General features: G+C 37.7%; 3 protein-coding genes and 1 pseudogene across 3 annotated transcripts; 2 read left to right on the forward strand and 2 right to left on the reverse strand.

Annotated features, from left to right (window-relative positions):
- Window positions 1-1,317: 1,317 nt before the first annotated feature.
- LOC125270744 (serine/threonine-protein kinase pim-1-like) lies at window positions 1,318-2,417 on the reverse strand. The gene is made up of 3 exons (XM_048194652.1): window positions 2,035-2,417; window positions 1,768-1,926; window positions 1,318-1,654 (listed from the first exon to the last, which is right to left on the reverse strand). Exons 1-3 carry the CDS (start codon window positions 2,327-2,329, stop codon window positions 1,539-1,541), a joined length of 570 nt encoding a protein of 189 aa, XP_048050609.1. The 5' UTR covers window positions 2,330-2,417; the 3' UTR covers window positions 1,318-1,538.
- Window positions 2,418-15,651: 13,234 nt separating this feature from the next.
- LOC125270742 (single-pass membrane and coiled-coil domain-containing protein 3-like) lies at window positions 15,652-22,963 on the forward strand. Its single transcript, XM_048194636.1, has 2 exons — window positions 15,652-15,914; window positions 21,997-22,963. Exon 2 carries the CDS (start codon window positions 22,016-22,018, stop codon window positions 22,676-22,678), a length of 663 nt encoding a protein of 220 aa, XP_048050593.1. The 5' UTR covers window positions 15,652-15,914; window positions 21,997-22,015; the 3' UTR covers window positions 22,679-22,963.
- An 18,025-nt stretch (window positions 22,964-40,988) lies between these two features.
- On the forward strand, window positions 40,989-41,651 carry LOC125267994 (single-pass membrane and coiled-coil domain-containing protein 3-like). Its single transcript, XM_048190162.1, has one exon. It carries the CDS (start codon window positions 40,989-40,991, stop codon window positions 41,649-41,651), a length of 663 nt encoding a protein of 220 aa, XP_048046119.1.
- A 5,683-nt stretch (window positions 41,652-47,334) lies between these two features.
- Window positions 47,335-50,767, reverse strand: LOC125268094 (annotated as a pseudogene).
- Between the last annotated feature and the right edge of the window lie 8,296 nt (window positions 50,768-59,063).

The raw sequence follows: 59,063 nt of genomic DNA on the forward strand, positions 1-59,063 counted from the left end.
TTGAGTATTGCAGTAGAGGAGATATAATCACTTGTCCTAAAATGGTATGATTTTCACAGTTTTGAATAGATGACGGCAAAGTTTGTCTCGTATTTATTGAAAATGTCCAACAAGTCGTGGGGGAAAATAATGTTTTTCCTAATTTCATAATAAATAATAGCACCATATGAAAATAAGTGTCTAACAATGAAGATAAATCTCTCATGCTATTTGTATATTATTGAGTTTTTTTCTTAATTTTTGCTGTCACACCATTGGACACATTTACGGTACAGTTCAGTAAAAATGTGTTAAACAGTGAAAGAACTGATAAAGTTGTTGACCCCTCATATTTTCTCAAACATCAGACTTCACACTACAAACATGTATTTTCTCTTCAAAAACCTGTAATGTATTCAAAGCAAACAATTCCTTTGTTCTGATATATGTTGACATTTTTACATTTTAAAGTAACTGAACATCTGCCAATAAATATAAATATAAGGAGCAGTCATTGTGATCTCGCAGGATAAGCTCACTTTAGTGTTTGTGCAATACATTTTCTGCTCCTATTTATAAAAGGCTCCAGACTGTGACCAAATAATCGCATTTTATGACCTTTTTTTCCTGCCGGTGCGACTAACGTAGACTAACCGTGTTCTGTACAGATGACTTTTACCACCAGTCGCTGAATAAATACTTCCAGGTCATACATGAACGATATATCTGTGCCATCTTCATTTCTTCCACTTTCAAGACAGAGATGACCCTGCCTGCCGTTTGTTCCAGTGAGATTTTAATACGCTTTCAAGGTACGCCCACTGCCCTTAAAAATGGACAGTGGGAAAGATACACGTCCGACTGCAGCTTGGGTGGGGAGACAACTAGAGCAGCGAAAATGTTCATTTTGACTTAATTTATGATTCTCACAGTGTTGTTCTTTATGAAATAAATATTATGTTATCACAAGTTGTTAAATATATTACCTTTTGTTAAAGAAATGCTTTGAAATGGGAAGTTTTAAACGTCATTGCGGGCGATGAAGGCTTGGCGCCACTCTTAGCCTGAGACTGGCACACACACGCACATCCTGATCATTTATGTTTGGAAGTTTTCACATTGGCTAATTTTTAAACCAGTGCAAATTGTTTGTTCTTCTTTGTCTTTAGAAAGATATGGTAACGTTATTCACTAACGTTTCACATGGATCGTGCTTAACTCAAATGCCATAATTAATACAAGACACCATCATGCCAAACTTGCATTATTAAAGCAGCAATAAACTTATTCAACCAAATAAAAAGATGTCCGAATCGCACCACAAAAACTAAACTGAGCGACGCTCAACGGCGACCCAACTTTGGCCGAGCGTCTCCTTGGTGTGTCAGGGCCCTTAAACTAAGCTGAAGGACCCTGACTCTCTGCTCTTTCCTCACTCCGGCTGACATGGAGAATCTGCTGAATGGATAAATGTGAGGAAAAGTTGAAACACATGACATCACTGCTTGGACAATTTCTGTCATCATCTGCCTTACCTCTGATGTCATACTACCTGACTCCTAAATGGCTCCGGACATTCGTTCCTGCCGAAACCATTCGTGCTGCAGGATGTCCTCCATGGTCGCTCTCTCAGATGGATTAAGAGCCAGGCACCATGTGATCAACTCCTGAAATTCTGTAAGGTGTCACAAGAGTGACGGTTAGTCAGGTATGTTCTGTACGTCCACAAACTAACGCTGATACTCAATACTAATACTCAATGTTATTGGTAGTTAACTGTTCTCTGACCTGCGGAGACTCTGGAGTCAAAACTCAGGCGGCCATCTTCCTTTCTCAGGGGGTTACAGCTGCACACCGTTCTGTGCATCATAATCCCCAGAGACCAGACGGTGGTTGGCTCGGCCTCATATTCAAAATCCGCAAAATATTCAGGAGGGCAGGCGAATCCTGTTCATTAAAAAGAAAGAGATGTTCAGTACAAATCTCCATTTTCACAAATCTATTCTTAGCTAGTATTGGAGCTAATCACAATAGTAACACAAAAAACCGACTCACCAATGAATTGCCCCTTAATGCCACTTTCGGCGACTTCACCGCAGCCAAAGTCTATCAGTTGGACCCGGTTCGTCGCCGTGTTGATCACGTAGTTGTCTAGCTTGATGTCACGGTGGAAGACGCCTCCGTCAAGACAGTGCTTGGCTGCGAGCACCGCTTGGTACATCAAGCTACGTGCCTGTGATTCACTCAGCTTTTCCTGGAGGATGAATCCGTACAGGTCTCGGCAGGACTCAGAATATTCCAGGATGAGGATGAGGATGTACTGATCTTCCTCCTCGAACCATTCCAGCATGTGCACAATAAAGGGGCTCAACGGAGGCCGATTCAACAGACGGTTTAGAGGTTTAGGTTTAGAGCCACTGCAAACCGGCCTGTTGTAAGCTTCTTGATGAATTTGACAAAGATGAAGAAGTTATTTTTGAAGTGCACTAGATGAAGGCACTGATCTATATGGTACAGTTGGTGAACATAAGAGTGATTTACCTGCTGGCCATCGGATCTCCGGATCCCTTTGCGCACAGTGCCGAAGTATCCTCGTCCAATATCCTCTTCCACGTCATAAAGTTCAGACAGTGGAACTGTGAAAATGTCCCAAAAAACATGTTAATATATGAGATTCATCGTCTTACATGACCTGGAGTCTCTTTATAATCATACTTTAAACAGGGAATCAGGAAAATAATCCTAAATGGATCAAAAGTACTACATTCATCATCACGTTACTTTGGGAATGGCAGATGAAGGATCAGACATACTGCGTGTGTTTAAATACACAGACTTACTAGACAAACTAGACTCTGGTGTGAAACACTCAGTGGAAGAGCAAGAAAAGGTCAAATACTCACGGGGAGATGGTCCCGGGCAAGAGACGGCTCTTAACCAGGATGGATCTTCTCTTTCCTTTGAAGCAGCACCTGGAGATTCTGGAAATGACGGAAGAAGATCAGTCAGATCCAGAAAATCCATTGGATCATTAAGAGATGGACCCGGCTGTGGATCCGCTGAATCTGTGTCCAACGGAGGCTGTAGATCGGCTTCTTTATTGCCTCGACGTTTCACATCCAGAGCGTTTCTGAAGAATGAAAAGAAGCGACTCTTCATGCTTTTGGGCTGTTTTTCTGAAGAAAAAGATTTCTAGTTACGTTTGGAAAACTTGTTCACCTGTCGAGCTGTTCTCATCGCTGCTACAGTACGAGAGAGTTCGCTAGTTCTCGCCATGAAGCTCAATAAAGACTCACAGTGTTTCCTCAGGAGAAAGTCTCTGCATTGATGGGATTCTCACTGAACTGATGGACGATAAACACACGAGCTCGACTGACTGTACTGCGGCCACAGGTGCGGAGCTCCAAATATCCTCCTGACTCCCAGCTATGGAGTTTTGTCCTCTGTAGAGGACATTATATTTTAGTCAGTTTCTCTGAGACCGTACAGAACTACTTATACATCTAGAGCAAAAAGAAAAAAATAACATTTCAGCAATCAAAAAGCATAAACATAAGTCCAATTAATTGAAATCATGAAACTTAAACAGTTTAATAACAATTTATTAAAAGCTTGATTAAAAATGTAATTTTTTAGGGACCCTTTTAGGGATAAAATCCATTTTATTTTTTACCAAATTCTGTTTTAAGTTTTCTGAATTCCATTTTAATGCTTTAATTAGATTTTAATAATAATAAAAAGCATAACTAATTACTTGAATTCATAAAAACAACATATTATTATTTTTAAAATTTCATTTCTATTAAATTAATTTTTTTTATTTACATTTTCTGGCAATCAGATGACATACATTTAATTTATCTTTAATAATCATCCGGCATTAAACAAACTTTTTTGTCAAACTAAGTGCTGCACAACAGAGCCTTACTGTTAAAATTACAACTATTCCTTAAATAATAATAATAATTACAGTGTATAAAATAGACGGTTATGAATCATAATTATTACAGCATAAACCTTCAAATTACATGGTTTTGAACTGTAAAATAGACAAATAGTAAATTAAGTGCTGTCCCGTAAAACCATAATATTTAGGGAGTTTACTGACCCGTAGCTCTGCATCTGTTTTAAAGGTCCCGTTTTTCGTGGTTTTTTGAAGCTTTGATTGTGTTTATAGTGTGCAATATAACATGTGTTCATGTTTCGCGTGTAAAAAAACCCAGTATTTTTCACATAATTTACTTATCTGTATACCGCTGTTTCCACTGTCATAAAAACGGGCTGATGACTTCCTTGTTCTATGAAGTCCCTCCTTCAGAAATACGTAACGAGTTCTGATTGTGCCAGCGGTTCCTGTGTTGTGATTCGACAGCTCTGAGCGCACCGTGGCCGGAAAGGTCACGCCTCTTACCATAACGTGGAGATGCACGTGCTCAGTGTTATTGTAAACATGTCTTTAATTTTACCCTATCAATTTGAGCCGGAATCAGACCCGGTGATTGGACTGCGGGATGAAAATAACAGCGTTTCGACGTCATGGCGACAAACACACTCTACAAACGCAACTCTTGTGTATTCCTGTGGGCGGAGGTTAGTCAAAAAACTGTTTTAGTGACGTCATTAAAGAAGGAAGTAGAGGGATGTAGTCCAAACTGGCCGTTCGATGTAGGCGACTTCTGTTAAATAAAATATCTTGCTTGGCATTGAACTTTGAGCTTTAAAATTTTACAGATTTTATTTATACTCTAACAACAACATTACACACTAACTAAAGTTTGAAACATGGGATCACGAAGAACGGGACCTTTAAAGTAAGTGAGGATGTCCTGCACTCCTCCAGTGTGAAACTATAATGTGCTGTATGGACGTCCTGTGCTGCTTGACAATACACTTGGGTAGCGTACGCTTGCCTGCATCAAATGGCATCCCAACCAGGTATGTGTTGGTGCTCTGCAGTGTCATTGGCCCGGGTTACAGCCCAAAACACGCACCACTCTCGATGACAGCTGCTCGATATGATCGTACAGTTGCAGGAGTTACAGTTACAAGACTTATGTGCAGGTCTTGGTGCCAGCTCGGATAAATCCAACATGTCATTGCCATTCAGAGTCAATGGCTCATGGGCCGGAGACGGCTCCAGTCGCTGTTGTGGAGGCATCTGTTTGAGATAGTCACAAACTGCCCAACATGCTCAGCCATGAGAAGTCCTCTAGTTTTTTCAGCAATGCATGCTTCACCATCTCCATAACTTTCCTCAAGTCTTTGCCACAACATGTCAAGGCCTGATTTAGGATGAATATGTACAGAGCGAATTCTTTTTTTGCCTGATGACTCGAGTCCTCTCCATTTTGCCTTCAAAGTTCCTCCTCGGGTGTCAAGTTAGTCTTAAACGACGCTTTCCATGACCACTAATTTGGAGGATGGTCATCAATTGAAAGGTCTTTTTCTGTCTTTACAGGATAGTGTCTGTTGGTGTGTCTCTTAAATCTGTTTTTGATGTCAGCTGTCCAGCAGGTTGTGTTAAATATCCACTTTTGGTATTTGTGAGTACTACTTAAAAGTACAGCCATCGAATTGAAAAGATACCACAGATTCCTTCTATAAACACGATGGATTGGCTTGTAACACTTGATGTCTCTTCTCTTTACTCGAATATACCTAATGAAGCGGGTTTGAATGTGTTCAAGTTTTACTGTAAAGCTGATGATATCAGAGTACCGATAGAGTTTATAGCAGATCTTACGACATTAGTCTTAACAAGAAATGATTTCTTATTTGAAAAAGACTTTTATTTACAATCTCAAGGTACAGCGATGGGTACCCCGATAGCACCAAATTATTCATGTTTAAATTTGAGATTATATCCACAACAACAATCCTTTGTGTTCATATATTAAGATTTGGATGTGATTTATCTGTGATTGTTCCATGATATGGTCAGGCTCAAAAATGGATTTAGATACATGTGTGTCTTTTATTAATTTGAGGGTTCCTTCAATTAAATTCACAATGGATAAGTTGTGATACAATACATTTGTTGGACGTAAAGTTAACCATACAAAAGTATTTCTTACAGATAAGAAGTAAATATTAGCAATGGACAGTTTTCATCACACTCCTCTTAAACAGTTTGCCATTTAATCAACTGTGTAGGCTAAAACATAATTGCAATACTACAGATGAATTCGATAAACAAACTAAATTACTTGTTCAACGTATTTGATCCAGAGGGTATTCAGGGTATCCAGAGTGTTTGGTGAGCTTCTCTCCCCCACTGCAGCACTTCCTGTAAACCAAAGCCTTACATCACCCGGTATTCCCAGACAGTCTGCCATCCACACAGCAAACATATGATGGGGGATTTATCACCATGGGTGTTACAATGATCACTTCCGGGTGAACATGCAGGTCCATCTTTGCTGGTGTCAAAACAAACTCTGTGTTAGTGTTTCATTTTAATCACTCAAGGTGTTGAGAAATTATTACTCGTAAGAATACACATTTAACACTTTATGGTGATTAATCCCACACACCCAGTGTATTGATTTAATGTTGACTTAAATGTAAATATTGTAAATACTTATTTTAAAATGGTAATGCTTAATTCTGATGTTTTGAATGCATGACCTTTCAAAAGGTCAGAATTAACCTGTAGTTACGGGATGAAAGATAAGCGTTCTTATAACGGTTGGGAACCCTATTAAAGATACTTTCACCAAATGACAAAAAAAACTAAGTTTAACCATCCAAATCCTGTCAGTTCTACAATGAGGCATTAATGTCAGTATCATGCTGAAACTGCTGCATTATTTAACAAAATCATTAAAATCAGCACAAAGAAAATGAACAAGTCACCAACCCTATACATATATATATGTAATTCATTGTCTATTTCATTGTTCATTCATTAATTTGCCTTTTATGAACCTAATCATTCACATTTGTGTTTTTTCTTAAACAGATCTCAGTGTTTCCCACAGGATTGAGTGAGACTGTGGTGGGGGGGGGGGTAATGTTCCCTCTAGGGGTGTATGGGGGCATGTCAAATAAAAATAAAGAAAATAAGAAGAAATAATTAACACAAATAAATACAATAGAGCAAAAACACAATATAAAGAGTGCGTTTCATGTTTTTCAGGTACAGAACTTGAACAAAGTAATCAAATGTAAAATAACAGCAGATTTGACTGTATAAATTAAAGATGAATCCTTATTAAAGTTACAAAAACTATTCAATCATTTGATGAACATTAAAATTATATTAGGCTGCAATGAGTGCCCTCTAAAAGGTATCTTGGACTGTATGTTTAAAGATTATTTCAGAGGACAGATGGTTGGCTTGATGCACAAGATCATTGATGCTGCATTTGATTCGAATCAAGGACTGTGAGGGGATACCAAACGTGTAACAAATCTCAAAAAGGAAATGGATGTCGTAAGAGGCCTGACAAATTCATGGTATTCTGATGTGACGAGCATGTGTGTTTACACCAAAGAGCCAATCTGTGTAATAATAAGAAAAGTTCTGGATGTGATGTCTGGATGTACCGAAGAGTTAGGAGTTACTGTGGTTCTCTGTATGTGCACAATTGTAACAGATGTTTGTGTCTCACTGCGTTCAAACAATGCTGATGATGCCACCATCGGCAAAATTGTCGAAACGCTGGTCAATCACGTCCTAGACCGAAACATGATAGCCTGCAGAGATTTTCTTTTATGGTTAGACCACCTGTAATGTCATTAATACCGTTTTACTTATGTGTATATAGGGCTGGGCGATGTATCGAATGCTTTTGTCACGCGCATTTCGTCAGTAAAGCCGGTTCCCTGATTACTGCTAAATCGCCATCACCTGCTTTCAAATGGAGCGGCATTTAATAGCCAGAGCCGTAGTTCACTGATAAGCCACGCAATATCACGTTCAATATTGACGGCGATACACATCGATATTGAACGCGATATTGCGTGGCTTATCAGTGAACTACGGCTCTGTCTATTAAAGAATAGCCAACTAATTCTATAATTGGAATAAGTCGTTATGTCTGTAACATAGAGATTCTTAGAGGCGAAGGGAAAGTGGATCCAATCAGATTATTAAACAAATACACATATAGCAAGGAACATGGATAATGTCAAGTAACACAAAACAGAATCAAGGACTCGATATCAATGTGCATTTCAGGTTTTGGTACATCATGCTATCATATATTACATATTAAGGCACATCACCATGACTGATTGATCATTCAGCAATACTTAAAATGAATTCAACTCGAATTAAACAACTTGTCTATTGTTAAAAAGACGGTACGTAACGCAGGTTCATCGCTCCACTCAAAATATAGACTCTCTGTAGACCTACAGCATTCGAAGGGGTCGTCCTCTGGAATTGGCCAGTCGAAGGTCCCATTCGTCATCAGATTGAGACGAAAAGTCGATTTCACATTCCTCACGGGGTTTCATCAACTTAATGAGGTTTTGGTCATGGAGTGACATGTTCCAGCAGGTTGATATGGTTACGACATCATCGGGCTTTATCACCTTGTACCCAGTGGCGTAGCGTCTGGGCATGCAAGGTACGCACGTGCATATGGGCCCAGGTGGATTGGGGGCCCGCTATTACGGGCTTAACCCCAAAGTATACTGCGGGCGTCCGCGCACCGTACGCATCGCGAAATTTTCGTCATCAGGAGGGTTCGCGGACGTCCGCGTTCCCCGTTCGCATGCAGCCCAATTTTTGTGATGGACAGTGTGTGTACTGAAAACAGCCCATGCGAGAGTGAATTGAGTGCTTAAAAACAAAAGTCCACTAGATAATGCGCAGTGCACACACCGAAAGCGTCTTTCTGCAGCCAAATACTTTCAAAGTCTTATACGCGCGTCTGTGCGCGAGACAGAACCTGTGTACATATGTTCATAAAAATGAAGTATAATAGAAATAATGTTGCCAATAACTTGCTATAGCCTATGTTAAATGTACTGAAAATCATTAAGAATCTGAATAAATGGACCAAAAACCCTTCTTTAAAAGGGTATGCAATGTTATAGTTCTCAAAATGAGCTTGCATTAAAGCATACAAACATACGCAGACTGCCAAATAAAATGCTACCAGTGATCTTAATAGTCTTTATAATGTGACTAAGACTAGTGAAGGGGGTGAAAATGCCTATCGCAATAGATCAAGAGTGGACTTCTGTATGCAGTACGACACTTTTCTTACATGATGTCACTGCTTTCTTAGTCACTAGACCTTTTGAATTTAGATGTGAGAATTTATTGTGCTCACATTAATTTGTACAAAGATCATGTTTGAGATGTATCTATAGCTTTACTACAGTGTGTAACTTTTATTAGCCCTCCTCAAACTGAATGAAATCATAGCTTTCAGCTTCTGATCTAAAGCTTTACTGAAACCTTTCAAATGGTGTGAATAATAACGTACAAATATCGTATAATACATGTTGACAAGTGAAAATGACCTATTCTTTTCTTTATTATGAAGCCTTCAGCCAGATCCTTGTTTCTCATGATTGTAGCATGTCTGAAACTTTTAAATAAGTCCTATTTCAACACCACAGGAAAATGATTTTTGTCTAATTGTTTGTCAAAAGAAAAAATAATGTGGTTTAGTCGTACTTTAAAAAACAAACAAACACAAAAATCTTAAAAACATTGTGTCAGAAGTATTTGGTAGCCTGATATTCTTGTTTCATCATGTACTAACTTCATATTTATTAGGCTGATGAAAGTAGTATGAAATAATAAAAGTACATTTTATAAAACAAAGAATGGCATTGTGTCAGAACAAATGGGTATGAATATATGTTTGCTTTTAACTTTTTATTCATACTTTAAAGCAAGATTATCTTTAAAAAATGTAATACAGTATTTGATTTTCGGTAAAACTATCTTACATATGTAGTGTTTTCATCCATTGTCATGAGTCTTTTGACTATCCTTAACGGTTTCATTGTGTGAGGAACTGTGTAATATCTAATTGTTAAAAACATTGCAGCAAAAAATATTTTGCCATTATTCTTTTGTTATATATTTACTACGAATTGAAACTATAGAAATAAGAAAAGTAAAATCATATACATCTATGAGACATGTGCCAACTAAAAGTTTAAATGTGTGTTTTTTAAAACAAAGAAACATATTTAACAGATATACTAGGTTTATCTATACTATACTAGGTCTATACTACAGAGCTTCTAAAGGGACATGGTGATGAAAAAAAAATGAGACGAAAATCTTTCATCTGTCTTTAGAAATGAAAACACACTTATGACACAAGATTGAGAATGACATGTTCTCACGCAGGTGAATAAAACACTAAACAACAAACTTACATGTACATACTTGTGTGTGCATTACAAAATGTGTATTTTGAAAGCTTTTCTGTCAGAAACACAAGAACAAGACTGATTCTTGTCTTTGAAACCTAGAATACCAGCACTTATTCATTCCCTCAGTGTCTGCACTGACAGAATAAAAGAGCAGAATTCACAAAAGGTTGTACAGTCTGTCACACAACCTATGATTATTTTAATTTCGAAGTTCTTGTTAAACGTTCACCGGTTCCTGCCTCCTTCTTCCCGTACATACAAACTGTTACACAGAAAAACACCAATCCCCTGGGCGTATTTGCGAGAGGCTTTGTTTCAGCGTTCAGACCGAGTGGCTAGGGGCTTAGTTAGTTCAGGAGACAGGCAGAGGCAGAGAGAGGGAAGAGAGAAAAAAAAAGAGATTAAAAAAAAAAAAAAAATCTTGGTCCGGTTCCTGGACACACTGCTGCTCAGTCCTCAGCCAGCAAAGAGGCTCTTCCTCGCGTTCCACACCCGTGCCTTCGTTCATGCAATGATATTTTTGTACTGGATGCTCGGTGACATTTCCTCTCTCAAGACCATTAATGGCTCGATCCTCCTCCGCCCCCTGGCGGCCGGCGATGGCTCCTCGGAGCGAAAGTCTGTTTCAGGTTTGGCCGTTTGAAGCCGCAGCAACACTGTCATTACTCCGTTCCTGAAGCTGTTTTGAAATCGCCCATCCTTTATAAGTCCCCAAAAATTCTCGTCGTTTTATAATATTAATATTGCCACTGTACTCACATGACGATTTAAATATGTTTTTAGTACATTAATGGCTTGAGGAGGAAGTGTCTCTCCCTATGGCCCACGGCAACGGATTTCGGCGGATTAACGAAGGTCTCCTCCGCTCACAGCGCTTTTCATTTTTGGGTAAACTAACCCTTTAACGCTTCATTCGCGTCTGGTGTGAACGCACCATTAGGCCGGGGCCCCTGCCGCCTTGGTGGGAATCGTTTAGCAGAGTGGGGGGGCACTGTCAAGGCTCTAGCGCAGGTTTGGGCTGAGCGATGACAGGCACTGGTTTAACCGGCTTGAGACGGTGTAGTTGGACCCATGGTGTGAAGGGTGGAGCTGGCGGACGCGTAGGCTCAACCGGCCAGGGCTGAAGTGGTCCTGCAGGACTTGGATGGGTGAGCTACTTGGGCCTTCCAACTGATAGCGGTAGGCAGACAGAGGTGCGCAGCCACGGCTTCGTTGAGAGGGGGCAGCTTTTCATAGGTTTCTTCCTCAGTGCTGTCAATGATGGAGAGGCAGAAGATTGCAAGGGAGGCTGAGTAGGGGGCGTGCCAGGATTTGGTAAGTTCATCGTGAACTTCTGGGAAGAATGGGGCTGCTTGCTGACGAGGGGCCAGATCCACCAAATGAGAGAATTTGGTGAACTGGTGAGAGCTCTCTGTGCAGAGAGTGAGGCTCGTGTGATCTGAGCCGGTGTGAGCTCACTTGAATCCGATCGCTCAGCCCTCTCACTCCGCTGTTTCTTCCTCCGAGGTTCCTGGGAGGGAAGAGACGGGAGAGTGCGAGGGGCAGATCCGTTCTCTGGAAAGAAAGCGATCCGGGAGCGCAGAGAGATATACTCTTGCAGTGAGAGCAGCTCATCTCAGTGAGCATGGATTCTGTGTGGGATTTACCCAGACTGGCAATGCAGGCGTGGTGACAGGAAGTGCTCCATTGGTTCGTGCAGTTTAAGCTGCATCACAATAGATTCATACAGTTCCATCTAACCAACCAATCAGCTCGCTCAGAGCCCTGCTCGGCTTTTGCCTTGTGCAGTTGCATTGCATTATTAAATGCAGGGCTCTCAAGCTCACGCATTGGGCGTGAACACACGCATTTCAACCCGTTCACACGCTCACACGACACCTTGATTTCTCACGCAAGAAATCTCCAGGATAACGCACAAGTTGCGCCGCTTTAGAGGAATCAAGCGAGTTCCCCATAGAGTTCGAAGGCCCTCCACGCACCAGTTAATCAATAAAAAAAATAGCTACCGGACAGCCATAGAAAATAGAATTGCGATCCGGGTAAGATTTAGATTTCCCGCCACAACAACGTTTACGTTCTGATTCCAACGATACATTCTGTGATCACGGGCTCGCTAGTAGTTAGAAGAGGACATCTGTCAGTCACATTGATTCACATCTGGCTACAGACTGAACGTGATTGAATGGGACCATATCTATGAGTAGTCATCTTTGTGTCCAGGCAGCTGGTAGGTTAGTTAACAGTTTGTCCAAGTACTTTACGTGAACTTTCCTAGTGAGGGATGGAATTTTTCAAAATATTGTATTCGAATTTTGGGCTATAAAAAAACGAATATTCATTATTTAAAGCTGCAGTCCGCAACTTTTTTGTGTTAAAAATGTACAAAAATATAATGAGAATATACAACATGAATCCATTTTCCAAACCGTTTTTTGTCTTATCCTGAATCATTATGGTACACTTATAATAAGTGTTTATATTCTGACATTTCAGCCTGACTGGTAGGACCCGCCGCAGAGTATCACAGAACTGCGTGACTGCCATAGACATACATGGAGAAAAGTAGCTCCGGCTAAATGTTCCTCCGAAGACGTGTGCAGTTCTTTATAACCGCTAGAGGGCCAAAAATGCGGACAGCAGCTTTAAATTACGATTATTTTGAGAAAATGTTTTTAGAGACGTTTTTAAACATTTTTTTATTCAAGTTGTCATCACATTTCTGAACAAACTTATTATTAGGTAATATACACAACAAGTTTACGTTTTATCTTAAGGTTTTCATTCAGTTTAAAACATTAAACAATATGTGTAAACAAAAAATATCGGCCTAAAGAACAAGCATTATAAGCTCAAGCAGTGACCGGGAAAAAACACTGCAGAACGTAATGTACATATAATGTACTCTAGAGTCAGAATATGGTTACCATGTATATATTGTTTCACATTATAATGTTGAGGAAAAATAAATAAATAAAATGTGTATGATTATATTACCATTATCTCTCTATCTCTCTCACTCACTCACTCACTCACTCACATACACACTAAAATGCTGAATTAAATAAATATTTTTTTATTTGTACGAATTTTGTCATTTTTCTATCAGACCCCCATCCCCACCCAAACCCCCGTGCAAATCTCACTCTGACTCAGTTCAAAACTTGAGGCCCTGTTAATGTAAGCTTCATATTCTGGAAAAAGGAGTTTTGCCCATGGTCTTCGACGCAATACGAGTGAATTGTATTGGAAGTGAACTAGCCCCAGACTACAGAATTAATGCTCTAAAGACTTTTGCCTTTTGGAAGATCAGTCTTGTTCTTGTGTTTCTGATTGTTTGTCTTGTGTTTCTATCTGCTCTTTTATTCTGTCAGGGCAGACGTTGAGGGAATAAATGGGTGCTGGTATTCTTGGTTTCAAAGACAAGATGTTGTTTTGTGTTTCTGATGTTTGTCTTATGTTTCTATCTTGTGTTTTCCATGTTGTTTTTCATGTTTCCTAACCCTAACCCTTGGTCAGAAAAAAACTGATCAAAATTCAATCATTTTTTAAAATTATTATTTCATAAGGAAAAAATGCAAAAAAAAAAGTCCCACACACAATCAGTACTTGCTGCAGCTACATTTACTACACTTACTACATATCCTGCTGGTATTTGGTGGTGTATGTGAAGACATATGTACATATAAGACTGTTAAAAGATATAAACTAGATAATTTAAAGCTATTTATCTGTCTTTAGGAATGAAAGCACACCATTGTACCATTTGTTTAACCATAATTTTTCTAGAGATCTACCGAATGGTGAAAATACTGATTAAAACTAAAGTAACGAGCCTGGTTTGAAAATGTAAAAAGTAGAAAGTACACATATGTGTAAAAATGTACAGAGTGAAAGTAAAATGCTGTCAGAAAAGTAAATAAAAGTAAAATACTGATACCACAAAAATCTACTTAAGTATGGTAATGAAGTATTTGTACTTTAATACTCATCTCTGTTGATGAGTAAACATTAGTTGACCAAATTTTAATTAATTGGTTAGGACAAAAGCTCCACAGGAACTGGCAAAGTCTGTGCTGGACAGATCATTAACACATCTGGTCCATGTGGAAATTTTGTGTATGTTGCACTATTGTTAGGCACATTTTTTCCTGATACAGCCAAAAAAACAGACTATTTTTATCATATCGTTTCAAAGCAGCTTTACAGAGAATGTCAACATTACAATTTAGAGAATGCATTTAGCTAATAATGTAATAATTTAGGAAATTAATTTACAATTATTGTTAGCAATTTAATTGAAGGTAGACGCAATGAGCTCCTGAAAAAAATGAATTACATATTAACAATAATTAGGATATATAGAAATTTGGGAATGTCAGTTGAGATGCTTATAAATCAACCATTCAAAATTAGTAAAATAGCACAAAAATTCAGTAAAATTTAAACAAAATTATTGGTTTCATTGGACAAAAAACAAAACAAAAACACTATGCTTATGAATACTACTTAATGGAATTTTGATTGTAAAAAATAATTTGATATTTTGAATGCGTTTTGTCCATTCATTTACACAACGACTGCATTTCAGGGGCCTGAAAACAAGCTTTTGAAAATGATGCGTCTATTTCCATGTAAGAGACTGTCCTCCAAAAAAAAAAAAAAAAAAAAAAAAAAAAAAACGAACCTATAGGTCGTTTTTCAATCACCTTATTATGACTTATATTTACGTTTTAAAGTCATGCGCCCTCTAGCTGGCGTAAAAATAATGACAGTTTCGTGTTGCGTCTGTCGTCATGACGTATGACCGTCATTACCAATCAAAATGCATGTTAATTTAAATGCAATGTGTGGACTTTTTTTTTTTTTACATAATTTGTCCTATTTCCATTTAGAAAAAATAATTTTTATTAACGACTACACCTACTCCACACCTAAACCTACCCTTAGTGATTTATAGTGCATATACACTTCATGAGCACGTGCTCCCTGGGATCGAACCCACGATCACATGATTTCATATATCATATATTCATATATTGTTACATATTGCAGTGTTCTGCCAATTGAGCTATGAAACACTAAATATGATGCAGATAAAATGCATTAAAAACAGTGTCCTGTTGTCAATAGGGGCGCATGGGTCTATTCTATCATCACATAATGATATAGAATGAATCACACTCAAAACCATGAATCACATCAAACAATAACAAAATGCAGGAAGTATGACAAGAGAACATGAGCTTGCCAAATACGGAGAAGAACTCATGAACACGACATTTTTAAGCAGGGCGTTTCCAGTTTGGATTTAACTTTAAATATCCGGGACAACAACAGTTACATTAGATGCTGTTACCCAACCACCTGAAGTGTCTCTGATCCAGAAGCCTTGCTGATATTACCCTTGATTGAAAAACTTTGGGTATTATACAGTACTTTATAATATTGGATAAATATTTCTACAGCTGCAGAAAGAAATTGTAATCAGTAAATTAAATTATTGCCATAACAAAATTTGCCTCCTGTGGCATTAATTTAAGATTACAAGAAAGAACAGACCACGAAGGAGTCTTCTGCACCAGACCGTAAGTACTTTAAAATGCTTTATTGAGTCGCTCAGGACCTTTTGGCGTCACTTTTTAACGGGGTACCTCTTTAGCGTCATTTTTTGACTGCAGGGTACTCCATTGTTCATGGAAACCTTTGGCATCAACACAGACACTTGGGCACGGGAATTTCATTACATCAGCTTTGAGTTGAAATGGCATCGTCTCTCGTGATCAAATGTGTCAAGCTCAGGTGTATTTTTTAATTAAATGACAGTGTTCATGGAGTGTTTTTTTTTTTTTGTTTGTTATTAAAACCTTAAGTTTCACTCTGTTCTTATGTGGGCCTTAGAAGTATATATTGCAAACCGTTTCCTACTTATAGCCAGTGGTGTACCTTACGGAACAAATATATATGGGAATATACTGCAAATTATAGTGCTTATATTTTTCAATATACTGCAATATATGCATTGACCATGTATGGCTATTGATACATATAAAATATGTATAAATGAAGACAAAAATAGCATTACATTCATAAAGTTTTAGCTTTTATTGTGCACATATATTGCACACACATGTTCCCATATAAATGTGAATGTGTTGCACACACATATATACACACATTCATGGAATGAGTTACAATCAGTGGTTACAACAGACTTCTAGTTCCCAGCATGCTTTGCTTCTGACAGTTAAAGGATTGTAAATGTTAAAATTAAGTGCTATTTCATGTGTTTTGCTCAATATTGATAAAGGGGGAGATCTGTTAGTGTTAAAGTTATATTATTTTGGAATTTAAAAGGTTTTCTGATATGTGTGAGTTTGTGCTGTAGAGAAGAGCCTGTGGTTAGGTTTATGATTGACTGAACACCATTAAGACTATAATAACTTTATTTAAAAAGTAACGGCTGTGCATGCTATAGTACAGTGATAGTCTCTTTGGTAGAAACTTTAGTACATGCAGGTGTGCTTTTGTTAACAAACTTGAAAATATGAAACATTTAAAATGTAAATAATTATAAAATATAAGAAATGTGTTACATAATATATTTTACCATATATACCTATATTTATACCTCATGAGTAAATATATCTGCAATATATTATGCATGCAGTAGCATATCTGATTACACATAAATCTATATATTATGAAGTATATTACTGAATATAAAATTACATACATTATGATATATTAGTAAATATATTATCACATATTTTTCAATATATGAAAAGTGGAAATTCCTTATGTATTATTCAATATATTGTAATATATTTACGCAATGTATTTTTCAAATATACTGTTAAATCATGTAATATATTGATCATTCATATATAGGGAAATATATTTTCTTTCCATAAGGGTACTTAAGAGCAGTTTTAGTATATTTGTACTTAACTCAAGTATTAATATTTTTGTTAACTTCTACTTTTACTTAACTACATATTAAAGAGATAATTGATCATTTTACTTTAATACATTTGTCCAGACCCTTTTGTTAGATTTGTAGCTGCAAAGTGGAAAAAATACCAGAAAGCAGTCTTTGCTGATAGGTCATAGTAATATCCAGTTCGCAAATTAATCTTTTGATCAGTTCAGTTCCTTTGAATTTGTCAAACTGGTTCAGGAAGAGGTATAAATTATTCGTTTCGCAAACCGTGAATCTAAATCTCGAGAAGCACAGAGCAATACATAACGGCTCTCCACTTGTGATCTAAATTGAAGACGCTATTCTTCATGTAAGTTTTAATCTGGGTTTATCAAGGTAAATATTTTTTAGGCTTAAGTAAACATTTTGAAATTGTGATTACGTGCAAAATAATTGTTTGATAATGATAAGTCATGAAAAGTTATGTGCGATAAAATATGAGACTGAACTCTCCCACCGGTGGTTGTGATGAAAAAGATGAAACTTGTTCTTCTGTGTAAACATGTGCAGACATCTTTGACCATCACGCCTCCTTATTTCCATTGTCCTGCATCTCGTGTTGTTAAAAGACCAAACAGTTCATGAGTTAAAGGGACAGTTTACCCAAAAAAAATCTGTTATTTACTTACATCATGTTGTTCTTTATGGAAAATAAAAGAAGATATTTTGAAAAATGTATATACTGTATTTAATTTTTTATTTTTATTTTGGTCAATACAATAAAAGTCATTGGGGTTCAGTGTCGTTTTGCACCCCTTTTTCTTTGTTTGTATGGAAAGAACGTTTTATCAAAATATCTTCTTTAGTGTTCTGCAGAAAAAGAAATTCATACAGGTTTGGAACATCTTACAGGTCAGTAAATGATGATTATCAGGGGAAAAATGTTAATAATTTCTTGACCTTTAACATCCAGCAGTAGTTAAATGGAAACCACCTTATTTCACAGTCATTGTTCAGTGGGCCATACGATTTTCTCAGACGCACCTGGCTTTCATGATACTGATTCACACAGCTTCATAATACTACTTCTAAAATTGTTTATTATATATTGAATACAACTATTCTGTCAAGAATGTGTCGATAACTTAGGTCAGATTCAACTGAACCTGAGAATAATAAAAAACAAGGTGAAGGTGTCAAGTTACACACCGAAAAAAAATTTACACTTTTGACATGCAAAGCACATATTCAAAACCTTGAAAAACCACTGATGAGTAAGTTAATCAGTGTTCCTGAGAATGAACCTTTCCTTTTATATGAATTAATAGCAAAGCAGATGAAAGTTCAGATGACTGACTGCTACAATAAAGTGTTCATAAATGCATAGTTTGTTTGCTGTTGAATGCAGATGAGTGAAGTGTGAGGTTTGAATAGTAGGACTGAACAGGGTTGGGCAGTATTTATGATACATGTATTTCAAATATAAAATAGTATTTTGTCATTTGTATTTAGGGTTGATGAAAATGGCTTTGTATCAAAATACTTTAGTTTTGTAGTTTTAAATTACTGTAAAATACTATGTAGAAGTCTACATGATGATATGAAAATGCAACCTCTGATTGGTACCTAATCAGTACCTTGCCCAGACTTATTGAGTTCAGAACAGATGTTAAGTTTTGGTGTTCGTTTTGGTAGCCTAAGCTAAATAGTTTACCAATTTATATAATGTTCTTGAAAACTATTATACCGAGCAGCAGCCCCCTATATTTATGATTAACAATCAAATGATTAATTGGTTAAAAACTAGTTGCTATGAATACAGGTGCCAACAGTTGTCTTCTTATGAATGACTTGTTTGTCATTGAGTCAGTGTTGCTGATGCGAAGTAGGCCCTTCATTACCAAACACCAAGGAACTAAATTAGGATACAATTATGAGTCACAGGGATATGTGAATAGTTGATCTGTTAAAGCAGCATAATATGTAAATTTTTGCTGCTAGAAGTCGCTTATTCAGTCACTTATCCTTGAGTTTGTGGAATCATGGGATGTGTTGTCTTCACATCTACAGCCAGTGGAAGAGAATCGGGATGGTCCTTGGTCAGAAATCATGTTTATGGATGAGATGAGAGTATTAATGTTACTGTAGTTTGAAGCAGAGCAGGCCAAGTGCTGCAGCGGATCTTTTATTATGCCGCAGTTGCCCCTTCCACTTCTTTCGGTCAAGCATATGTGTGGTAAAGCAGTGCTGTTTGTCATATTAGATACATTTGTGTGTTGAAAGTTGTTATAGTGCTACTCAGTCCTTTCGCTTGGCTGCTATGAGACACTTGTTGCACACTGCAGTAAGCTAGATTGATATTAGTCACGGTAAAACATGGTACTCACGATAAATCAGGAAAACAAGATTTAAATAAGAATCTGTATTTTATTTTAAAATACATTTTGATGTATTTTTGCCCAACCCTGACTACCAGTGTGACTTCTTCTCATGAAAAACATCTGATGCTCTCTAGCACCAAGTCTTGTCACGCGCCAGAACTAGAGCTTAGATTCTCTGCCCGAATCTCTGCCGCGGGCCGAGATATATTTCCCGCCACCGTCCTCAGGCCGGGTCGGGTCGGGCCCTTGATAAAGCACGTCACGTGTCATGCGCAGCGTCTCGTCCACTCGCAGTCTCGCACGCGTGACGCATCACACCTGCTGTGTGTGCTGTTCTATTCAGTAGCTTAAGTGCAACATGGAGCTTGAAGCAGCAAAGAAAAAAATTAAAACAGGAGAATTAACTTTGAGCAAGTTTGGAGGAAAATCAGAGGTATGGAAACATTTTAAACTAGCCGTGTGGAGTGACAACATGGGCCCTATTTTAACGATCTAAAGGCAAAGTGTAACGCGCACGGCGCAGGTGCACTCAGGGCGTGTCCAAATCCACTTTTGCTATTTTAACGACGGAAAAACGGTCCGTGCGCCGGGGCGCATTTTTGAAATGGGTTGTCCCTATTCTCTTAATGAGTAATGGGCGTAACGTTCAATAAACCAATCAGAGTGTCTTCTCCCATTCCCTTTAAGAGCGAGATGCGCCCGCGCCATGGCGGATTGCTATTTACATGGCGGAATTTGTTGGCGGAAAAGCTGAATGCTTTTCAAACGAAGAAACCGATCTGCTCGTGCGCGAAGTTAAAGCATGTTTGTGTGATGCGCATCCCTGTGTGTAATAAGCAAAGTCAACGCGCACTGTGGACGCGCCCAGAGGCGCAGTTTCTACCAACTCGCTCTAACAAAAAAATATTGCGCCATTGACTTTAGACTTTAGACCAGGTTTGAGTTGGTCTATGGCGCAGTCTATTTTCAGCTCCTTAAAATAGCAATGCGCCGGCAATGCGCCTGAACACACCTCTTTTTTAGACCAGCACGCCCATGGGCGCACTAACTGGTGCAAATGCATTTACTAATTTAAGGACGTGGCGCTGAACGGGAAAATGCGAATGGCGCCGGACGCAAACTAGCAAACAAACTTGCGCTGCGCCTTGCGTCGCATTGCGCCGGGTGTATTATAGGGCCCCATATGTGTTGGCTTTGTCTCGTGCATTAAATGCGGCACGCTGCTCACATATGACAGCATAAAAAAGGGGACTTCGACGATGAACAGACACATGAAGCAGGCTTGCCATGACAGAAATTATGATAGTAGTCAGCCTCAGCCCTCAATGTCCTCTTTTGTTACTTCTCCAAGCATTCCCCTGAGGGCAAGGCAAGCCATCACAGAGAAATATGTTGAGTTTTGCTGCAGGGACATAAGGCCATTTTTTTACATTGTAAGTGGCCAGGGCTTCGAGCGGCTAGCTCAAGAATTAATCAATGTTGGTGCTACATATGGTCGTGTATCACATTATTAAAAATGGTCGGGTTTAAATCGGGCTCGGGCTTATAATTACAGTGAACGTGTCGGGCCTGGCCGGGCTCGGGTAGGGTCGGGCTTGATTTGTTGGGCCCGATCTAAGCTCTAGCCAGAACACACATGCTTTAGTGATGTGAACCTTAAAGAGTATACAAAGAATAGCCTACTACTACTAATAATAATAATATAAAGAATACATTGCATATTATACATATTTGTCACAGTTGGTTGTGAAGAGCAGTGAGGAAGCAGGATTTAGATGCAGCAGTGCAATTTTTTTATTAAGAAAATCACTGAACTCAAAAACGTAGGGGATCTATCCACATAAAGACAAAATCAGCCAACTAAAGACTAAAACTCACGGTTATAAATACACAAGAAGATGAGCAGCTAAAAGAGACAAAGTTTGCTCCAAATCTACAGAACAAGGAACTGAACACAAATAGAACAGAATGAAATAATATAAAAACAAGAATCTCTAAGCAGACGAACAGAAAACTAGAAGTGACAATATTATATATTTATAGACTATACTTTATACTCTTTCAGATTTACATCACTAAAACATGTCTGTTCTGCCACGTGACACAAGTTGGCACTAGTGAGCATCTGATAAAGATGCTTTTCATGAGAAGAATACACACTGCACTCAAGAGAAATTATCTCACATTGTGTTTGATTTTACGGGTAGCTGTAAACTGAGGTGACATGACAGACTATGTTCAAGTGTTTATATTTTTATCTGTAATTGCTGTGTTAGTTGCCTACTGATGATCCATTTAACTTAATGTTTATCAATCACTTACATTAATGCCTGTTTAATTATACTTATAATTATTTCTCTTTTTAAGGATCCTAATATAAAGAAAAATGTGGAGTGACATCTTCTACCCTGATAATCCTAAGAGAAGGGAACAGCTCATCCGCAAAAATCAAGAGTTTAAAGATCTGATTGAGAACAACTTCCGAGCCACCAACCAACTGATTGATGTTATGAACGATCACTTGAGCTGCTCCTTCCAACATATCAAGCTGAATGAGGAAGCTTCTCTCCAGGAGAACTGTAATGTGATGATTGAATGCATGCAAAAGATCCAGGCAGTGGTAGAGAAGATTGACAAGGAGCTGAAGGAGAAGCTGGATCCCACCCTGTATGAGAAGCTGCGAAGCCTGTCTCTGCTTCCAGAAGACTTTAATCTGGTTTCAAAAGTTCTTGAAGTAGTTTGTGGTGTTGCAACTGTGGTATCTACTACCGTAATTGGTCTTTTAATTAAAAATGGAGTAATTCTGGAAAATATAACAAGTAAGTTTGTTATAATTGGAGCAGGGACATTAGCTTGTGTTGGGTTGGCAGTGGTGTTCATGGGGATTGACATGATTGTTGAGGCCATTCTTGGGAGCATTGAGCGTGATCAACTTGAGAAGGCCCTGAAAGAGTATGACAAAGCTTTGGATGAATTCAAACCAGCGTCTGAAAAATATCAGGATAACATTACCTACGTCAGGATCAAAATTGAGGAAATTAAGGATTAGAAATGACCGTTTGAAATGTTTGCTTTTTCCTGCCTAAAATGTTTGCTGGAATTATTAAACTAATAATTGTTATTACATGTTTGTGCTTAAAAACATGCAGAAATATATGAAAATTTAGCTCAAAGTGACATTGTGAAATGATATGCAGAATGTAGAAAAAGAAAGAGTCAAATGAGTTGTTCTGCTACATCAGCTCTGCAGCATATTTTGAGTTTTTTTTTAACTAAATTAATAACTATTGATTTTTACAACAGAATGAATCAATACTGAATTTACTTAAGCTGAATCAATACTGACAATGACACTATTTTCTTCTAGAGCTGCTGTACAGCCAAATTTATTTACCTGTTATCACTGTAAAGCTACTTTAACTCAATCTGCATTGTAAAAAGTGCTATATAAATAAAGGTGACTGGACTTGACTTAAAAAATGTTTTTGATTCCACTAGGGGGCAGTAAACAGGAAAAAAATAATCTACTTATCACCTTCTAAACAAAAGTTATTTAGATTTTACTAAAATAAGGTATTGGTGTCTCCAAGTGTACCTTTATCATCTCCATTTGCGATGTCTAAAATAATCAGGCATACCTGAATTTAACAGAGCGCCTTACCCATATACATTGGAGTAAAAGGATAAAAAATGGTCTCATTTTATAGAAAACTCTCTAAATTTTAACACAGTTGTGGAATATTACTTATATTCACAATTTTATAATAAACACAGATAAAAAGTCAGATTTGTTTTTATTATTGAGCTTTAACTGAAGGGACGCAATGTCTTTTCTGAAGTCTCCAAGTTTCCTCCATAAACCCAAATTATTCAAAATGCAAAAACAGGCTTACTGCCTGTAAAACAGTATTTTTAATGTGTTACACTTGACAAGAGAATGATCTAACACATTATCACCTAACTTGACCCATGTCATTATATGCCTAAGCAAAATGAGAGTAAGTAGCAGTTCTTGCATTTCATTTTCATACACAAAGCAAGAAAATAAATCAAATGTATAGAGAAAAATGTGCAAAAACAGATTGTAGCAGACATGAAAGTGTTAATGGGTTTTTTGCTTATGTCATGTGTTCATGGTTGGGGGTCACAGGGTTGTGTAAGAATGGGAATATAAAGGTGCGTTCACGCGGCCTCGTAATTCCTGTAGTTACGAGATTCTAGCTTGTAAAAAGCGTTCACGTCCTCATAGAGCTCGTAATTACAGCTTGTAAGCTGGGAGTTTTCTGAAAGCTCCCAGATGCACCACGTGGCCGCTGTACCACCTGACCACTGTAGATTCATAGGTATTGATAGTGGTGCCATGGAAACGCTTAATTCCCAGTCCAAGAACATGAATAGCTCCGAATATAACGTCACATGTTGTCATCTCAAGATTTTGGTAAATACGAGGTGGCGTGAACGCAGCATTAGTCACCAGTTCACTGATAATGGCAGGGAGAGGGGGTGAGCAGGGACGATGTATTTCTTTGTTGACCACAAAACTTTTATACCATTAAAGCAGAACTCAGTAAGATTTGCGAAGCTCCCCCTACAGGTTGCTTCAGTGAATCACAATGTCGTAAATACTCCAAGCGCAGCTCTGGACTACAACGCTCACCAGCGCAGTACACTGTCAATAGTATGTAAATCTTTCAAAAGGAAATTAATACTCAATTTGGACAACAGTCAGGAGTAACGCATGCCTTGGCATTAGCTTTGAAATCTTGCATTGGTCTAAAGTGAAGCCAGTCGTTGACGCAATGTAAACAATATTCTGGGAATTTACTATACTATTGAAACTACCGGTTGAACTGCAGTTGTCTCACATAAAGCTCGTACATGACAAATAGAGAAACACTCATCAATCCCACCATGTAGTAACATAGCGGGCGAATTAGCATGCTTGCTTCTCTGCGAGCCGATAAGCTAAATACATGCCACATAACAGTGGCTATATCTCGAAGGACATGAAATAACAATAGATCTAATGGAAATAGTAAGAAAATAAAGTTGTTTGGCAAGGTTACTTACAAGTTCAACAACATAAAAGCCACGTCGGAATCGGTTTCAGTTCAGTTCTGATTCACTGAATCAGTTCAGTCCTTCGCTCTGTTTCAGTTGACGCCATTCCGTAAAAGCTGGTCCAAGGTTGACTCGAGAATGAGCTCTCTCTCGGTCTAGTTGACGTTTTCTCTTCCTAGAATCTTCGGACAATGGTTTCCTCCGTTTTTTTTTAGTGGCTCCGCCATGACTGATGATGACATAAATGTTGTTTTGGTATGATCGAAGTGAGATCATACTTTGAGAGGTCGCTATGTGTATACACAAATCCGCCGCGAACTCTATGGGCGCCGCCATCTTGCCTGCCGCCATTACTGCGTGCCTGCGAAGTGTGACCGTGTGACACTTGCCGGTGCCCTCTAATGACATTTCAATTAAAGCGCATCCTGCTCAATAAAGAAAATGTCTGGTGAAAGGGAACATGGGTAGATGATGTCAGGCAGTGGCCAAAACTTACCGATAAAGGTAATTTAATATTGACAACATAATGTAAAAATGTAATGTAATGTAATTAAGAAGTGTATTAATTGATGACAACAATAAAACCCAACGCTGTCATTACTAGCTGTGTTGCTAATATGTTCACAAGCTTAAGTTTTAAATAATTATTAGGCCATCCTTAAAAATATTCTTGTTTGCCATAACCCGACCGACCCTGTCAATTTAGGACCGACCAAATTAATTATTTTTTCCCCTTTTAGTCCGACCGACTTGCCGATTGTAATTGCATTAAGACCCACGGATTTTTTTTTACTCTTCAAACAGCTAATACAAATGCAATAAAATGTGAGACACACGCAATGACGCTTTTCACACGCTCTCACGCCACACATCCATTTTCTCACGCACAGAAAAATCGCGAAGTAAAGAGGACACAGAGACCGACAGACTAGACAGAGCAGGTTACTTATGATAGAAAAAATCTCAGCTCTCAGATTCTGTCAATTTTATTACGAAATTCAAACAATAAATACCGTTTTGGTGCTTGTAAATGTGACATGCTAGAAATACAGATTAAAAAATATTACAACATCAAACGACGTATAAAGTTATGTTCTTGTAAACATGTTTTTCAAAATGGATTTATGTATTCACACTTACCTTTGTCTGAGGTAAATCTCTCAGAAATGACCGAACGCTGTCAGCTAGCAGCCCCTCACACAGAACCTGTTTTGGCTGATATGTGTACTGTATTACATCTTTATTATATTTTTACTTATATCATTAAATAAAGTTGTTATTATAATAAAAAATGCATTATATTTAAATTGTTATTTTTAAATAATACTGCCAGCTGATAGGGCTCTCTGTATGTTTACAGCATCAAGTTAGGTGAGTTGTTTTTTTCTTGAGAAAAATTAATGCCTACCTTGTGTAGCCTAGCTAATATTTATCCAAATGAGTCAATATTAAATCAAATCACAATAATAATTAAATAATAATAATTGAATAAAAATAATAAAAAAGTGTAGCTTACCAGAAATTGTAGCCTACCATGTAAACATTGTAACATGTCACTAAACCTAATAAAATTCAGCTTAGTTACTAAAATGTTTTGACAATCACAATACACTTAATGTGATGCAATAAAAAAAATTTTTTTTTACATTTTTTACGACCTACCGACCATTTTTTATTTTTTTGGCTGTTACAGCAAACCAAAATATTTTTAAGGATGGCCTTAGCCACGACCAGTTGTAGCAATAAAATACACGTTCTTACAGGTATTGAAGATTATTTTATTAATCATCTGGCATGCGATGAGCCATCTCGGTTATGTGTTTCATCCACTTTTGACGCACATCTTGGTCCTCCGCTCGACCAGGAACTCTGTGCAATCCGTATGGCCGTAAACATGGGCAGTCAATGTGCAACAAAGCTTCGTGTATTACACAAACGGTTTTATTCCAGGCCTGTAGTTTTGTGCTGTTGTTAAAACAACCAACCACACTACACGCTCTGCCCGGCATCACTGGACAGCATACGTACTAAAAAAACTATATAGCTAACATCTGCTACAGCCTACGGGACCAACACGCTACTTCTGCTACTTCCTTAGCAGCAAGGCACGCAGTAATGGCGGCGCTGCTTTACTTCCGTGTTTCGCCGGATTTGTCTATATTGAATTACCGTCTCGCGTGAACGTGAACATGAGGCGAGATTGTGTCGGGTCGGTGCAGCTCAAGTTGCAAGTGCTGTATTCTGGCGTAGACGTCCCAGAGGGGGTTAGTGCTCGCCTCAAACACACCACCACAAGTCAATTAACCATCGTAAGGACTTAGAAAACTATTTATGAAGGTAAAAAAGTTACTTAGTTCTGCTTTAAGAAATATCAGTTTGTGCAATAAAAAGAAAAGCAATCAGACGTACTTTTTGCCTCACCGATATTTAATTTATGCGTCATCAATGCAGTCACTGTCTTAGTCTCTCAGCGGCTTAGAAAGGACATAGTAGCCACTATACAGATAACTCTTTATTCATTCTCACAAATCATGTTTTTTTTGGTTTTTTTTTTTGTGCATTCAGAGTAATATCAATCAAATTGCAGTTGGGATGTTTTGATTAGTTAATAATAAAATACAGGTAACTCACAAAATTAAAGTTCATTGAGAGTATGTTTTATATATATATATATATATATATATATATATATATATATATATATATATATAAAAAGTTTTTTTTTTTTTTTTTTTTGAAAAAGTTGATAACTCCATTTCATGTTTCAGTTAAACAAAACCAAGTTGCTTTGTAATAGTATTTAAAACACACACAAACACACACACACACACACACACACACAAACACAAACACACACACGATCACACTCTCTCTCTCTCTCTCTCTCTCTCTCTCTAACAGCAGGCCCAGACAGTACAATTTCCACACTTTTATTAGTCCCGGGTCCAGTGGACCTGAACATCTTGTATGTAATATAAATGTGTAGGGGGGTGTACAGTGTGTGGTCATTGAAAATGTTTTCTGATATATGTTCTTCACAGAAAATGAGCCAAGGCCAATGAGTCTGAGTTTGAAAATATAATTTTTCTTTTGATAAAAAATGAAAACAGGTCCCACAGGCCTGAACACCATACAAGGGTTAAATTAATTTGAAGCTATTAAAAAAAAAATTAAGTTATCTCCAAGCCCCCCTGGAGGACCACTGGCCTACACAGTCTTGGTGCTTTACCACATCGCCCTCCACTGGATGTATAATGAGCAGCAATTTTATGCATACGGTTTATTTTGGTGAAAGTAACTCAAAAGTAATGCAAAAGTAGTTTAATGCATTACATTTCAGAGACAGTAATATTGTAATGTAACGAATTACTTTCAAATGACAGTAACTAGTAATATATTTTGTATTACATTTTGGAAGTAACTTGTCCAACTCTGTTTATGACCCGTCACCCCGATTGGCAGGTCATCGGGTGTCATATTTAGGGTCAGATAGATTTATAGTTAGCTATTTATGTGGCTTATCCCTAGGAAAAAAAGTATACTCAAGCACGCTGTTTATTTGCACATTTAAATTTTGGGTCACAGACAACATAATTTTGTTGCTTAAAGGTTAATGTGTTGGTTGTCAGGGGGGAAAAAAACATCCCTAATATTTACATATACATAGCTAGCCTATATATGAAGAGTTCCAATGCAAAAACCTTTTGCAAAAAAAAAAAATCCATCTGACATCTTTTCTTTTAAATTATTATTTTTTTTAAGTTCACTTTCAAATGAAAATTACCCCAAACTTTACTCACCCTCAAGTCATCCTAGGTGTATATGACTTTCTTCTTTCTGATGAACACAATCAGAATTATATTAATAAACATCCTGATGCATCCAGGCTTTATAAAGCAGAGAATGGGACCAATGAGTTTGAAGCTGAAGAAAGTGCATCCATCCATCATAAACAGCACCTCTGTCTCATCGCTGCTTGAAAGATTAAGCCAAAATGCCCTGATGCCCACAACAGCGAGAGCCATAGTACGGCAGCAACTTCGCGCCGCACCACGTGAGGTGCGTAGATTGAGGTCTGTCATGTTAGAGATCTCCTGCTCCTGCTCCAGATTGCCGGCTTTGGATTGCTGGTGTCCAGCTGAGGGCCCAGCTCTTCCGACAACTCGGCTTGATAGACAATCAACAATGAAGTGATGTGAAGTGCCCGCACTGCCAACGCTGATGATTTACATATTTTCTGGTACATAGATGTGGTGAAGTGCTCCATTTTCTACATTTCTACATTCATATGTATAGCGCTTTTCACAATACATATCGTGTCAAAGCAACTTTACAGAGAATGTGAGTCAACATTATAATTTAGAGTGATCTGTTGTCAGAGTTGACTGTCCAAATTATGTAATTTCAGAAATGTACATATATGATCACACAGTTAGCATCATCTTTAGTCCTCACAGGAGTTAGCGCTGTCTCTTCACAGGTGTTGGTCATCTGAAGTCTTCTTAAGAGGCTGGATGTCATGAGGCTGCTGCCATCTTAGCAGTGCGTCACCGCACGTCACTCCCGGATAACTGAAAATGGGCAAAGAGGCACGACGTAGTTGGAACTGAGGTGCCATGATTACTGAAACCACGGCGCCTACCTCGAAATGACCATGTTAGCAGGCAAAGGAGATACTATCTAAAACATAGGTGCCAATCCTCTGGGTGCTTGGGGGCTGGAGCACCCAGGGAAATGGTAGAGCACCCATGGAAAAATACGAGATATTCTCCATTGATTTTAACCAATAAAAAATTGATTGGAGCTTTCAGACACAATCCTCACCTTTTTATTGTTTATTTAAGGCCATTTCTATGGCGATATTTTAATGGCAAACGCCAAGAGCGCATCCAAGTGAAGCGCGAGCACATGGCTCTGCTCTCGATCAGACACATGAGCGCGCTCAAACTCGAACTCTCCTTGCATCAGATATCAGCGAGAGACTCGCGACAACACTCGTGAAAAGAATGTGCTTTTGGGTCGAAATTGTCATCTTGTTGCACGGATTTAATGCAAATAAAACATCCAGTTGATGTTAATTTAAGTTAAATAAGAAGCGAACTAGCGCTGAAACATGTTGATTTTGAAATCGTGCTGAGGAACGCAGCAGGGACTGGCGCAAATGTGGCTCGTGTAAGTTAGTCCTCAGATATGCAGTTTATATCTATCACTTGACTCTTCTTTCCAGGGAAATCACTAACAAAATGCACACAAACATGTCCCTACTCTTGATATACAAACATTGATGAACGTCTTTGAACTTTATGAGTAAAAAAACAACATGAGGGAAGATTCGAACCACTGATAATTAGGGGGTGGGGGTGGGTTGGGCTGTTCACCTGTCACTCAAGTGACCACGCTCTTAATTATGCAGAACTTTAAGGCTTAATAGAATTTAAACAGATGAGTTATAAAGAAATCCCCCCTCTCACAGTTGTCATGAAGGGCAACATTAGCAGTACAGACCAAAACCACAATTTGTACCAACCTGTAAACATGTTTTTTTCTGCTGTAAAATTGGCCACTTTAAAATGTGGTACAATGAGATTCTGCTCTCTTTTGGAGCCTGTCACTAGTGGCCAGTCAATGAATCGCAGTTTAAAGTCACTTCCGTATTGGCTTCAAGAGAAACTGGGGGAGGTTGCCGCTTGGTTGAAGGTGCCCTAGATTGTAAAATTGAATTTACCTTGACATAGTTAAATAATTAGAGTTCTGTACATGTATATGCTGCATCATGAACAGTTTGTAATGGTCCACGTTGAGTTATATTAGCTGTGTTAACTTATTGTATTGTGTTACATGTATGTATATTTGTGTAGGCCTATTATTTGCCTGCCCTCTAGGGGCAGGAAAAGCGTGATCTACATTTTGTCTTATTTAGCAGATTCCTTACACCTGTGGACCATTATCCTGTGCTTAAAGGAAGCCAAGTTGCCACACTTCAGCGGCGGAACTTAAGTGGCCATCCCGAGATGGAGCTGTGCTCTCTTTTGTGTTTAGCCCTTCATGTTCCTGTCTATTTTCTCCTACTCATTATTATATTTTGTCTTATTTCAATAAATTCCCCTACATTACTGAGCCGTTGTGTCATCCCTCTCTAATGTTATGGCAGTGGCTGTAACATAATTGGGGGCTCGTCCGGGATTTTTTTATTTTTTCTTCTCTCAGCTGTTTAATGTGGGAGAAAGAATGTGTATGGTCGTCGTGATTGTTTGAATTATTTTTCAGTTGTAATTACGAGCGTCCCAGGTGAGTATTTGCCCTATTTATTCTGTAGTCGTCGGATAGGTCTAAACCTGCCACTTTGTTATTTTGCCTTTTTTATTTTTTAGTGGTTATTCGGAGTGGAGGCACGCTTCAGTTCACCTGCAGCTGATTTTGTTAATGGGATCGGTTTGCAGGTGTTCATGATTTCAGCGTTTAAAGTGGCCTCGAGCCCCTAACGCCACTGAAGACTAGGGAATTAATTTAATGTTTAAATGGGGTAAATACATGTGTGTTGTGGGATTGCTTTTGGTTATTCTTTGTAAATTTAAATTGGTAAATTCATTCTTAATTCGTATCATTCGGCCAATCAATAGATATTTGTTCGTCCTGTGGCCCATCATCAGCAGATATATACATACATTGTGCGTCCATAAACACTAATTGCCCATCAGTTTACTTTGGACAATATATGCTAACAGTTTTTTGTTTAGGAATGTATCTGCTTCACGATCGCTGTCACCAGCACTGCGCACAGGGGCACACAGGTGTCGTTCAGTTCTTGTTCAGCGATCGAGAATCATACTGAGTAAGTGCACAGAAGTTTACAGATGTGACAATGAAAATTTCCAAGCACTTGTTCCAAAGAGAGCCAAGGCAAACAACAGGCAGTCCACTCTGAAAACAGAGACTGATGTTGACATGTTTCCACAGACTCTGACATTCCTGCCCGCACATGAAACTGGAACACAGCTGAGCTTTGCTGAGTCACATTCTCCCATGAGTCTATTCAAACTCTTTTTTCCAGAAAGTGCTGGTGCCATAACACCAATGTGCAAGCTGTCAAAGCAACTGCAAAGGGCTGCAAATATAAATGGACAGATGTAAGCATCGGTGAGATGTACCGCTACATTGGACTGTTTACATGGCAATGGTGAAGGTGAGCTCCATCAGGGAATACTGGCAGCAGAGCAGTGTTTCTCCGTACCTCCGTCCAAAGATGAGTGTAGGTTCATATAGCTTATACAGTTATATATAGGCTGTTTATATCCGTTAAATGTAAAATAGATATGTCAAATTTTACAGGCTATATATTTCTTTCTTTCATATGTTCATGCACTACCAGTCAAAAGTTTGGACACACTTTTGTTAATGTTTTTGAAAGAAGTCTCTTATGCTTATCAAGCCTGCATTTATTTGATTAATATACAGAAGAAAAAAAAAACAGTATTATTGTGATATATTATTGTAATTGTATATATATAGTATTATATATATTATATATATATATTATATATATATATTGTATATATATATATATATATATAGTAATTGTAAATTACTTTTTTCTTTGTGAATATATAGTAAAGTGTAACTTATTTCTGTGGTCAAAGCTGAATTTTCAGCATCATTACTCCAGTCTTCAGTGTCACATGATCCTTCAGAAATCATTCTAATATGATGATTTGATACTCCGTTACTGTCAGTGTTGAAAACATTCGTGCTGCCTAATAGATTTTTTTTTATAACCTGTGATCTTTTTTTCAGAATTCTTTGATGAATAATAAAAAAAGAAGGGGAAAAAAAAGCATTTATTAAAGGTGACAGAGAGGATTTTTTCATCGACTGAGAATCCAAAGACTGTTAGTGAGTTTTTGAAATGAGCGCATGCGTAAGAACAACCCCCCTCCTTCACAGCTCATTTCAAAGGAACGCCTCCCAAAACTCGTGCACGAGTATTGGAACACGAGTGTTTACCACCGGCATTCACTGTGTCGTGTTAGTGGATTCATTATGTCGGACTCACCGCAGGTAACTCATAATCTGCAGTTGTTACTCCTGTCTCCTGACAAAAACATTGCATGCAGCGCCTGTAGAGCGTGGAAAGTTACTGGAGAGCGCAGCCGCGCACGTCTCTCACAAGGAACGTCATGGCAGTGATTGACAAGCCAGAGGGCCAATCGTTTAAGCGATGATCGTGTAAACGATTGGCTGATGTTTTTAAGGCCCTACCTCGTGCACAGATGATGTATATTAATATTATTCCTTTCAGTGCACCTAATAAATAGTCTTTTATCAGTTAGTAAAGACAGTTTCAAGTAATATTGCAAAAATGTATAAAACAAAACATCCTCTTTAGCACCTTTAAGCATAAGCATTTTTATTAAAATATAAATCTTTTGTAACAAGTTAAGTTTTTACGAAAGAGGATTAGGGCCAAGCAATAATAATAAAATAAAACCATCTCGAGATTAAAGTTGTTAAATTTCGAGAAAAATGTCGTAAAATTTCGGGAAAAAAGTCGAGATAAAATGTTGAGAATAAACTCGTTAAATTATGAGAACAAATTCATTAAATTATGACTTTTTTCTCGAAATTTAACGAGTTTTTTAAACAACTTTAATCTCGAGATGGTTTTATTTTTTTATTATTGCTTGGCCCTAATCCTCTTCCGTAAGTTTTTAAGTTTGTGGTCAGTATTTTTTTTTTTTTTTTTTTGAAAGAAATTAATACTTTTATTCAGCAAGGATTAGTTAAATTGATTTAAAAAAATGATAGTAAAGATTAAAGAAGTAATTTTGAATAAATGCTATTCTTTTTTTTTTTACTTTTCCAAAGCATTAACAGAAAGCTTCACACAATTAAGTTTTAACATTTTTTACCATAATAACCCCTTCCGCCAAAATAATACATAAAATATTAAGACAACAATGACAATAGTAATTATTAATAAATAAGTAAATATATAAAATGGTGAATAAATGTAAATAATATACTCATTTACAAATGAACAATATCATTATAGGAAGAAATAAATAAATTGAAATGACAATTACATACATAAAAAAACAATACAATTCAAGTCTCTGACATGTTTGTGGTCTGTACATATTTATAAAAATGGTAATCGTGTTTAAATCAGTTTATCAAACTTAATTACTCTGATCAATTAAGTGGGAGAGTCTTCATATTTTCAAAGCATGTGATCATGGGTTGGCAAATCTTGTAAAAGTTTTGGACAGATCCTTTCATTAAATACTTAATTCTCTCTTAAGTATGAAACCAGGTCACATATCCACATTGAAGCTTTGGGTGGGTTTGTTGACTTCCACTTCAATAATATTCTTGGCAAAAGCATTAACAAATTTTTTATCTTATTTGTCAATGAAACACCATGTTCTGGTACTCCAAAGATAGCAACTTCAACACTGAGTATTATATCTACGTTAAAGGCCTCATTGAGTGTTTTAAATATGAATGTCCAATAGTCATTCAGCTTTTGACAAGTCCAAACACATATGAAAAAAGTCTGCCTTATCACCTTTGCATTGATCACACAAATCAACATTTGGGTACATTTTAAAAGTCTACATTTTGTGTAATAGGCACAGTGGATATAAATGCTGTTCTTTTAAACTTTTTATTGATCAATAAATCCTGAAAAAAGTATCCCAACTGTTTTCAACATTGATAATAAATCATCATATTAGAATGATTTCTGAAGGATCATGTGACACTGAAGACTGGCGTAATGATGCTGAAAATTCAGCTTTGACCACAGAAATAAATTACACTTTACTATATATTCACATAGAAACAGCTGTTGTAAATTGTAATAATATTTCACAGTATTACAGTTTTTTTTTTCTGTATTTTTGATCAAATAAATGCATGCTTGATAAGCATAAGAGACTTCTTTCAAAAACATTAACAATAATAACATGTCCAAACGTTTAAACAATACTGTATATGTTTATATATGTAGCACTGGTAGGCACAACATTCAGTTCCTCCACATAGAGGAATTACAATAAAACAGATTAAATCTTTGAATTTCCTCACAATCTTTGTTCAGGCCAGAGCCATAGAGAGACAGAGTTGCGACAACGGAAGTTCAAAACGCTTGATCGTCACGTGATTCGCGTAGACTTCAGATAGTTCCAGGAAGTGCTTCGGCGGCAATTCAAATGATAGGGTTAGAGAGATAGAACCATGATTTTTGGTCATTTGTAGTCAATAAATGCATCGGTTTACAATATGTTTGTAATACACCGACATGTGACTGTAGTATGTGTTTGTAGTTACAGCAATGTTATTTTAAAAGATAAAAACCTGCTAATATAGTGTTTTCAACCAGCGTTGCCTGCCTTCTTAACATATTTCTGGCTAACGTTACCTTGGTTAAAGACCGCGTTGCAGTTGTTTTTAAGTATTTTTATATTTTTAAACTTGTATGTTAGTTAAGGGCAATCATGTCATGTTCACTGTGGTTTCACAGGGACAGGAGACATGCAGGTGACAGGTGATTGCCTTAAAAAACCCATTGCAAACAAGTGAAATGTAAAATTTAATTAAGTGAAACTTAATTAATCTTAATGTTAAAGGTGCCCTCGAATGAAAAATTGAATTTATCGTGGCATAGTCAAATAACAAGAGTTCAGTACATGGAAATGACATACAGTGAGTCTCAAACTCCATTGTTTCCTCCTTCTTATATAAATCTCATTTGTTTAAAAGACCTCCGAAGAACAGGCGAATCTCAACATAACACCGACTGTTACGTAACAGTCGGGATCATTAATATGTACGCCCCCAATATTTGCATATGCCAGCCCATGATCAAGGCATTAGACAAGGGCAGCCAGTATTAACGTCTGGATCTGTGCACAGCTGAATCATCAGACTAGGTAAGCAAATGTTTCGTTAGCATGTTGCTAACGTACTGTTAAATGTGGTTAAAGTTACCATAGTTTCTTACTGTATTCACAGAGACAAGAGAGCCGTCGCTATTTTCATTATTTAAACACTTGCAGTCTGTATAATTCATAAACACAACTTCATTCTTTATAAATCTCTCCAACAGTGTAGCATTAGCCGTTAGCCACGGAGCACAGCCTCAAATTCATTCAGAATCAAACATAAACAATATAACAGTATACAATACTCACATAATCTGACGCATGCATGACAAACACTTTGTAAAGATCCATTTGAGGGTTATATTAGCTTTGTAAACTTTGACGGCTATGCACATTAAATCTGAAAATTCTGTGCGACTGCCACTAGGAGGCGAAATGCAACAATCATACACTAATGTCGTGTGCAGTGAAAAGGCGACTATGCCGTGTCCTTTTTTCAATCAGAAACAATGTGTTGTAAACAGCAAATTCAGCGTTTGAGAGGAAAAATGTAAAATTATGATAGAAAATGCAACAATTTGAATGAAGAGACCGTTTCATTCTTACCTTTATAGTCTGGAATGTCCATTCAGCATAAACTCGATAGTAAAGTCAGCAATACGAGGATATGCAATACTAAAGCTGTGTAAACAGGTCGCGTGATGCGTTTATCCTTACGATGACAAATATGCAAATAAGAACGATAACCCAGAGTTTAGGAATGTGCAATATGAAACATCAGCTTATGAATACCCAGGATAAATTGTTAACCCTGGGTTAATTATGAGCAGCGTGAAAGGATAAGGATAACCCAGGATTCCATTTACCCGGGGTTTAGAATGACCCAGGGTTAAATATTTAAAGTGTGAAAAGCCCTCTAGAAGCACAGGAGAGCTTCACTCTTCATCCTCATGCTTATGCTGAGTCGAGTTAAACCATCAGCACAGCTGGTAACACTAACTAGCTCAATCCAATGGCATAAAAGTGAGAGTAACTGAAGTCTAATGCAGCTGCAGAATCATACAGACACAAATGCAGTCATTTGTCCACTAGAGGTCCTCTTGTCAATGATGTCGGTGATGTGACAATACATACTGTAACTAGTGGAGTAATGGTTACCAGTCATCTTTCAGCAGCATGGGATCATGTGCTTTTCAGAGAAACAGATTCATAATGAAACAGAAAAACTGAATATTTCTTATGGGAAATAAATAAGAGGGGGGGCATTCATTTCCAACCTTTTATTCAAAAACAGAAATAACAGTGCAAATTCACAGTGCAAAAAATCCTCAGAATGTGCAAAAACAGGTTGCTCTTTTAACATCCCTGAGCTGTTAAAGTAATAAAAAACAAAAAACAAATGGACTAACACAAAAACATACACATGTATGCTTTACATCTACCAAATATATAGTTTTTTGTTTTGTTTTTGTTTTTTAATAAAGTGCACAAAAAGATGTATATTTTGTTTAGCTTAAGATGACCAAGTGCTATAAAAAAAAAACTTTAAAATGAAATTTTAAAAGTACAACAAACACAAATATATTTGTCAGCAATAACCGATATGGGACAAAGCACAGAATAAATACATGACAACAGATCAGTGTTAATTTTGACAGCAAATTTTGATTTAGTTTTAGTCATAGTCTTTTGGATTTTCACGTTCGCGATCAAAGTGCATGCCACTGATAAGTATTGTAAATGCAGTAGTACAGTATACACATACCAATTAAACGCGCAGGTCTCCTCTCGTGCGTCCTCCTCACTGGACGAGGCAATATCACTTTCGTTTTGCTTTCAGATATCTATTTTATAGATACCATCAATGCTTTTATCTTTCTAGATGTAATTACCAAAATCAAAACAGTCCATAAACCTTAAATGGTCTCAATTGAAAGAAAATATCCTAAGCTAAAAGATAGGGCTGGACGATATGGCCAAAATTTATATCACGATATAATTCTTAATTTCGGTCGATACGATATAATTCCGATATCGATATGAACTATATAATAGCCTCAGAAAAACTGCCAAGAACGGCCACAATGTCTGAAAAATGAATTTGCCAAATCTATGAAATCTCTTCCTATAAAACTATGTAATATTTTAGATATAAAACAGTAGAAATAAATGTATGTTCAGCTTTTATTTGTATTTAGCCTTCATACAAACATAAAAAATAAACATAAGACTCACTCACTTTTGTAATATTAATATCTTAATAACATTAAACTATAACGTAGGCTGATTTTATTATCCTTAATATAGATTAAAACAAAAGTGCTTCAGCCAAGATAAAGATTGTGAACAGTAAAAACAGAAAAAAACAGTGAGAAACAACAAAAACACATTGCTGGGGCAGGGACATTGTTGAGTGTTGATGACACTAGGTTGACTATGGTACTATGGTTCAAATTGCTCATGGTCCGGTTTGTATCACGGTTTTAGGGTCACAGTTTTGGTACAGTTCGGTATGTGCACATACCGAAACCGTGACCCTAAAAATAAGACTACTGTCAAATAAAAATAAAGAAAATAAGAACAAACGATCAAACTACAAGCAAATAAGTACATCACAAATAAGTACAATAAAGCAAATATTCAAATAAAATAAACAGTGCTTTTCAGGTTCAGGTATCTAACAGTAGTTTTCAGGTACAGAAAATGGATAAAGTAATCAAATATAAAATAACACTGCATATTATCTTTACTGTATAAAATAAATAAAGATTAATCATTATTGAAGTTACAAAAACTATTCAGTCAAGAGCAGTGAGTGATTTCTTTGTTATTTGTTGTTTGATTTAACATTAAAAACAGGCAGCAGGAATAGTTTTTTTTCCCTATAAGACATGCACGATCCAGTAGCTACATATACTGTTACACATGCGATGTCTTTCTCGACTAATATACGTTCACTTAAGACATAGCCGACTATGTTTGCTAGGATACTCGCCAAGACGGGCATGCTGACTTAATTTTTGTATGAATTTGTCCGCCGAAGCGCAAGACTTGAAAGAGAACTCAGTATTTGCGCGCTGACTGAAATAAGCGTGTGCGCGCTTCGGATGAACGCACACAAATCTTCTCACAGCGCGTGCGAGTTCTCTTCGCGTCTTGTTCTTGAAGGTTTAAATCAGCAAAGCTTAAATGAGTTAGTTTAAACAGATAGCATCGTGTGCTGTTCAGGTCTCACATACGCTCGCGCGCTATCAACACCCGGGTGATGACGGCGTAAATGACTGGACATTAGAGCAGACGGCACTCGCAGTTAACAGTTTACAAAGAGTGACTGTTTTGTCCACGCTTTTTGATTATCGTTGTTGTAACGTTTTGCGCATCCATCGACTGAAACATACATTATCTGAACTCTGTCTGTCTGTTTTCCATGTTGCTATTTTAAACAAACCATATTAACGCTGAGCACTGGCTGATGGCTGCGTGTCTCTGTGGTGTACGTCATCACGCCAATGGCCAATCGCGTTCTGCTCTTTCTAACGGCTGCGCCTCAAGTCAGTGAGAAATGTTGTAATGTATATATCGAAATACCGGAAATGTGTTTAAAAATCATATCACCGTTATCGGAAAAAATTATATCGCGATATATATTGATATTGAATTATTGTCCAGCCCTACTAAAAGATGATATAGTGTGACTGATTGAAGCAGCCCGTATCAAAAGTGCGGGGGTCGATTTCTGTCTTTTCAAAACTGCGGGGGTCCTGACCCCCCGTCCCCCATGCCAACGCGCCTGTTCAGAACAACGTTACGGGTCTGTCCGATGGTCTTTCCTCTACCTCCGCTCTGCTATTTATTTATTTATTTATTTATTTTTGCTCCGCTCTGCTTCGCGCTCAACCGCGCTTTTTTATACTCAAACATCTCCGCGTCTTAATGAGAGGTGATAATCGATAATGAAATTCATTGCCAACTCTTTTAATAATCGAATTTTATCGATTCGTTGTTGCAGCTCTAGACAGCAGTGTGCAACACTAGCTAATGTCAGCTTGGAAATGGAGTCCACTAACATTAGTTCCTCTCCCAGGGTATCGCGTTCAGTCTCTTGTGTGTCACGTCACTGTTTTGGGCTTATGCTTGCTCATGTACCTATGGAGTGTGATCACGTGAGCGAGAGAGTGAGGATCTGCAGTTCACTTAACGGCCACCAGTGTCACTAATAACAAGGGTTTTCTAATTCTTACAAACAGTACCTTTAACTTAAAGTCCCTGTAAAGTCATTTTAAAGTATGTGTTTTGAGCTTGTCACACCACAGAAAAATGTGTTATTAACCACCCAGTCAAATTTGAATGATTAAAAAAATCTGCAAGTAAATGAAATAAGTTATCAAAATCTCAAAAAAATAGGCAGCGCTCTCTGCTCTCAAACGCTGGGGGCGTGTCCGCTGTCGGCGTTGAAACCACACCCACTCGCGAGAGCTGCTGTCTCAACTTACTTGTCTAATGAGCAGCAATGCGTATAAACAAAAGAATCACGTAAGAGGGTTGCACATTTTAGTAGAGTTACTGTGGACTACCTACTAATTATAACATAAGCACACACGACAACTTACACTCATTGGTGGGCACGAACTGCCGACTATTGTCGAGTCGACAAATGACGGTGCCGCGAGACGGGAGGATGAAGTCCGGGACGGGAGAGACTCTGTCCGGCCCCATATATCATCGGTTATCGTCGGGACTGTAAGAAGGCCGAGGCTGGAGGGTGGGGCCGAGGTCTGTTCAGTCACATTCACCAAAAACAGCGGATTATCTGTGAATCCCAGCTGTCTGATGAAAGTTTGTAAAATTATCCGGCGTTGAACGGATAATTTAGAATCCTTAACTTTAGAATCCTTCATATCATAGTTTTAGGAAATTTAAATAAGGAGACCGAGCATATTGTATATTAAAACAACCATGTAATATGCATTTGCGTGACGAAGGCATTACTAGCTAAATGTACAAAGGGCTGTATAACTGTAATGACACTCGAGACTGAGCGAGTGAACCGCTGTAGAGTTAGAGGCGGCGCCACGCTCGGTGCGTCATCGACAGTTATATAGTGTTAGGGGAGGGGCTATGCTCGGGGGACGATGTGTGTCATCAGACCCCCGTTATAGCTCCGCCCAAAAAATCCTGAGCAGAGACTTGGTGAAAAACTGTTTAATGCTCTAACTTCACAATTAAGCATTACACAATTCACAGTCTTTGTAATGTGTTTCAGCGATACATTTGTAACATTTATAAAGTGTTTAGAAAGAATTCTCAGAATTGACTTTACAGGGACTTTATTGTTTATTATTCACTTAATTCCTGTTTAATTTTACTTAACTTAAAAATTCTTTCTGTTTCTTAAGGATCCTAATATAAAGAAAAATGTGGAGTGACCTCTTCTTCCCTAATAATCCTAAGAGAAGGGAGGAGCTCATCCGCAAAAGTCAAGAGTTTCAACATGTGATGAAGAGCAACTTCGAAGCCACCAACCAACTAATTGATGTTATGAACGATCACTTGAGCTGCTCCTTAGAACATATCAAGCTAAACGAGGAAGCTTCTCTCCAGGAGAACTGTAATGTGATGATTGAATGCATGCATAAGATCCAGGCAGTGGTAGAGAATATTGACAAGGAGCTGAAGGAGAAGCTGGAACCCACCCTGTATGAGAAGCTGCAAAACAAGTCTCTGTCTACTACAGACTTTCAACTGATTTCAAAAGCTTTGAAAGTAGTTTGTGGTTTTGCAACTGAGGGATCTACTACTTTAGTTAGTCTTTTAATTAATAAAGGAGTAATTCTAGCAAAAATAACAAGTACATTTGCTAAAATTGGAGCATTAACATTAGCCAGTGTTGGGTTGGGAGTGGTGTTCATGGGGGTCGACATGATTGTTGAGGCCATTCTTGGGAGAATTGAGCGTGATCAACTTGAGAAGGTCCTGGAAGAGTATGACAAAGCTTTGAAAGAATTCAAACCAGCGTCTTTAGAATATCAGGATAGCATTACCTATGTCCAAGTCAAAATTAAGGAAATTAATAAATAAGAAATGTAAGTTTAAAAAGTTTTTTTTTTTTCCTGCCTGAAATGTTTGCTGGATTTAAAAAATGAATAATTGTTATTGTTAAACATGCAGAAATTCAGAAAGTTCAAAGTGACATTTTGAAAAAATATGTAAAAAAAGAATCTAGTGAGAAATGAATCACAGTTCTCCTGCTATTAAAGGGTCATAAAACGTCTCAGGTTACGTATGTAACCATGGATCCCTGAGAATAGGGAACGAGACACTGTGTTGAAGTGCATATGGGGAATGCCTCCACGTGAACTGGTGTCTAAAAACAATATCAACTCACGACAATCCTATTGGCCGGCGACAGCCTATGACGTCATCATAGCGCGCGACCTGGAAGTATATAAGGAGAGCCGAGAGAACCTGAAGGGACTAGAGAACGTCTGAAGGGACTGTTAAGCAGGCAGGGCTGCTTGGCTAGGAAACTCAGTGTCTCGTTACCTGTTCTCAAAAGGGAACTCAACACTGCGTTTGACATGCTATGGTGAACGATACACCCACGCCGCCATGCTTGAGGGGAGTGCATGCCAAAAATGGCTAGACAAACGTCAAAACTAGCAGCTTCAACTGAAATGCCAGAATCACTCCCTCTACAGATCATACATAGGCTGTCAGTGACAGCATTCCCTATGGCTAACAGCCCAAAGAGGCCTTCCGCAGAAGGCCTACCAAGGCCGCTCAAAGCTTCTGGAACCAAGCTTCTTTTGAAAGAAAAGTGGGTACCTTTAAGAGAATGTGGCCAGGGGGCCCAAAGGAACCCTAGCCAGTCACTTGTCAGGGGAATGTACTCAAACACAGAAACCAAGTGTTGACCACCAACCTGTCTGATCACAGAGTCTCAAATCACATTCTTCAGAGAAGTCCAGTAAGAGTGACTGTAAAGAGGCAGTAACCAACCCAGACCAGAACGTAGAGATGGGCATCCCGGAGAGCAGAACTCAACTTAGCACTTTTTACCCTTACCAGTGAGGGGAGAAACACTCTGCTCAATCCTAGGATCTACTCAGCACCGAGGATGCTGTGCACTCTTAAGGAACCCAACAAGGGAAGTACATTTATTAGCCTCTTCAATAGGGAGGCCTCAGAGAGGCTTTCAACCACTGACCATTAGGTGCAGCTGCCAGTCCTTCTCCTCTCGATGAAAAGACCAGAAGAGAGTGGAGCATATCAGAAGAAAAACACACTCCAAAAACAAAAAGACAGATCCCTCAAGAACTGCCAGTACATGCTCTTTTGTTCTCATAAAAGACAACATTATAAGTTATGTATGTGATCAGATGTCAACACTATGGGACATGGATGCACACACTTCCTGAAACATTTGTCAGACATAAATTGTCTTACCTTAATATCGGTTTGATATCGCTTCAAACAGAACAGTCCCTGAAGACGAAAAGATACTGACTGGTTCTCTAGGCACTCCTTATATACTTCCGTGTCACTCGATGATGACGTCATAGGCTGTTGCCAGCCAATAGGATTGTCGTGAATTGTTTTCAGACACCGGTTCATGTGGAGGCGTTCCCCATATGCATTTCAACGCAGTGCAGAGTTCCCTTTTCGAAAGGGAACCATGAGTAATTCTTCCCATAGTACAAATATGATGTCAAAATATACCATAAACAGGTGCTGCCATCTCTCTCTGATCAGAGTGTGTGCAGTGGTGATCGCTGTAAAATCAACAAAAATAAATAAAATACGCATGTATGTCCTTGTCCATCATTACTGAGTCAATGAAAATCACATTGAACTACAGGCTTGAGTTGTTATAAATGCTCTGTCACTAAATAATGTCTGTAACTTTAAATTAATTATAAGGATTTACCTATTTAACATTTTAACAGTAACTATCCAGTATTATTTTACATTTGATTACTTTATTAAATATCTGTAACTAGCATCTCTGTACCTGAATACTGTTAGAACTACTAAACTCAAGTGGTTCAACCAAACATCTCTGGTTCAAACACACACTGGAGCTTCCATGTTATCTGAACCATATGATCTCATGTACATCTGTTAATCAGTGTTAAAAGAAAAGAAAATGTCTAAATTAGATCGTTTGAATGATGCACGTATTGTCTTGTACAAGTCAGGATGAGCAAGTGACAGATGCTTGGCAGGGTTTGATAGTACTTCATCATTTTTATAAGCAAAGTAATTCCAAATTATACATTTACTGCTCTCATTATTAATTAGTTTTGGGCGTGTTACGCTTTTTGGCTAAAGGTTGCAGGCTTGCCTTCTAGCTACTTTGGCTATACTTACCTGACTCCTACCTGTGTTCCTGCCTGTTGCCAGTCAGTCATCTGTCTTTTTCAGCCCTCATTTTCAATAAGCTAATTGGATCCTAGAAAAGGAAAGAGACTTTATTATCATTCAAGCTATGTGTTGATCTGAACTTTGCTGTGACTTACCTGTGTGCTTCAGCTGGTCTTCCTGTTTACCTGCTAATAAACGTTCTCCTCTTCTGCTGCTGACAAACTTATGCAGTGAAGTCTGCATTGTTTTATTTATTTTTATAAATTAAACACTACAGTATTTTACAATTTTTATTTATTTAAATTAATTTTACATTTATGTAATTTCTTTCTTGAATGCTACGGTTAAATCCACCTACTGTAGCTGAAAACAATTTCACTGTTTATTTGTAAATGAAGTCTTTTTTTTTCAAATTTTTAATTTGTGTTTTTTTTTATATATATATATATATATATAATAATAATAAAGATTTAATAAAAAAAATAAAGATTTCTATTTTTGGCCTAAATGTCTGTAATTCTTGTTTATATATTGTTACCTTGTAAGGCTATTTTTAAAATAGGAAAATTTGTTTGGCTGTATGGCTCAGTCACTTGCAAAATAGTAAAACAACTTAAAAAAGAAAATCTAATAAAATGATAAAATCTAAAATTATGATTTTTCTTAAATTATGATATATTTTTGCCATGTCGCCCACCCCACCATACAGTAAATAAATAAACAGACTGTAGTAATAGTAACAATGTTTATGTCCATTAGATGGAACAGAAAAAAGTAGATTATTTATTTAAATCCATATCTACAAAAATAAAAATTTTAGATACATTTAGTAAATTATAATCCATTATTATTTATTATACATTATTATTATATTATTGCTTATAATAATTATTGTTTTAACAAACATTTTGATTTTTGAAGGTTGCAAGGCCATTGAAGATCAAACCAGCATAATGATAATAAAATTAGAAGTACATTTTTCGTTATTATATAATTATTATTTGTTATTTTACTTTATTTATTTTATTTCCCAACTAATGACTCATCTGGGCTTTCCAGTAGGTTGAATGTGAGGGGGGGAAAAAGTAGCTTCCATCCACTTAAGAGTTGTGCACTTTTTATTTTAATATATTTCTTTACATAAATACTATTTTCTATTTAAAAGCTATAATTACGTTATTTTACTAACCCAATTAATGACTCATCCGGGCTTTGCAATAGGTTGCATGTAAGGGGAAAAAGTAGCTTTCTTCCACAGAATCACCTTCATTTTTTCATTTGATAAAAATTGAGGAAAATTGTCTTTAACGGTATTTATTAACCAGACAAAAGTTAATTGACGTTTGCTGAATTCTGGGTTTATATCTTAAACTGCCGCTTCAGTGCAGTATAGCCACATAGCGGTGTAACAATATTGAGCACGATCTCCTGAGACACTACAATAGGCTACTAATAATTCATTAATAAGGGCTGTTTTCTTGAACAAAATCAAATATTTTAAGTTGAATGTATAGTGTTAGACATGTAAAAAGACAAGATTCTAACAATGTCAAGATCAAATGCCTGACACGATACTTTCACAGACTAACACACGTCACGTCTGTAGCATAGACTACAGTATTTAAAATAGCATATATGCATTAGTTATATTCTCAATTTAATTTACAGAGCAATTCCTGCAAAGATTTTAGGTTAACTATAGTCTATAGAAGAGACTAGGATTAGTGTGTGTATTTTTTTAGTCTATCTATGGTGTCTCGCAGCAGAGCGTCACGTGGCATCATGATGGTGTCTCTACATCGTGTTGTCGGTCAGCCATCACGATGGATGATGATATCGTCCATCGTCACAAACCTATTTCCTTCATTTCATTTTGCGCGTTCGTTCCTCCCTAAAAGCCCAAATTTAACATCAGAATTGATAATTGCGGGACGTGTTTGATAATAGAAAGAGCATTTAAAAGCACAATAATTTGCACAAGAGACGCTGTTTCCAACTTCAAGGCGGCTCTCTGTTTGTGCGCTCTGAAACGGACAACATATTATACTTTAGGCTTCATGTGTGCATCTAAACTACACTCAAAAATATGTCAAAAATATGTACTTTAATTACTTTTATAAGCCAACCTTGCTGAAATTAAAGGAACACTCCACTTTTTTTGAATATAAGCTCATTTTCCAATAGGAAAAATATTGAAACTCTTTGGTCATTTTTGAGCGAGATGCTATTGGTCTCATCAGATTCAATGAACTATGCTAAGCTATACTAAAAGTGGTACCGCCAGACTCGGCTGAATAGATTCGAAAACGGTAAAACTCAACTGTTTAACTCTAGGGGAGTTGGAAAATTAGCCTATTTTCAAAAATAGTGGAGTGTTTCTTTAAAGCACTGTTTTTTTTTTCATTTATCTTTGTTTTGTTGTATACTTACTGCATTAATGTGACCATTTGTTTGTACTTTGTTTCTTTGTTCTTACTGTATCTTATCTTACATATATAAAACAAAAACTGGCAGGCACCGTTAAATCGAAACCCACCCCTAGTAATGACTCGGTTCATAAGCCATACGTTTACATGAGAACTAAATGACAATGCAATAAGTCTTGCTATTTTCATTATGGGAGAAATAATTAATCATTCTCATGAGTCGATTCTTTCACTGAACCATGTTTAAAATGCCATAAGTTTCCTATTAGAATTAGGTTAAATCTTTAAAACTATCCTGTATATTAAATCACAAGAGGTCTATGAAATGTCCTTATAGATTGATAAGTAACACTGTGTGTTTGTGCTTATACCCATTTAACCATATTTAGGACACAAATTTGTACTCAAAAGTGAGCTAAATCTGGCAAAACCTCATTTTGGGGAGTAAATTAAGCTTTTTTAAATAATTATTTATATATAAGCGATATAAAATGCCCCCTTTCGTGTGTGTGTCAACCAAAAGAAAAGTTTATAATAACTGACAAGTAACTCATATTAAAATTTTAATTATTTAATTAATTATTTAATTATTTATGTAATTATTATTTAAGTAATTTACCCTCCCACCCACCCAATAATTTAAATAAATATAAATATAAGGAGCAGTTTGAGGAGCTGGCAGGAACAGTCACTGTGATCTCGCTTAGGATAAGCTTACTTTAGTGTTCTTGTTTTGTCAAATTCATCTTATGCTCATTTTTGCAACAAGTACATTTTCTGGGGGGCACTAAATTTGCTGCTCCTATTTATAAAAGGCTCCAGACTGCGACTAAATGATCACATTTTATGACCTTTTTCCTGCCAGTGCGACTACATTTTGTTAGAGGTCGCAGTGGTGCCCCCCCCCTTTATATTGCACATAAGAAACACACAAAACGACAAACGAAACCATGCTACGCCTTTAAGCTTCGCAGCGTGGACCGTTTATCAACTAACCAATAACGGACCAGTATTTGGCAGCGTAGTTTTACAGATGGACCAATCTTGATCACGTGACACCGTTACTACACAGCGCTGCGAGAAAAGTGTTTGAATCCACTGCAAACTTATTAACATTGCTGCGAGATCTAGTGAGAAAAAAACATGAGCAAAGCAGCGCTTGCCTACCATTTGCAAACTGTCTGCGGCGTCTTGAATTCTTTGCTCGCCTTCATCACTTTCCCTTTTAGGCTCATGGACTCATTTAACTCATTGGCTAAACTCAACAGCCAATCAGAGTTCTCTCTCTCACCTTTGGTGCCGTACCGACTCAACATGCTTGATCGGCAAAAACGCACCCGACGAGGTTCGACTAGTGCCAACGATGCAGATCGCACCGCAAAAAACTGAGTTGAGCAACGCTCAACGGCGGCCCAACTTTGGCCGAGCGTCTCCTTGGTGTGTCAGGGCCCTTAAACTAAGCTGAAGGACCCTGACTCTCTGCTCTTCCCTCACTCCGGCTGACATAGAGAATCTGCTGAATGGATAAATGTGAGGAAAAGTTGAAGCACATGACATCACTGCTTGGACAATTTCTGTCATCATCTGCCTTACCTCTGATGTCATACTACCTGACTCCTAAATGGCTCCGGACATTCGTTCCTGCCGAAACCATTCGTGCTGCAGGATGTCCTCCATGGTCGCTCTCTCAGATGGATTGAGAGCCAGGCACCATGTGATCAACTCCTGAAATTCTGTAAGGTGTCACAAGAGTGACGGTTAGTCAGGTATGTTCTGTACGTCCACAAACTAACGTTGATACTCAATACTAATACTCAGTGTTATTGGTAGTTAACTGTTCTCTGACCTGCGGAGACTCTGGAGTCAAAACTCAGGCGGCCATCTTCCTTTCTCAGGGGGTTACAGCTGCACACCGTTCTGTGCATCATAATCCCAGAGACCAGACGGTGGTTGGCTCAGCCGCATATTCAAAATCCGCAAAATATTCAGGAGGGCAGGCGAATCCTGTTCATTAAAAAGAAAGAGATGTTCAGTACAAATCTCCATTTTCACAAATCTACTCTTAGCTAGTATTGGAGCTAATCACAATAGTAACACAAAAAACTGACTCACCGATGAACTGCCCCTTAATGCCACTTTCGGCGACTTCACCGCAGCCAAAGTCTATCAGTTGGACCCGGTTCGTCGCCGTGTTGATCACGTAGTTGTCTAGCTTGATGTCACGGTGGAAGACGCCTCCGTCAAGACAGTGCTTGGCTGCGAGCACCGCTTGGTACATCAAGCTACGTGCCTGTGATTCACTCAGCTTTTCCTGGAGGATGAATCCGTACAGGTCTCGGCAGGGCTCAGAATACTCTAGAATGAGGATATACTGATCTTCCTCCTCAAACCAGTCCAGCATGTGCACAATATAGGGGCTCAACGGAGGCCGATTCAGCAGCAGGTTTAAAGCCACTTCTGCAAATAGAGGTTCGGAAACTCCAGGCTGGAGAAAAGAGGTCAACAAACCATTAGCTGACTTTCACTTATATTTAAGATATATTATTTGTATTTAAATGTATGCATTATGTGCACTGCCAACTTACCACTGTGATAAACCTGTCAGCAAACCGGCCTGATGTAAGCTTCCTTATAAATTTGATGGCGACCTGCAAAAGAAAAAGAAGAAGTTATTTTTTAAGTGCACTAGATGAAGGCACTGATCTATATGGTACAGTTGGTGAACATAAGAGTGATTTACCTGCTGGCCATCAGATTTCCGGATCCCTTTGCGCACAGTGCCGAAGTATCCTCGTCCAATATCCTCTTCCACGTCATAAAGTTCAGACAGTGGAACTGTGAAAATGTCCCAAAAAACATGTTAATATATGAGATTCATGACCTGGAGTCTCTTTATAATCATAAGAGTTTCTTAACAGTCATACTTCTTTAAACAGAGAATCAGGAAAATAATACATTGGATCAGCGTACTATTGAGAACATCAGATGAAGAATTAGACACACTGAAACAATCAGTGGAGGAACAAAATAAGGTCAAATACTTACGGGGAGATGGTCCCGGGCAAGAGATGGTCCTTAACCAGGATGGATCTTCGCTTTCCTTCGAAGCAGCACCTGGAGATTCTGGAAATGACGGAAGAAGATCAGTCAGATCCAGAAAATCCGGTGGCTCAAAGAAGGACGGACCCAGCTCAAGATCAGTCAGATCCAGCGATTCCTTTTGCTCAGGAACAGATGGATCCGGCTGAGATGGGCTGAATCCGTGTCGGGCTGTGGACGAGGTGGAGCCGCGCTGTTGCGCTTTACGAGACGCCCTGCTGCATGTTTTACAGTACGCCACGCTCTTTTGATGAGCGTACTGCCGTCTTTCTTCTTTTCTAAAAACACAAAAATGGAAACAGAAGAGTTATAAATTGCCACCAGATATTATAAGTCAAATACTGAGGCTAGATCTGGAGAATAAACACTTTCACGTCTCCAAAACTAGGAATCAACAAATACACTTAACAGAGTCATCTGACACAGTGTGAAAAAACAGGACAGACATAAAATGACACTAGACCCACCTTCTGGATTTGGGACACAGATTCCCTGCCTGATGCCGGACGGGCCCGGCTGTGGATCGGTGTGATCCTGGTGAGTCGTTGACTCCAGGTGGGACGGGCCCGGCTGTGGATCAGCTGAATCTGTGTCCAACGGAGGCTGTAGATCGGCTTCTTTGTTGCCTCGACGTTTCACATCCAGCTTGAAAAATGAAAAGAAGCGACTCTTCAAGCTTTTGGGCTGTTTTTCTAGGGGGGAAAAAGGATTTCTAGTTACTACGTCAACTTTCTTTAAATGTAATTCATTAATTAAACATTTTACATTAAACATAAAACTTAATAGAATTGAAAATCTAATTAAATGCAGAAAATATAATGTACATATTTAATAAATAATTATATATATAAGCATACATTATTGGCCAAAAGTGATGTTGTGCTTGAAGAGTGTAAAACTTTTGTATTTCCTCCACATTTTAATTATTTAATTTGTACTAACACAATGAAACATAATTATTGGGAATTATTCATAGCGGTTTATATACACTAGTATTTTTATGCATTTTTTCATAGTAAAATAACCTACATTCAGTTCTAAGCTGTAGTTTGCCTTTTTTGCCAATTAAATTGTCAATTAAATAAATAAGTTTATTTATTCCCAACGTAACATAATTTAATGTTTTTATAAAAGGCTATAGGGTCATTAAACGTATAAAATATCTTTTGGTCACGTATGGCTATATATCTCTTGTGTTTGAAACCTTCCGTGTGAAAATTATATATATTAAATTCAAACTTATTCACCTGTCTCGCGGTTCTCCATCGCTGCTACAGTACGAGAGAGTTCGCTAGTTCTCGCCATGAAGCTCTGTAAAGTCTCACAATCGTCTGCACAGATTTCCAGTGTTTCCTCACGAGAAAGTCTGCATTGATCGGATTCTCACTGAACTGACGGACGACAAACACACGAGCTCGACTGACTGAACTGCGGCCACAGGCGCGGAGCTCCAGATATATAGCCCTGTGACGCCATAGAATCATTGACGTCACGCGCGCTTAAAGTGTTTGTTTTCGAAAGATTCTAATCAAAGAGCACGTGATCGAGCCTCAGAGAGTTGAGTCTGACATGGACGCTAATCTGTCATGTGTTTTTATATATTCTTATGGGTGCTGTTCGTCAATTCAGAGTAAGTGGATTGAATCTGATCTTTGCAGCGATCGTGTGTGTGATACGCGTGACCGCTGTCGATTATATTTTCGGTTATAACGTGCGTTAGTTTGTTTTGGCCAATGAAATGAGATTTTCAGTCTTTATAAGGTTACTGCGCTGTATTTATTACCTTTATGCTTACTTATTTATGTTATTTATTTATATCTCGGTGCAGTTTATTTGTCAAAATGCTCGTTTTGAGGTATTCAAGTTGTAAGCAACTTCATGCGCATGCGCGTAAACCAGACATGCCCGCTGATATAACAAATTAAGCTGATTACTGTTTAAACTAATATGAGATTATTAATTAGACTAATCATTAATCTTTTTTTTATCCTGTATGCATCATCTTTTTATAACACTTAATGTTATTATCATGTATGATTATTTTTACCCTGTATTTTCTGTTGGGCTGTCACTAATTTGATTATTTTGACGAATAATTGAGTAATTGTTATTTGTGGTAGTTATAATAATAGACATAAGCCTTTAAAAATACATATGTAATAACAAGGCAGTCATATTTGGTTCAAATATAGCATAATCATATGATTTTATAGAAGAACACTGTTAAAATACATAATATAAACCATCTTCTGTACGTAATGTATTATAACAAAGGCCTTGTGTTGTTAAACTTTACAACTGATCAAATCCTTGCTTAATATTGGCCAAATGACATTTAATTCAAATGTTTAATTAATCTTTAATATTTGGTTACTTCTTTATGATAGAAATGCTAGAGCCACTGTATTTTCTTGAACAAGAATACGAGGACATCAAAATATATAAGCTCAGAGGGTTTAAACTTTTATTTTGGTATCACAATAAACTGTTTGCATATTTAGAAACATATTGACGTATTCTCCTGTATTGGTGTAGGTTTATAAATGATGTAATCATCTTACAAATCTGATGCACATTGATTTCCCAGATGAATGCTATGAGCAACACAAACTCAAAACACATGTAAGTGATAACAAGAAATCATCAGTGATGAACAGTGAACTCACACTGCAAAAAAAATGCTTTTCTTAGTTAGATTTTGTTGTTTCCAGTCCAGATATCTAAAAAAAATTAAATCAAGAAGCATTTTTTAGACGAGTAAAAATTATGGTCTTGTTTTCAGTAAAAATAAGTCAAAATTAAGTGAGTTTTTCCTTTAAAAAAGCAAAAATAATCTTCTTTTTTTTTTCTTTTTGAAATAAGATTAATTTTCTTACCCCATTGTCAGAATTATTTTGCCTGAGGCTCAACCTGTTTTTATCGGCTCAGAGGTCTGCATTTGCCTTTTTAGATTTACGAAGCCTCCGAATCAAGTGTTTATTCATTCAGTAGCAAACAATGAAAGATATATGTTTCAAATCACCCTTGATGCTGAAAAAATTACACAGGCTATAGATGCCACAATTAGAAAATACACTTGTATTACACTTGATTCATTAATTAATCATTATGTTCAGTTGGATTAAATAATAGACAAATGTATTAAACTGAACGAACAGATAAATTACTGTAGTTACTGCGATTGACACATTTTATATAGATTGAAACACTTATTTTGTGTAGTGAAAAAGAAACTTTGTGATTTTGTGTATTGTACTAACACAATTGAAAACATGCTGAGATGTTTGAAAAAGTGCCCTTTTGATACGTTGTGATATTAGTACTACGAGTTTAGAAAATTTACCAATTGCTTGTGAAAATTGCACCAAAGCAATAAAAAAACTGTAAATAAAGCACATAAATATTACCTGAGCTTATTATTGCCATACTTTGTGCTGTTATTCCAGCAAAATAGAAACCATTTCTAAAATACAATCATTGTGTGACCATCGCAGCTAGTTAGGACCAAACTCTGATTAACATGGAAAAGATACCTTTTATCATCGCGTGTCGCGGCGTCGCATCTCATTAGGATCTCGTGATCTCATTTCCCATGGAGAAAAATCGTGATTCACATTTTAGCAAGAATCATGCAGCCCTTTGCTTGAGTAGTTTGAATTCAGAGACACCATCCATCTCCCCAACTCTCCAATAGTCTTCGTTTTGATTTAATTCCTAATGAACCTCTTCAATGTTTTTAATCCTCACTAATTTTGCTCTCAGGCTAAAATGAAAAGGCTGAACAGATGACATTGTTGTGACACAGTATGATCAAGATAACAGAGCCAAGATCGGTGCAAACATTTTGAGGTCACTGCGCAGAATGCACTGCGATGCAAACAACAATGGCGGCTTACCTGAGGATGGAAGGGGGAAAAAATCTGTGACATTAAAATCTATTAACAATCAGGACAAAATAAGGTACAGACAAAATGCAACCTACTTGCTCCTCCAAAAACAGGCCAGGCCATCTTTCTTTGATGACAGAGACCAAATGCTGCTTATTGACTATTTCGTTTCTCCTGAGAGGGAATGTAGTTTCCATTTTGGTGTTCAGTATCATCATGTCCATGTTCCTTTTCTTGACTTCAAGCTCAAGCTGTTCCCTTTCATGCTCCAATGCAGCATCATCCAAACCAACACGATTGTCTGGAAGAAAGTTGATTCCATCATCTCTATTATTGTCAAGCTCACTACATCTATCATTGTGTCATTTTTTTCTGTGATTGCCCATTTTAAGATTGAAGCTCTTCCAGCCCTGGCATCCTGTGTCACAGCTAAGTTCCCTTAAGCTGCGCTCACACTACAGGAGTTTAAGGCCGATTTAGGCCGATATTTTATTTGTAGCGCTATCTTATTATTTGAGATGATTTGTTTCATAAACAAATGGTTGCATTTTATTCCAAAATTAGCATTTGCTTATGGGAGGGCAGTTCCTAAATGACATTGACTTAACTCAAATTAATAAATCGTTAATAAGTTTGTTTGTTTGTTTGTTTGTTTTTTTTGGATGAACTTGCAAAGCATTGTTCACAAAACTCTTTTTAAGTTTATGGGGGAAAAAATTAGTTTAAGGAGAATAAGTGTATTAAACTTTTTTATGGATTTTTGCTGGGCCAACACAACAAAACTAAGTTTTTTATAGAGTAGAGAAATTGCGGTTCTCGTCAGAGAATAAGCAAGTTTTCTCTCTTCTGCCAAAGACTACGAAGAATATGAAGTACATAAATGCATTTACACAACAAGAAAAATAAATCTTGCTATATCAGTGCAAGTGAAATTTGTAAAGTTAGTTTATATAGTTAATATATGGGTATGCAATTCCAAATCTTATTTATATTACGCATTATCTGTATTCATGTTCATTTAAACTAATTGTTTAATAATTGTTAAACAAACATTGCTTGTGTAATAGATTAGGGGTATAATAATTATATAAATCATAAAAAATAAATATAATAAATAATCATCGCTAAAAGCCAGACAATTTTGTATTTAAAAAATCTTTTTTTGTAGTATTATGTACACTCTCAGAAATAAAGGTACAGAAAAGACAAAAAAAAAGGTACAAATGCTCGTCGCTGGGGCAGTACCCCCAAGGGGAACAAACTTGTACCATATTAATGGGTACAAAGAAGTACCCCTACAGTTTGTGCCTTTTAGGTACAAATATGTACCTTTGAGGGTACAAATGGCTCATCGCTGGGGTGGTACCCCCAAGGTACAGCAATGGTACCCTTACCATAGGTACAGAGTTGTACCCTTTTATACTGTACCTTTTGAGAGACAGTTTGGTACCTTAGCAATACATTTGTACCTTAATCCACTGGTACAAAAATGTACCCCATTGGATGGTACCAATTTGTTCTCGTTAGGGGTACCACCCCAGCGACGATGCCATTGTACCTATAAAGTGGCAAAAATGTCCTTGATAAATAGAAAAGAATGAGAGCAAAAGAAAGCAATGTTTTGTTTTCCCACAATCAATGATTTAAAAGAATATGCTTTCTATTACTGCATTTATTTTGTGCAAGTGAGATGAGTAAAGATCTGTTTCATAAATAATAATCTGTCTGGTGTTTATAAGCAGCACATACAGTATTGTACTACGTGTAAAATATACACAAACTTACCTATATTAAATTGTTTGTGGTACCTACAGTAAAAAATGTAAATGTAAAATATGTGATGATAATATTGTTCGAGCAATTGATGGAAGTAAAAATGCATGCAGAATTGAGAAAATAGTATTTATGGAGATAACTTGTAGGCTATCACAGGGCAAACATGTGAATGTTCACGGTGCATTTTATGCAAACAACTCTAATCGTAGTTGTAACTCTATATTTACAGTAGGCATAATTGTCATTGCGTATGTGTATGCAGCATGAGTCAAATACAATCTTCTGTTCGTGAACAGTTGTATTTCATTCATTAATCTGACTATGCATCCGTGCATTTAATTGCCATTCGCTCGTGTGATAGTTATATGGATCTTAGTAGTATTTTAAGTGATAATTGATTCTATAAACAACCATAAAAGATACATTTCGGCTTTCTCCGGCTCCCTGCACCGGGCGTAATGCGAAACCGTAAGTGTATAACGGCACACTCGCTGATCCGAAATCCAAAATGGCAGCCACGTGCAACTAGTCTATTATAACGTACACAACATAGCCGCCATCTTCTAATGTTAAACTGTGTTCCACGTGCACAAATGGAATCGAACATCATCCAACATCTTCAACTTATAAGTATACAATACCCGTACACTAAACACTTATATAATTGATTATCTACATAGCTGCAGCACTATTTGGGCATCAACTTAACTTTAACTGAACTTTTCAGTTGAGTACGTTGGCTGTATGAGGAACTCGAGCTAGCTAACGATAGCTGTAGCCAACTCTAAGCTAGCTGGCAAACGTTAGCTAAGGTCAGCTAACGTTATGCTTTTTTCTTTACAATTAGCTACATGTAACGAACGTTAGTGGTAACTTAAAAATAAGTCCCGATATAATGTTAGTTCGATCTAACTGTAGCTAACGTGCAGCCAACTTTAATCAGCGGGCCGCAAGTCTCACTTAAATGTAACTTTACGTTAGCTAACGACAGTATTACTCATCTCTGAATTTCTGTGCTTCAACTTCTGTCATAGTTAAACCACCTTTTATCAATGTTTGGATCAGCTCATCTGAGGAGTTGGCAGGGCCATTGTTGAGCTGTCAAGCGTCCTGCAGGCTCCAGCGACTGCCGTGCCGAGTGAAAGAAAGAGGCGTGACCACTGACCTAGAACACGAATAACGGCGCGAAAAAACAGCCAGTCATAATATTAGACAGACCAACAACAGGACAATTTTCGCCATCTTATTCATCACTAAATTCACTTATGAGAACCTTTTAGGCGAGAAAAGAACTGTTTAGATTTCGAATATAGGCAGTCTTGTGAAAACTGATGCCGAATTGACAATTTGCTTCAAAGTTTTCGGAGTTGAGAAGCTCCATGAAGTGAGGCGACAGCCAGCAGGCGCCTGCCCCGGCCGCTAGCTCGTCGCTCGGCCAGTCCTGCTCAGAGACCCCGCTGTGAGCTGGAGGTCTCTCAGACCGGTCTCGTACATTAGAGGCTTTTATTTCGCCGTTGACGATTCGTTTGTTTACATGTCACTTTGCTCACAGTAGCCTAACCATTAGCGGATGGGGAACTGGGTAATTTAACAAAATAAACTAACTATTTACAGGCTTTTTTTTTAATCTTTTTTCTTTTCTTTTGTTTTTGGCAATTGAATAATATAGGCATATTCATATATATTTACAGGCTATTTACAAGAGCACATTTAAACTAGTTGATTTATGCTTTCAATTTTTTGATGGTGATTTATTTTTTGTATAAGAATTCAACCCACCTTTGCATAATATTAGAACATTTTTCAATGACTGCTTTGTTGAACTTGTGGATCTCATGCGTTAAACACTTTTGAATCGAAAGCATCGCCAATGCATTAAGCCGTTCCTGGGAGGGACATAGTTGACCGGTTTCACAGACCGGGCTTAGCTTAAAGGTGCCCAAGAATGCTTTTTCACAAAATGTAATATAAGTCTAAGGTGTCTCCTGAATGTGTCTGTGAAGTTTCAGCTCAAAATACCCCATAGATTTTTTTAAATAAATTTTTTTAACTGCCTATTTTGGGGCATCATTAACTATACACTGATTTTTTCAGCGCCGTCCCTTTAAATCGCGTGCTCCCTGCCACACGAGCTCTCGACTATATTACAGCACATTTACAAAGTTCACACAGCTAATATAACCCTCAAATGGATCTTTACAAGATGTTCGTCATGCATGCTGTGTGCATACATCAAATCAATGTACAGTGGGTATGGAAAGTATTCAGACCCCCTTAAATTTTTCACTCTTTGTTATATTGCAGCCATTTGCTAAAATCATTTAAGTTCAATTTTGTCCTCATTAATGTACACACAGCACCCCATATTGACAGAAAAACACAGAATTGTTGACATTTTTGCAGATTTATTAAAAAAGAAAAACTGAAATATCACATGGTCCTAAGTATTCAGACCCTTTGCTGTGACACTCATATATTTAACTCAGGTGCTGTCCATTTCTTCTGATCATCCTTGAGATGGTTCTACACCTTCATTTGAGTCCAGCTGTGTTTGATTACACTGATTCGGACTTGATTAGGAAAGCCACACACCTGTCTATATAAGACCTTACAGCTCACAGTGCATGTCAGAGCAAATGAGAATCATGAGGTCAAATGAACTGCCTGAAGAGCTCAGAGACAGAATTGTGGCAAGGCACAGATCTGGCCAAGGTTACAAAAAAATTTCTGCTGCACTTAAGGTTCCTAAGAGCACAGTGGCCTCCATAATCCTTAAATGGAAGACGTTTGGGACGACCAGAACCCTTCCTAGAGCTGGCCGTCCGGCCAAACTGAGCTATCGGGGGAGAAGAGCCTTGGTGAGAGAGGTAAAGAAGAACCCAAAGATCACTGTGGCTGAGCTCCAGAGATGCAGTCGGGAGATGGGAGAAAGTTGTAGAAAGTCAACCATCACTGCAGCCCTCCACCAGTCGGGGCTTTATGGCAGAGTGGCCCGACGGAAGCCTCTCCTCAGTGCAAGACACATGAAAGCCCACATGGAGTTTGCTAAAAAAACACCTGAAGGACTCCAAGATGGTGAGAAATAAGATTCTCTGGTCTGATGAGACCAAGACAGAACTTTTTGGCCTTAATTCTAAGCGGTATGTGTGGAGAAAACCAGGCACTGCTCATCACCTGTCCAATACAGTCCCAACAGTGAAGCATGGTGGTGGCAGCATCATGCTGTGGGGGTGTTTTTCAGCTGCAGGGACAGGACGACTGGTTGCAATCGAGGGAAAGATGAATGCGGCCAAGTACAGGGATATCCTGGACGAAAACCTTCTCCAGAGTGCTCAGGACCTCAGACTGGGCCGAAGGTTTACCTTCCAACAAGACAATGACCCTAAGCACACAGCTAAAATAACGAAGGAGTGGCTTCACAACAACTCTGTGACTGTTCTTGAATGGCCCATCTCTGGAGAGACCTAAAAATGGCTGTCCACCAACGTTTACATCCAACCTGACAGAACTGGAGAGGATCTGCAAGGAGGAATGGCAGAGGATCCCCAAATCCAGGTGTGAAAAACTTGTTGCATCTTTCCCAAAAAGACTCATGGCTGTATTAGATCAAAAGGGTGCTTCTACTAAATACTGAGCAAAGGGTCTGAATACTTAGGACCATGTTATATTTCAGTTTTTCTTTTTTAATAAATCTGTAAAAATGTCAACAATTCTGTGTTTTTCTGTCAATATGGGGTGCTGTGTGTACATTAACACTCTGAGGTCTGAAGGTATCGCCGGCGAAATTAACGAAATCAGTGTGAAAGAGACTCAAAATACTCCGTCAATGTTGCACATACAATTAAGAGTTATACACCATTTTAATCTGTGGAATATCTTCTTTTATTTCTGCACACTTAGAGTAAAAACAAAATGTTGTACTTTTTGTAAAATAAAGA

This window comes from Megalobrama amblycephala, linkage group LG1 (genome assembly GCF_018812025.1).
Source record: "Megalobrama amblycephala isolate DHTTF-2021 linkage group LG1, ASM1881202v1, whole genome shotgun sequence".
Classification (NCBI taxonomy): domain Eukaryota; kingdom Metazoa; phylum Chordata; class Actinopteri; order Cypriniformes; family Xenocyprididae; genus Megalobrama; species Megalobrama amblycephala.

What these genes read in the sequence shown, in the direction of transcription:
- LOC125270744 (XM_048194652.1), bottom strand. Translation starts at nt 2,329, where the DNA reads ATGCTGGAATGGTTCGAGGAGGAAGATCAGTACATCCTCATCCTCATC. An exon ending in CATTAAGGGGCAATTCATTG is followed by an intron (nt 1,927 to 2,034) that starts GTGAGTCGGTTT and finishes TTTAATGAACAG; the next exon opens with GATTCGCCTGCCCTCCTGAA. An exon ending in TGACTCCAGAGTCTCCGCAG is followed by an intron (nt 1,655 to 1,767) that starts GTCAGAGAACAG and finishes GACACCTTACAG; the next exon opens with AATTTCAGGAGTTGATCACA.
- LOC125270742 (XM_048194636.1), top strand. Translation starts at nt 22,016, where the DNA reads ATGTGGAGTGACATCTTCTACCCTGATAATCCTAAGAGAAGGGAACAG.
- LOC125267994 (XM_048190162.1), top strand. Translation starts at nt 40,989, where the DNA reads ATGTGGAGTGACCTCTTCTTCCCTAATAATCCTAAGAGAAGGGAGGAG.